This window comes from Phoca vitulina, unplaced genomic scaffold (genome assembly GCF_004348235.1).
Source record: "Phoca vitulina isolate PV1807 unplaced genomic scaffold, GSC_HSeal_1.0 scaffold11, whole genome shotgun sequence".
Lineage (NCBI taxonomy): Eukaryota > Metazoa > Chordata > Mammalia > Carnivora > Phocidae > Phoca > Phoca vitulina.
The window spans coordinates 6,481,565-6,553,653 of record NW_022589714.1 but is presented as its reverse complement, the minus strand read 5'-3'; the positions used below and the strand labels follow the sequence as shown (position 1 = coordinate 6,553,653).

General features: G+C 40.8%; 1 protein-coding gene across 1 annotated transcript; it reads right to left on the bottom strand.

Moving 5' to 3' along the window:
- Positions 1–29,852: 29,852 nt before the first annotated feature.
- On the bottom strand, positions 29,853–59,930 carry TBX18 (T-box transcription factor 18). The gene is made up of 8 exons (XM_032409339.1): positions 59,221–59,930; positions 57,872–58,076; positions 55,576–55,677; positions 52,113–52,284; positions 44,353–44,520; positions 40,834–40,898; positions 34,686–34,780; positions 29,853–33,135 (listed from the first exon to the last, which is right to left on the bottom strand). The coding sequence occupies exons 1-8, from the start codon at positions 59,525–59,527 to the stop codon at positions 32,411–32,413; spliced, it is 1,839 nt and encodes a 612-aa protein (XP_032265230.1). The 5' UTR covers positions 59,528–59,930; the 3' UTR covers positions 29,853–32,410.
- Positions 59,931–72,089: the final 12,159 nt, after the last annotated feature.

Below are 72,089 nucleotides of genomic sequence, written 5' to 3'. Positions count from 1 at the left end.
CTCCTTCTTAAAACACTTCATTAACTTGACTTCCAGAACACAACACTCTCTTGGTTTTCCTTTTATCTCACTGGCCTGTCCTTCTAGGTACCTTTTGCTTTTGATTACTTTTGCTTTAGGTATGTCTTTTATAGATAGCCTATAGCTCAGTTTTTCACCCCATTTACATTTATTGTCATCATTGATATATTCAAATATGTTTTTAATCATCTTACTTTTTGGTTTCAATTTGTACCACTTTTTCTATTTCTTTATTCTTCTCTTGACTATTTTCACTTGAGTTCTGCCCCCCCACCCATTTCACTTTTATCTCTCTCTATGGCTTTGGGATTTATATATTCCATTCAATGATGAGCTCAAGTTCGCTTGCAGTAACTCATGAGAATCAATTGTGCACATCTCTTCCCAACTTCAAGTTAAGTGAAGTTCATGCTGGTAGCTTAAAATTGGCCATGGTGGGAGTATTTACATCACAGAAATTGGCAAATATCACAAATCAGGGCTTTGTTTTCAGAGAAAAAATTGTTACACATTTACCTGCTCACCACTATTTTTTTCTTTTAGTGGTTATGCTCAAAATTTTGGTAAGCATAATTAACTTAACAAAATATAAAATTAAGTCTTGAATTCCTTCTGAACAACAGAAAACTTTAGAATAACTAGTCTGCCCCCACTGAATTTATAAACTACCATTTTCCAATATTTTAGTCCTATCTTTTTTTTGCAACACCATAAATTATGCAGTTATTTTATTTTATACATTATCTAAATTTACCTGTTTAGCATTTTAATTCCCATCATTCATTTTTATACCTCAGCCCATCCTTCTGAGATCATTCTCCTTTTTCTTGAAATATATCCCCTATGACTTCCTTTAGAGCAAAATCCTTGGTAGTAAATTCTCTTGCATTTTTGTTTATCTGTAAAAAATTTCATTTTAGGGGCACCTGGTGGCTCAGACGGTTGGGCGTCTGCCTTCGGCTCAGGTCATGATCCCAGGGTCCTGGGATCGAGCCCCGCATCGGGCTCCCTGCTCGGTGGGGAACCTGCTTCTCCCTCTCCCTCTGCCTGCTTCTTCCTCTGCTTGTACACTCTCTCTCTCTGTCAAAAATAAATAAAATCTTTAAAAAAAAAAAAATTTCATTTTTGAAAGATAATTTTTTGGGGTGAGGTGGCAGAATTATAGTTGTTATCTATCAACATTTTAAAAACAACATTCCACAGTCTTCTGGCTTCCTTTGTTGCTGTTGAGAAGACTGATGTCATTCTAATTGTTGTTCCTATATAGATGACCCACCTTTTCTCTCTGGCTATTTTCTGTACCTTCTCTTTGTCTTGGTGTTCTGAAGTTTTACTAGGATGTATTCAGGATAGGTTTCTTTTTCTATATTTTCTATTAGTTCTGGAAAATTTATAGTTATTACTTGTTATATATTCCCTCTCCTCCATTCTCTCTAGTTTATTTTAAACTCCTACTGAACATGTGTAAGACCTTCTATTTCCATCTTCTGCATTTCTCAATTTTGCTAACACATTTTATATTACTGTATTTCTGCTGTATTCTAAGTAGATTTTTCACATAATTCCAGTTCACTAATTCTTTCTTCAATTGTGTTTAATCTATTTTACTGATCCATTGGGATTTTAGAAATTAATGTATTTTTAAACATTTATCCTTCTTTGGTTGTCTTTTGCTGCATGCTTAGCTTCGTAATTGCATTCTTCTTTAAATATCTAAAACTTAGCGGCCCATGGAGGTCCAAATCTGTTGTTTGTTCTTTCTATCAACTCTCCTTCACAGTGGCCTTCCTTCTTGTGTGTTTGGTAATCTTAGCATGTGGATTCACAGCTTGATATTATTCTTTGAAACTTCTGTAGTCCTAGTTTGGGGAAACATTCCTCCAGAGAAAGTTTGATTCTACCTCAGCTGGTCATCGGTGGGTACATATGACCTAGAACCACCTCTGCCTTTTAAAAAGAGCTTTAGCTCAGAGCCAGAGATACAGATTCAACTTCTCCTCCCTACTATTCCAAGGCTTAGTAGCCTTACAACAATGTTGCATTAGTAACACAGCCTTAAAGGTATAGGAATGCATCCCTCCAGGCCATCTGCAGAATCTGGCACTTTCCCTACTGCCCAGTTACTGCTGCTCCAACTCCCCTGTTGCTCTGGCCTTAATCCCTACCTCTGCACTTTTTTTTTATAACTTTATTTTATTTATTTTTTTTAAGATTTATTTATTTATTTATTTGACACAGAGAGAGACAGCAAGAGAGGGAACACAAGCAGGGGGAGTGGGAGAGGGAGAAGCAGGCTTCCTGCTGAACAAGGAGCCTGGTGCGGGGCTCAATCCCAGAACCCTGGGATCATGACCCCAGCCGAAGGCAGACGCTTAACGACTGAGCCACCCAGGCGCCCCCCTACCTCTGCACTCTTGATCTCAGTCACCCATGCTTGGTCCAGCCTCACCAAGGCTTCTGGCTGCCCTGAACCAAGATCGGGGTGTTCATGCTATGAGTTTTAAGAAAAGCAAACAAAATATAAGGAAAAAATGCATTAAACTGGACAAACAGCAACTCCCTGTGCCTAAAATGGTTTCCTGTCCCCACTCCATCCCTGATTCTTATCCCTGGAAAGCACCTACCTTTTTTCAAAACTCGGCTTAAACATCACTTCTAGGAAGGTTCTGATGACCATACTCTATTTGTGTCTACCTACCCCAAAGGGATTTAGGACTCTCTCCTTGCTCTTAGGTGGTTTCTTTTCCTTTTTCTTTCTTTTTTTCCTTTCTTTCTTTCTTTCTTTTTTTTTTTTTTTTTACTTTTCATTTGTTTTAGAAGAGGAAATGCTCAAAAAATTATGGGCAACTATGCCTAACTAATAACAAATTTGAAAAACTGCTCCTTTGTGCAATAAAATTACCAACACATTAAAGAGAAGCAATTGGGAATATTAATTTCTGACTAATTCATTATTTTATTATATACGCACTTAGTTTGTTTTAAACCAAACTGTTTTTGAACAAATTATCACTTACTCCTTTGAACCCTACTAAATCCCACATGCATTTTTTTCCTAGTATTTCCAAACTTTTATTTCTGTAGTTGTTTCCTAGAGTACTAAATTATACATTTCTTGGAGGCAGTAACCATTTCCTTCTAGTCCCAGCCCATAATTGAAAGCCTAGTATTCATTATTCATTTAATATGATTAGAGTAATGAATAAATAACATACAGAAGGATCCCTTTATGTCTAAACAAAGTATGCTAACCCTAAGGTCTTTGTAAGCAAATAGCTTTGTACATTACTGTTTATGGTTTATGAGGTTGGATGCATGTTTTAATGTTAGATAATTGTTTATGTATAAAAGGTCTTTGGACTGTTGTGAAAATGATGATCACAAAACTTAAAACCATGGTCATTTGCATAGTTCCGAGTTTTTACAAGAGAGAGCACCCAAGGGAAAGAACGTTGGTTTCTACTTCACCCAGATTTGCCTTCCCAGGGACTACAATCTACCTAATTATTTATTACAAAATATATAAACCCCACCAACTATTGGAACTTGGTGGGATGAATCTAAGAATGACCTGTCAAGCTCCAAAACATATCAAAATGAATTTTAAGGCTTAGGATTTATCATATTGCACCTGCTTTACCAAATCCTCCTTAACTGATTTGTTGCCAGTTCTCTTAAATTAATGCTTTTTTGAGGTGGAAGGAATGGAGGAGATTGTTATTTTTTCCAGAGTGTATCTCAATAAATATTTACTGAATTGAATATCAATCTTCATTCATATTGATTTTGTTGATGTATTGCATGGAACAATTTAATGTATGCATTCTATCAAAAGCCATTAAAAGCTGAACCTAGTAATTAGGACCCTCCAAATATTGTCTATCACCTCCAATAGTGATGGATTTAGATTTCTAATTCTGCAAAGATTCTATACTTGATGTCAACATTTTCACAAGTATGGCTAATGACCATGTCTAGGTATATCTCATTAAAAGATATGTGACCATTTCCATACTGAAATGTCCAACCCATTGAGTGGAGGAAGCTTAATTTCATATTGATCCCATTTTTAAAAATAAGTAAGGTGGCTGAATAAATTGTGAAGGAGAAACTGAATTAATCTTAAAAAAAAAAAAAAAGAAAGAAACTGAAGTAATCTTACCCATTTGTTTTGTACCAACGTTGGCAAAGATGACAGAATCAGATACAAATCCATTTGGGAAGCAGCAGCCAAACATTTTTTGGATTTAGTGATTTTCTATTTTTAAAACTCAATTCCATTTCATGTTTTATGGTGGTGAGTGGAGTGATAAGTAAAGTAGTGAGACAGATCTGGTGAGATCTAATGGGCATGTCACCTTTCCCAGAGACTCTCAACTAGAGTCAGGGGGGAAGGAGTGAGAGATGATGAGGGAGCAGCCTATCAGACTGATCTGAGGTTTTTTCATAATCTCTCAGTTGGACCCCAAGAAAATATGACCATGGGACATGTAAGAAAGATGGTTACTGTTGTATGTTTCTCCACCTCCCATGCTTAAGAACTACCTATATTTAGAGTCTAAGCCATCCTACATAATGTTTAAGTACACTCCATATTTGAATGCCCAAATGAAAATTGATATACAAATGAATACCCTTTATAATGAAGATACAATGGCCTCAGATATAAGAGTTTCCATACTATATACTTTATAGTTGGTATAATGGCAGCTTCCCCCCCTAATTCTAGTTAGTCAGATAGCCTAGAAAACTCAATAATCACTTTTCATGTCTAATGGCAGGTAAACTTCTCCTTTATAGAAATCCAGTGGTCAGTGTATATTGGTCAGTGTATATACGTAAGTTAGTAATGCTGCGCTTACATAGTGCTGCTTATGTACCGGGCACTGTTCTAACTACTTCACATTTATGAGATGATTTAACCTCACAACATCTCTATGAAGTAGGTACTATTATTGTCCTCTCTTACAGATAGAGAAACTGAGGCTCAGAGGAGTTAGAGAACTTATGCAAAGCCTCAAAACTAGAAAGTGTTAGGACCCGGATGTGCACTTGAAAATTTAGCACAAAGCTCCTTTCGTAAGAATGTGATACAGAAACCAAATGTTTTCTTCTGTATCTATAGAACCAAAAGAACTATCTGAGAATGTCAGATGAAAAACACGATAATTCAGGTCATTTTAAAGACAGGTAAGGAAGTCAAAGCTTAGAATATAAGTTATGCAGACTATCAACTTTCCTCGATTTCCCTTCTCTTTAGGGATTTCTATTCTCTATTTATAAGAATAGGAAAGCTGAAAGAATCCATACAAAGTTAAAAACAAAATACGCATTCCCTGTTAAAAGCTGGGGTAAAATCAAATATCTTATATCATTGTTATTCTTCCAACGGAACTATTACAGAATGGATCCTGAGTGACTGCATATTGAATAGCATAAAGAAGTTTCCCCCAATGGATAATTGTTGGGCATTCAATCTTCACACCCTCAGTCTAGATTCTTTCTCTTCATAAAAAGTCACAAGATACACTATGGTGGGCAGCTTGACTTTGTCCAGAAGCTGTCTATATGCTAGACAGTGATTTTCTTGCTGACCTCCTCTTGTTGGCATTTTTATTGCATAAATAGTAGTTTTGTTGTTCGTAGTTCAAGAGCCACTGACACAATTGCAGTTATACTTTAAGATTTTCAGATATGACTGACTACCTCCATTCAAGTGGACAACAGCTTTCCCACACCAGATAAAGCTCTGTCCCACGATAGTTTTATGTAAGAGGGAAGAGGCAGAATGGGTGTAGTTAGGAATAATGCCAGTGCATTCAAATACCATCAAGATATAGTATGTATATGTTTTTTAAACTAAATGCAATCATTATTATTGCTAATGTTATATACTGACTTGCCTTTTCTTTCCTCACCCCATATGAACATGAAATCTTTAGGTTGACTGGAAAAGGAAGGCTCAAATCACTAATCTTTGTAAGTGTGGACCTAGCCTACTAAAGAACCAAGTTAGAAGATAATAGTGCAAAAATCAAAATATAAGCAACAAGTGTGAACAGTGCCTGGTAAACAGCTTATAATGTTGAATTTCTACATCACACAAAATTTATAGTCAAGATGACAAAGCTATTAAAGAAGAAATATTTATGGATCTCAGCCACAGATGGATCATGAGGGAGGAAGGGCAAATACTCTTTAGACAAGACAAAAAGTAATGGAAAAGTATTTCTAGCTCAACAATGTTTTGAGGGAGTTGAGCTCAGGAAACAGATTTCTGATGGACTAGTATTTGGGTCAGCCAAACAATCAACAAGAGGTAATCAGGGGAGGCCATTTCATCCTTCATTCTGTTGGAGGCAAAATTGTGTTGATGTATAAATGCGCCTCCTGGTTTCCAGTTGTTGTTCTCACTCAGCAATGAGGCATGAAGCCTGGGAAACCACAAATATTTGGATCTAAGAAGGTATTTTATTTCCCCTCTCCAGGGCTGTAGAGTGGAAAATACACAAGGGCACTTTATCTTAGTCTTATAAGTTCTCATAGACCTATAACCCTCTTCCTCTGAGCTTCAACTTCATCAACTTGATCTGTACATAATTCTATTATCAAAAAGAGCTCCCTGGTATATACATCCCAGGCCAGGAGGAAGATAGGTGGATTTCTTCCCTCCTCATAGGCCACACCCCTCATCCTTCTAGCTTTTCAGGTGCCAGAAATAGACCATCTTGAAGTAAAGCAGCAACAATCTCTTTGTCTATTTAGTCTTCATATGCTTTGTTTGAGTAAGTTTCTCACTGAAAAGAAGAAAAATGGTCCTCATCCCATCCAACACACATACACACACACGCACACACACATACCCACACTTTTTTTCCCTGAAATCTCCATATCATCTTAATTCCTTCAGGACTGAGTCAATCCCAATCTCTTTGAGGGGGGTAGTGGGGGGTGAGACAGAGCAATGAATTCAGGGTTTCCCAGCATGGTTTTTACTTTCCTGAATCCTTAGAGACCTCCCCCCACAACTTTTTTCCCAGCTGTAGTTGGAAGCTGTAACAGATCCAGAGACCATTTTAGAACCTCATTTGTATTGTCCTGACACTTAGGAATCCAGTTTCTGTTACAGGGATGTCATCAAAGTTGGTGGGCTCAAAACATGACCTACTTTTTAAAACCCATCTGTTAGGAGCCTATAGATTTTCTTGGTTTGTTTGTTTCTGGCTGTCTACAGAAAGAGCAACAGCAACGTTCTCACTTTCCAAGCCCACCCCCCAAATAATGATCAACTGAATGCTCGCCAGGAAGGAGCTGAATACCTTCCAAATATGCAGCAGGCAACAAACAAACAAACAAACAAACAAAAAACTGTGATTTCCCCTTAATCCGGAGGGTGAAGAGTGAGGGCAGGAAGTGGAATTCAGTTTAGTGTATGCACATCTAGGCTATTTCCCATCAAAAACTCATTCCAGACCAGACAGCAGCATTAGAAAGTAGATCACAAGATCTACCAGTTAGCTTGCCAAGCTTTTGCCACTGTGGGGTCATGAGGTTATGCATCCCTCTAACAATGAGGTTCGCAATACTTTTTAGCCAAAGGAGGGATTTGGGGACTGCAGGCTAAAAATAATGAACTCCTTAACATAAGCCACTACTGCCCTGGGATGGTAGCTCTTCAATTGCCTTCTCCATTGATTTTTCCCTAGCTCAATGGCTAGATGGGTGCATGTGCCAACACACACAAAATGAAACCTCTATGTTCCCCAAAGATGATCATTTCTGGAGTGGAACAAAGCTATAAATAGGGAGAGTGAAAAGGAATGAAGGAGGGAGGGAGATAGAGAGGAAGGGATAGGGAAAGGGAGAGGGAAGGGGGAAGGCAGGAATTAAAAACAGGACATTCATGTATAATGGCTATTTAGCTAAACCCTTCATCTCTACCTAAAAGTCCGATACCAGATTCCATTAACATTCAATTTCATGTCAAGTGGACCCCAGCCCAGTTTTAGATACTGACTCAGTAGTTCACTGTAATATGGTTCAGGATACTATTTTAGAGTCTTTTGATTAAAGCCCAGTCCCCTCATGTTCCTGCTTCTAATCTGCAATTCTTTAGAGAATCTTCCTTCTCTACAACTGACCCCACACTCCACCTTACTCTTGCCACCCTTATGATTAAAACCTGCCAGTAGCTGGCTCTGCCTGGCCCACTGGAAAAAGTTCAGAGTTCATGGCCTGACATACAAGGCCCTCTGCATCTGGCTCAAATCTTCCATTTCAAACTTACCTTTACTATGCCTCACTGTTTATGCTCACAAAATGGCTCTTCCACCTGTAGGATTATATCTGTATTATAAGTGAGAAGAAGAAAAGTAGAAGGGAATAAAAAATGAAAGGTGGCACTGTAACCAGGAAAACAAAAACTTTTCAAGAGATCCCTGGGGCGCCTGGGTGGCTCATGAGCGCCTGGGTGGCTCATGGGCGCCTGGGTGGCTCAGTTGGTTAAGCGACTGCCTTCGGCTCAGGTCATGATCCTGGAGTCCCGGGATCGAGTCCCGCATCGGGCTCCCTGCTCGGCAGGGAGTCTGCTTCTCCCTCTGACCCTCCCCCCTCTCATGTGCTTGCTCTCTCTCATTCTCTCTCTCTCAAATAAATAAATAAAAAATCTTAAAAAAAAAAAAAAAAAGAGATCCCTGAAGTACATTAATTTATGTCTTATTGGCCTGAAGTGTTCACATTGTCACCACAACAGCTGTAAAGGCATTTGGGAAGGCAAATAATTCCCAAAAGACAACCAAAGTTCTGATAGTAAGGAAGAAAGGAAGGATGGTTATTGTGTAGGCAACTTGCGGTGTCTCCCAAAGAGCCCCAAGCCAATACCTCAAAGAACTACAATGTATTTTGGTAACAAAAGTTAGACAAATACCACAATGATGCAGGGCCAATCTCTATGAAGTTCCACAGGATTTTGTTATAGGAAGTCAACTCTAGACAGATGGGATATAAAATATACCAAATCATTATATCTAGATATAAATATGTTTTGTAATCTTTGTGCTCTCCTTTCTGAGTTCTGAGACCAAATCACGAGCTGTTAAGAAACAGAAGGTGATATACCAAACGGGTTAAGGTACCAGAACCTTGACTACTCACCTATTCTTTCCAATTAGCTTAGTTCAGGGAAAAAATGGATATCAAAATTATAAAGCACTTTTGCAAACAGCTTGAGCCCAGGCACATTAAGGTGACTGATATTTTTGCATTGAGTCAAGCAAAAATCACACAAATATTTACATAGCATCAGTCTGAAGGGAAAGAATCAGAACTAATATAAATCTGTTTCTACATGAGAATCTGCACGAAAATGGAAAATAAACGCAAGGGTGGTATTTTTTTTAAAAATCATCTCAATTGCTTTCAGACAAGTCAACTCTAGAGATGAGGATGGGCAGGAACAATTGTCTTTGTGATCCAGCCTGCGACTTGAGTGAGTCACATTCTCAAAGAACTCTGGTAAATGAGGCTGGACTGTTGCTGGGAGAAGGAAATGGAGTTTTTTTCATAACTACAGAGAACTATGTGGCAGTGTTCTTTAAAGGAACTAAGGAAAAGTCTCTCCTGGGCTTGGAACGAGCAGAGAAGCTTCCTTTCCTTCTTCCACTTTGTCACTAGTATCTACCGATTTGGGCCGGTGTCACTTTTTGGTAATTTTACTCTTGGCTTCTGCACCATCTTCTGTTTAAAGCTCCCAGAGTTCTGTGGGTTTTGTTTTAAGTTTAGCATGCTTCTGAGCCAACCCCAAAGCTAAGTGTTCCATGCCCATATCTGAAGAAACGGCAGAGTCCGGGCACGGTCCAGGGACTCAGCCTTCCAAGCTCCATCTTGAGACCGACTTGCCGCGTGGGCTTCAAGGCAATTCATCTCTCTCCTTCCATTCATTCATCTCTCAAGTAGGAATAATAGCAGCCGTCCACACTTACAGCACCGTTTCCTTTGTCATTAAATACTTATTAAGCATCCACATGCATGACACAAAGTGTGTCTCCAGCTTTGGAGAGCTTTCATAATGCAAAAGACAGGCGGATTCTCGGAACATAAGTACAGGGCAGGAGCATGAATATTTGTGTGAGTGAGTGTGTGTGTGTGTGTGTGCACACGCACGCTGAAGAACAAAAGCTGGAACCACATCTTGTTTGCCATCTTTCTTTGATTTTAAGTTATCTCTGGCCATTAATATACGGAACTATATTTGAATTTCAAAACCTCTGGGTTTCACACTACAGCATAACCAGATTCTGCCTCCTTTTCTATTTGCACAAAGGGCATTTACTACCATATGCCCAGAAGGTATTCACATAACAGGTGCACAAGATAACGACCCCAGAAGAACACGGAGCAAACCTTCATAGCACCGGCGAGATTCCCACGTGTTGGTGTTACCAAAGTTAGGGCATTAGTCTTTACGGTAGAGGTCAACGTGAGACTGAATTATAATGGTTATTTCTGCTAAGAAAACACTTTCTCTGGGAGAAGAAAGCATTTAGAGAAGTGGTAGCCAAGAGGGTGCAGAAGGAAAGTTACTGTGTTAATATGCATCCAGCTACGAAGCTCCAGCCCTTCCCATTAACCTTGTGTCAATCTGTATTATTAAGAGACAGTCAATTATGGGAGGTACATTATAATTTTTTTTTAAGCGAGCAATAGTTGGAAGTTTTCATATGGGCCCTAGCTGTGTTTCCCTTGTTTGCTTAATCTGGGCTTTCGGTCTTCCTGAAAGATGAAAGGCTGCCATTTTAGCCTCAATGCCTCATAATATGTGTGTTAAACTCAGCACTGCCTCATTATTTATTAATGTCAAGTTATTATACTTCAGTGGAGGATGGGGGCCGGAGCCGCAATGGTGACAGATGTTCCAACAGATCAGCTTATATAACGAGAAGTTGGGCCAAATCTGTCGAAAGAGGTGTTTTTTTAAAAAACACACCAACTTCAAAGAAATGAGTTGTGGCATCTGTAACATCTATGGCGCAGTGCCAGGGGAGGCGAGTGGGTCTGCAGCCGGGGGGCACGAGTCCTGCGATTATTGGAGCTTGCAGTGCAGTGACTGGAACAACATCTGGGCTGCAGCAAGCTGGCCAGGACATTTAAAAAGAGCTCCTGCAGTGCCTCAAACTTTGATTTTACAGAGCTGTGGGGAAAGAAACAGGCTGCATTCAAGAGCTCATGTGTTTTGGCTCACACGTTTTGTCCTCGGTCACTGTGGAGGGCCCCACTGAGCTGGGGAATCTGAGGGACACTGTGGGACCGTCATTCTCTGTCCACTCGAGCTCTGAGGGCTTGTGCTGGGGCCGGGCCAGTGATCCCCAAAAAGAAGATAAAATAAGAATAAGAAATACCTCTTGCTAACCCATGAACATGACACTTATTCTTTCTCAGCAAGAAACTCTCAAGGGATGCATTTGTGCAAGAACTTGACACTTATCAGTTGGTTTTGGGTAGTATGCCAGTTGGAAACTAAATAGTGTATTGTGTGTGCATGTGTGTGTGTGTAGCAAGGGAGTGGGAAGGTTGTGTCCTACAGCTGAGAATGAAGACTATCCATTCCCAGTATCATAGTTTCCCAGTGCCGATCCCCAGTATCACAATGTTAAAAAAAAAAAAAACAACTTTTTCCATTTCCCTTTTAGAATATTCATTTATTCAACAAATATTATTGTGAAACTACCATGCGTGACATAGAACAGACAGAGTGCTGGAGAGAGAGAAGGTCTGGGAATGAACTGCAGTAAGGGAGCCTCACTTACTGCTCAGATGCTTTATGAGGTGCTCTGGAAACCCTAAAATTCTCTAGCCTAGTGCGAGAGGCAGAATAGCAGGGTGACAAGGAACATGGTTTCTGGAGCCAGAACCATTGGGTACAAATCCTGACTTTGCCACTCACAAGTTGGGTGACTTTGGGTACATTATTTAATCCCTCTTTGATATTCAGTGTCCACATCTGTAAGATGGAGGTGATAATAATAGTATTAATAACCTAGTACAGAGGTTCGTTGTTAGGAGCAAATGTGTTAAGTTATGTATGATGCATTGAGAATTCTACTTGGTACAGAAAAAGTATTATATAAGTAATTGCTCCTTTAAAACACACATGTGTGCACACACACACATGAAACGTGTTATTTCAGAACTGAAGCCCATCAAATGTAAAAACAAAAACTTCCCACTCTCATTTCTGCATCCTTCTCTTTTCAGCCCTCACTTGGCCAAACTCCATCCTGGACTCCCTGACTCCCTTGTTTTTCCAAATTTTTGTGTGTAACTTTTAATCAACATAAGCTTCCTTTGCCAACCTTTTATGTATTATAAAGTTTGGAAGCTTTCTACTCCCAAAACACAAGTAGCAGCAGAACCCAAAGGGCACATTGTACCTGTAAAATAAAAAAAGGAAAAGGAAGCCTGGGAACCTGGAGAGAAGTCACTAGGTAGAGGAAGGGCTGGGGCTGAGGGTCCTGAAGTTAAGACTGTGATGTACTGGTGCCAACTAACATTTAAGAACCCTTAATAAAGTGGGTTTTGGCCAAATCAGACCTGCTACACGAGTTCTGCCTTGAGTACTCACTAGCTGCGTAACTTCAGGAAATTAATCTGGTTGAGTCTGAATTTCCTCAGATGTAACATGGGAGTCATAATGTTGCCTCCTTCCTCGTACAGTTACATAAACAACACCGTGTAAATTAAGTAAAGGACTTAAGAGAGTATCCAACATCGGAAGTGTGCAACAAAGAGCAGTTGTGATGATTAACACTGGCCGCCCAGTAGTTAGGGAGGAGTGTGGGGAAGGAACGGCCTGCACCAGGAAGAAGGAAGAGAAGAAACCTCCCAGCTCTCTGCCTTCCTTCCTTCCAAGCCACAGATGCTTAATAGTGCCCGAAAAGCCTACTCCTCATTGTTTGACAGAAGAGGGGTGGGCTAACAAGAAACCCCAGGCTGTTTGCTCAGGAAAACAGAGACATACCTATAATGGAATCAACATGAAGACCAAATTTCAAAGAACTTAGGAAGAAAATACTGTTTTCTTAAAGGTCCATGAGCACAGTTCTTTGTGCCTGAAAAAGACAAGGCAAACAGGCCAACAGAGCAGGAGAAATTAAAGAATAACTTTAACAGGCCCATAATCCTCAGGGGCTAGTGCATTTTTTCCGATGTCTCAAAGTGACACTCATCCTGGTGGAACCGTTCAGTTCACGTATTTCAGGAACTTACAGAATCGTCTTGATGCAGAAGCCCATAAATGAGTCACTTCCACAACAGCACATTTTTTTTCTTCTTCTTCTAAATTCAGCAACAGCAGAAAGAGATCAGAGTCTCTGGAAGTCACAGTGATAATCCTCCGTATCCAACCTATTTTCACTTTGGGAGGAAAGATGGTGTCAGGGCCCAACAGAGTTTTCTTGAAGTTTATGGTGGGTCAGCTAAGCAGACATGAAGTCCAGCTTCCTCTTTGATATAGCTCCCTTTTCCCCTTATCTAATGCCAACTCAACTTTGCTTTTTATTGGATTTCCATTACTTCAATGTTCTTCATGGAGACTCAGTTTCTGTAGCCATTACAGCTGATGGTAGTTTAGTACTTTGAACACCATTAATTAACTCACTCCATCATGCAGACCAGGCACATTTCCATCAGAAGTTGCTATCTTGTCCTTCAGCCTGGAAACCTTGGCATGGTGCCCTCGCGGAAAGCCTGGATTGCATCTAAAACCATGTGGCAGAGAGAGAAGCCAAAGACATCCGTCCTGGGAAGAGTCAGGCTGGGAACAAAGCTCTACTGTCCAAGCAATAGGGGACCAGCCCCACTCAGAACTGTTCCTCGGGCCAGCCCACAAGTCTCCCAAGGATCAGTTTTACTTGCCTCTATACCACGTGCCCCATCCTGACCCCCTCCACTTCTATTACAGTGATAGATAAATCCAAAATCCAATTTCAACTGTGTCTGTGCAAAATACATTCAACTCTAGCATACAAGGTATACCTAAGGCTTATCATAAACCAATAATCATTTTCATAAAGTATAAAAGAAATCCCTCTTTTCTCCAACAATTATTCAATGGTTGTCTTTATGGAAATCCATCCTGAGTCACAACCATTAGCTGCCCATAAGGATAAATGACTTGTTTTTATCCTTTAACTGATGAAGTATTATATGGCTACTACAATGGATATGAGGAAAGAAGTAAAGGACGTCAACACTTACTAAGTACCTGTTATGTGTTAGTCCCATTCTGTGACTTCAAGGATTTTAATTCATATGGTCAATATAAAGCTAACAAGTTCATAATAACGGCTCTACTTTCTAACTGCTTACAGTGATCCTGTGTTCCTTCTATGAACTTCTCTTTTCGGTCCTTACTTTCTAAAAAAAAATGCCCTCTTAGCTCCAAGACCCATATAGGTCCTCCTAGGGATCTCAATGCTCATACTTCTCATTTTTCCAGTAATTCAGGAATAAGACTGCATATGCTCAAGTGTTTAACAGAATTAAATTAAATCCCCAAATCACAGGGCTCTGGCTCTCACTGATTGAGAACTACGCTAATATGGAGATAGCCAGTAGATACCCTGGGCCACTGAGCACTTGAAATGTGGCTAATGTTATTGCAGAAGTAGATTTTTAATTTTACTCAAACTTAATTAAGTTTAAATTTAAAAACAGAAGCAATGTAAAATATTTTTCCATTAAATAAAACTTTATTGTTTTGGGAGGATTATACTGAAAATTTAGCATCCAAATTGAAATGTGCTGTTAAGTGTAAAATCGACACTGGAGTTCAAAGACTTAGTCCAAAAAAAACCCAGTAAAATCTCCCATTAATAATTTTTATATTAATTACATGTTTAAATAATAATACTTAGGATATACTGAGTTAAATGGAATATTTTATTAAAATTAAGTTCACCTGTTTCTTTTTTTTAATTTGGCCACCAGAAAAATTCAGATTTACATATATGGCTCATTTTATATTTCTATTGGGCAGCTATGCTCTGGAAAATAATTATAAACAGAATAGAAGGAGTAGTTTCTACACTAGTTTCTACTGAAATGCAGGGAGAGAAGGATAGAGAAGGGAAAAATGAGAAACTACTAATTTAGCCCATCTAACTATATGAAAGGAAAATAATTTTATCTGAGATCAAATCACTGGCTCACAATTCCCTATAGGTTTTGTTTTCTACTCTATGTTCCTAATCAAAACAGTGCACTGGCTACTTCAGAGTGATGAGATTAATCTGTGAGACCCTCGCTACTCAGTGCCTGGACATGACACACATACCCCTTCCCCTTACGAAAGTGCTTAAAATGGTGTAATAAACATACAGCTTACAGCAATGGCATTAGTGTTCCCCTACATGGTATCCGTGTGGAGCTTAATTAGATGGAAGGATTACAGAAAAGTTTGTGTCATAATGATTCTTTAAAGCGAAACCATAGATCAAAGTTCACTACTGCCAAATATACAACTTGAGAACAAACTCAAGTGCTGCTATTAATCATGGTTTCTGGGGATCTGATGACACAGATTAAACTGCTGTAAAGAATACTGCTGTGCATCACATTCTTGCAACTGTCATCAACGCTTCTGCCAAGTGTTCACAGAGCAGGAAGGAAAGCTGTTCAGCATTTACTGGAGGTGCCTCTTTTCACTGAGCTTAGTTAAAAATCTGGGCAACAGGTTTAAGGACATGACAACACCTCTAAGGTATCTGCAAAGCCTCTGCTTTCTTAGGAGGCAAGAAAAGTCTTGGAGAGATTGAGAGGCAAAGTGGAGGTAGAGCATGGGGGCCGGGGGCAGGGGGGAACAAGCAAATTGAGAGCGGATACCACAATTAATTTCATTTCCATTGAACTTTCAGCCAGATAGATAGAAGACTTTCCATAAAGATTCTATAAAATATTTTAAGTAGCTTATAATGTACCGTATTTCAAAGATATGAGGATATGTAACTTTTTTGTTTCGTTTTCAACATCTTCCAAACAGAAATGTTTCTTAGAGTCGATGGCATGTTATAGGCAGCTGCTGTAATAAGGTTGCCAGCGTGCTGTGTGCCCATTCAGCCATGCCGGTCCTATTTTAATCACTTTCTTTTGAGTTCTGTGCACTGTTGGTACAACAAGGGTCGAGTTTAACTGCAAAATAAAATGTCTTTAAGGAGATTACATAAGGATACAATATTGAAACAAAAGGCTATTGTGCATATAAAAAGGCACAGGGACAGAAAGGTGGGGCATAAATTGACGGTAGTAAACTCATTAGTGGACAAATGACATCAATTCCGCCTGCCCTTACAAAGCAACAACCAAGTGCTTTACGGGACTAAACAAGTACAAGAAGCCACCTTATAGTCTGTTGAAGACATGTTCAAAGGGGCGCCTGGGTGGCTCAGTAAGTTAAGCGTCCGACTCTTGATTTCGGCTCAGGTCATGATCTCAGGATCATTAGACTGAGCCCTGCAACCGGGCTCTGCACTGAGCATGGAGCCTGCTTGAGATTCTCTCTCTCTCCCTCTCCCTCTGCCCCTCCCCCACCCCCTCTCTCCCTCTAAAAAGGAAAATAGCCTATTGCATGCCAAACAATGCAATGGATGACAGAAGAAACTGCAAAGCAACAAGAGACTGGTGTGATTGACTCATGTGTTGCACAAGACCATGGATAAGACCTTGTATCACGTTTTAATTAGCATCATGTTTCGTTCTTAGTGGTTCCAAATATGACAACACGTTTGATTCCAAAAAATTACATTGATAGTAAAGAGCTTGTGTCCTCAGTTTATTTTGGGTCCCAGTGATATGCTCCTCGTCCTTGGTAAATAGTAAGTTGTCCCCTGCTCTCCCTTCTAACACAGAGGATGCTTGGATGAAATTTATGTATTTCCTTATTTAAATAACTGTTTTAAAATATGAATCACTTGGGGGGGCGCCTGGGTGGCTCAGTCGGTTAAGTGGCTGCCTTCGGCTCAGGTCATGATCCCAGGGCCCTGGGATCGAGCCCCGCATCGGGCTCCCTGCTCAGCAGAGAGCCTGCTTCTCCCTTTCCCTCTGCCTGCCGCTCTGCCTATTTGTGCTCTCTATCTCTCTGTCAAATAAATAAATAAAAAATACTAAAAAATAAATAAATAAAATAAAATATGAATCACTTGGTTTTTTATAGGTGAACAACATTCAGTTACAGAAATGATAAAATCTCCCTGTACCCTCTTGCCAGTAAATAAAATAATCTTCCCTTCTTCCTTACTTAAGGTCTAACAGACCACAGAGATTTACCAAATAATCTTGATAGGCTGTCATGATTGTCAGGAGAATCAGAGGCTTGCTAGGTAGCGGACAAGAAGCAAACACACACCAGTTGCATCTGTGTGTCAGGCTCATTTGTTGAGCAGGCTTGTGTTTTTAATGCCACTCTCTGGCAGTTGCAGAAGAGACGTTCCCCATCCTTTCCTGGCAAAGCAATCTCACAAGTGTACTTAGTTTGCAGAAATGAGAGACTTGGGAAGCCAGTACAACCCACGCTGTATGAGGGGCAGCAAGATAGTGTGCCCAGTACGCAAGTGTGTGGTTGGAGGTCTCAGCCTGAAACTTAAAATCAAGACCAAGAGTATTCCTTCCTTCAATCACATTCTTCCTAGTATATGCTCTCCTCGCACCAGCAATGCCCTTTTCCCAGAGAACATTTACACTGTGGTGATTTTTATATTCATTTGAGTTGTAGAATGCCTGTTTCCTCTGCTAGATCAGACACGATGTGGGCAGCACGGTTCTGTGTCTTATTCACCAGTGTTCCTAGTGCCCAGAAGGATGCCTGCCTCACAAATGATGCCCGTAAATATTTGTTAATTTGGAAAGTAAAATATGTAAAGGAGATTTGGGATCACAATTCATGTTAAAAGAGTATTAGGCAATGACATCAAACAATCTTAAGATTTAAATTTGGTGGGATTTTCCTTCAGCTAAGACAGCTCCAAGATCAGAGAACTTTGGCACAAAGTAAACTTCTCCTTCAAGAAACAAGTTGATATCATTCTTCTTCTTTGATTTTCACTATCTCAATATATTTGCTCCTTCTTTTAAGAGGCGTAGAAAAAAACAATCTTCTCAAATGAAGACCTGACTCTTGGCAATCATTTCCCATAGCATTCTGAAGTTTTGGATACATATTTCCAGGGGGGACCATAGTAGGGACAGCTGACGGTTTCATTTCTCCTCTTTCCAATCTCTAGTAGTAAACTCTGCTAATTAAAGAGGCCATTGGACTGATGTGGTGCTCATGCTGTGGCAGCCTACATAAGCAAACCAAGATCTGAGCCTGTAAAGCTCTACGGTTAGGAAATCAAAATGCTAAGGACAACTAACCACAAACAGCCAACTAGGCTTTAAGCTACATTCAATCAGTAATTTCCTTACCGGGCTTCTGCCTCTCCTCTATAAAAGTCTGTCCCCAAGTTTCTGTCCACGGAGTGCTCCTAACCATTTCCAATTTGGTGATGTCCATTTAGAATTGATTTTTGCTCAGATAAACTCTTAAAATATTTAGTATGCTTCAGTTTACCTTTTTAACTACACTTAACATAACTAAGACTTTCCCACTGGCTTCACCCCAGCTCTGAATCCCTCGGCTACCCATTCATGGTGGGGGCTGTTCATGGGAAGCAGGTAGAAAGAGGAAGTTGTGCTGAAGGGTTATGTTTTGGTGATTGCTCCTGCCAACCAATTGCTTTCTCTGACAGGAGCTTTTTGTTTTAGTTAAAATCAGCAAGAAGCACCTTCTTACCTCTTTTCCCTTCCTTCCCCTTCTCTTCTCTGTTCCTTACCTCCCAGTCAGGATTTTCCCCCAGTCGTTATTACTGCCCTAATTTCCTTTCTTCCACATGCTGTCAGACATCATTTAAGCATCAGAAGACTAAGGCTGAGCCCCAGCTTGTCACTTGATGGGGATGACTATGGGCAACTCCTCAACTTTTGCAAGCCCCGGTTTCTTCACTTATAAAGTGAGGAGCAAAGCATCTCACGGGATTGTTGTAAAGACTCACTGAAATCATGCATGTGAATATGCAGTATGTACTAGAAAATGCTGCACAAACTCTAGTTGTTTTTTTATTCCTCACATGAGGAAAATCCTGCATTAATTTGTCCCCACCTTTCCCTAAGAGTGTCTTCTTAACTCATTTAATGGGAGTAAAGCAAGAGAAAGAATCACACTCACCAATAAATGATTACCTGGGCTTTAGTCTGGCTTGACAAGAGAAGACAACGAGGTGACACCAGATAACACCCGCAATGGCAGGTACTGCACAGAAGGGGGGCGGGTAGAGCAAGAAAGGGGCCAGGGTGGCAGTCACCCCAGCCAGGAAGGTTACCACTGAGCCCGCAAACAACCTTCCCTGTTTCAGACCTAATAACTGCTCTTCCCAAAGCAAACCTTGTCAAAGGGAATTACAGTGTGTACACTCCCCAGAAAATACCCTGTTGGCCTCTCTGCCTGAGAGAAGGGAAACAATCTGAGGCCTGGGTCATCGCTGGGTACTTGTATAATATGACCAACTGTTTGGAGGACAGAAGGAGAACTGCACAGGGGTTCATGAATGAGTTGCCTGGCAGAGTCACATAGCATTAGTCAGCTTTTAGTGACCACAAAGTCACCACCTACTCATAATAACCCTCCAGAAGCATCATCCACACAGGAGGTGAACTATGTACTGAAGAAGCTGTTCTGTCCATTGCCCATTATCCATACTTCTTTTAGGACGTGCATCACTTTCTGCTTTGCTGAGTTTCCTGGAGCTTCACTGTCCAACATGGTAGCCACTAGCCACATATGGCTATTTAACCTTGAAATAATTAATATTAAATAAAATTTAAAAATCAGTCCCTTTTCGAACCCTCCTACACTGTTGGTGGGAATGCAAGCTGGTGCAGCCACTCTGGAAAACAGTATGGAGGTTCCTCAAAAAGTTGAAAATAGAGCTACCATACAATCCAGCAATTGCACTACTGGGTATTTACCCCAAAGATACAAATGTAGGGATCCGAAGGGGTACGTGCACCCCGATGTTTACAGCAGCAATGTCCACAATAGCCAAACTCTGGAAAGAGCCAAGATGTCCATCGACAGATGAATGGATAAAGAAGATGTGGTATATATATACAATGGAATATTATGCAACCATCAAGAGGAATGAAATCTTGCCATTTGCAATGACATGGATAGAACTGGAGAGTGTTATGCTGAGCGAAATAAGTCAATCAGAGAAAGACACGTATCATATGACCTCACTGATATGAGGAATTCTTTTTTTTTTTTAAAGATTTTATTTATTTATTCGATAGAGAGCACATGAGAGGGGGGAGGGTCGGGAGGGTCAGAGGGAGAAGCAGACTCCCTGCCGAGCAGGGAGCCCAATGCGGGACTCGATCCAGGGACTCCAGGATCATGACCTGAGCCGAAGGCAGTCGCTTAACCACCCAGGCGCCCGATATGAGGAATTCTTAATCTCAGGAAACAACCGGAGGTTAGCGGGGGTGGGGGGGGGGGGGAGGGATGCGGCAGCTGGGTGATAGACATTGGGGAGGGTATGTGCTATGGTGAGTGCTGTGAATTGTGCAAGACTGTTGTATCACAGATCTATACCTCTGAAACAAATAATATATTATATGTTAAAAAAAAGAAGAAGAAGAAGATAGCAGGAGGGGAAGAATGAAGGGGGGGAATCGGAGGGGGAGATGAACCATGAGAGACGATGGACTCTGAAAAACAAACTGAGGGTTCTAGAGGGGAGGGGGGTAGGAGGATGGGTTAGCCTGGTGATGGGTATTAAAGAGGGCACGTTCTGCATGGAGCACTGGGTGTTATACGCAAACAATGAATCATGGAACACTACATCAAAAACTAATGATGTAATGTATGGTGATTAACATAACATAATAAAAAAAAAATCAGTCCCTTTTCATATTTGCCTCATTTGAAGTGCTAGCCACATGTGACTCCTGTATGGGACAATGCAGATAGAGAATATTTACACTGTTGCAGAAAGTTCCATTGGACTATTAGAGTATTCCATTCTAGAATACTCAACCCCCATTTTTTTCCAAATTTTTATTTAAATTCTATTTAGTTAACATATAGTGAAATATTGGTTTCAGAAGTAGAATTTAGTGATTCATCACTTACATCACCCATTTTCCCCAGCCCTCCAGACTTTTGTCAAATAGAGCCTTGCCTTCACAGCTTTCCTTGATCCCTCTCCTCCCTGCCATATAATCTTAGTCACATCCTCCAATGTTCCCTTGGTACTTGTTATTACGTCTTGGTACTCTTGGTACTACCTCTATTTTAACATTTACTACATTGTATCTTGACTATGTGTTTGCACATGTGACCCCCTGATAAGGCTCTGAGCCACCCCCAAAAGAACAACTTTTTCTTGCTCATCACCACATCTCAGTACCCCATGACTGATTCTGCTGCAAGATACAACGGGATAAACCTAACCAAAGAGGTAAAGGATCTATACTCTAGGAACTACAGACACTCATGAAAGAAATTGAAGAAGACACAAAAAGATAGAAAAACATTCCATGCTCATGGACCAGAAGAATAAACATTGTTAAAATGTCTATGCTGCCCAGAGCAATCTATACCTTCAACGCCATCCCGATCCAAATTCCAATGACTTCTCAAACTCAACACCCAAAAAACAAATAATCAAATCAAAAAATGGGCAGAAGACATGAACAGACACTTCTTCAAAGAAGACATACAAATGGCTAACAGACACATGAAAAAATGTTCATCATCATTAGCCATCAGGGAAATCCAAATTAAAACCACAGTGAGATACCACCTTACACCAGTTAGAATGGCAAAAATTGACAAGGCAACAAACAACAAATGTTGGAGAGGTTGTGGAGAAAGGGGAACCCTCTTACACTGTTGGTGGGAATGCAAGTTGGTACAGCCACTTTGGAAAACAGTGTGGAGGTGCCTCAAAAATTTTAAAATAGAGCTACCCTATGACCTAGCAATTGCACTACTGGGTATTTACCCCAAAGACACAGATGTAGTGAAAAGAAGGGCCATATGCACCCCAATGTTCATAGCAGCAATTTTCCCAAAGCCAAACTGTGGAAAGAGCCAAGATGCCCTTCAATAGATGAATGGATAAAGAAGATGTGGTCCATATATACAATGGAATATTACTCAGCCATCAGAAAGAATGAATACCCAACTTTTACATCAACATGGATGGGACTGGAGGAGAATATGCTAAGTGAAATAAGTCAAGCAGAGAAAGTCAATTATCATATGGTTTCACTTATTTGTGGAACATAAGGAATAACATGGAGGACATTAGGAGAAGGAAGGGAAAAATGAAGGGGGGAAATTGGAGGGGGAGATGAACCATGAGAGACTATGGACTCTGAGAAACAAACTAAGGGTTTTAGAGGGGAGGGGGGATGGGGGGATGGGTTAGCCCGATGATGGGTATTAAGGAGGGCACACGTACCACATGGAGCACTGGGTGTTATACAAAAACAATGAATCATGGAACACTACATCAAAACCTAATAATATACTGTATGGTGATTAACATAACATAGTAAAACAAAATTAAATCTTAAAAAAAACAAATTCTAAATCCAGAGATGAATGAATGAGTAAACTTCATGTAAAAAATCAAACAAATGGGTTAGGAACTCAGGCTGTCATTCACAACCTTCTCCCTGGGATTCTGAAAGATGCATCATACACACACAGGGAAAATAGGAAAAAACAGACACGAAATACAGTTTTATCAGTCTGGGCAGATATCTGATAGCCCCAAAGCAGAGCTAGGTACAGATACTCTGTGAACTCAATAGGGCCTCCTTCTTTATGGATACTCTTTCCCCCCATCTATTCCTATTTCATCCCCAACCTCTTAGGTGGATCTTACCACTAGAATATGAAAACAAACAAACACGCCAGAGTACTGTCCTATATTCCAGAGAAAAAGGAATGGACAGATAGCAAGAAGGAGCATGTGTGCCTCAATATGCAGTGCCCCAGTCATCTAAGCTGCCTGCCCCTAAGATGGCACCAGCTGTTGGGTCAACAGCCATTGTTGTGGTTTTCTCAGAGCAAAGAAGATTTTCTCCAAAGTGTCTTGGGTCTCCACCAAGAGAGAAAACATTTTTTTTTTCCTGATACAGCACCCCTAATCCATGGGAGATGGAGAGATCTCTAGGTCCTCTTCTGCAATTTTATTTTTTATATTATAAAATAAGCACTTTTTCTAGATGAAATGATATTTATCACAATATCAACTCACTTGCACAGATATACAACTAATAACCCGTAAGTAAGCATGTTAGTAACCTAGTACAGCAATCCCTCTAGAGCCACTGGGCCTATGACTCCCAGGATATAATAGGCCCATCTCCTATGAAGCCTGGACTTCTCTATCACCCTGACTATCTTGCTACAATCAACAACACATCTGTGGCTAGCTCAATGAGAGGATGTAGAAAGCCTCACTCCGCCCCCCCGCCCCCGTGATTTCTAGACTAGACTCTAGGAGGTGCCTGCAACAGAAACAGTCAATTCCTGAAACCACGGCTTCAGCCCACTGAAGCTCCCCACACTGAATGATCGCCAAGTTGCATGTAACACATTCTTTTCTTAGTAGTATCTCCTCTTTGAATTCACATAACATCCTAATAGTTCTTCAGAGATATTCATAATAAAATGCCTACACTCTGGAGAGGGGCATTTTAATTAGGTGTTAGCTACAATCCTCTCTTCATACAATTCAGCTCAAGCACAGAAAGAAACAAGAAAGAAAGAAAGAGAGGGAGAGAGAGAAAGAAAAAGAAAAGGAGAGAGAAAGAAAGAAGACAGAAAGAAAGAAGAGAGAGAAAGAGAAAGAAGAGTGAGAAGAAGGAAGGAAGGAAAGAAGGAAGGGAGGGAGGGAGGGAGAGAAAAGAAGGAAAGAAAGTGAGAGAAAAGAGGGAGAGAAGTCTTCTTTCTTATCTTTTGTGAGGAAGCCACAGTCCTCTGCATCTCCATTGATAATGGAAAATTGGCAGCTCACCAAACAAAACCCCTAGATCTACCAAATTTGAGGTTCCATTCTAGGCCTATAAAATCCCAAAATTTATTATTTTATTCATTTATTGACACATGTATTCATGTATCCATTCCTTCATTAATCACTTTTTATCTTTACTATATGCTGTGGCAAAAAAAAAAAAAAAAATGAGATACAGCTCCCTCCCTTTGTGGCTCTCACATTGTAGCTGGGCTAGATGACCTACGTGAAAGCAGATGTTGAGGTATAGTCCTTTAAAAGAAGTATGCACAGAGTGCTGTGAAAATATTTTAGAGGGAGAGTTTATTTCCACTGGGGAAGGGAAGATGGAAGGAATGGAAATTAGAAAAGCTTAACTGAAGAAAGCCTTGGATAAGTCTTTGAAAAATGAGAATGGAGGTTTGAAGGACATTCGGGACTGAGGGAAAAACATGAAGAAAAGACAAGGAAGTCTGAAAATGTTTGGAGACTGCCACTGAATTTGCTGACTATCTTGTCTGAAACTTGTGGGTGGGTCAACATGGGTTACCTCTGAAGGCCACTTGCTTCCCCACACACAACTCTCCTACTTGATCTCTCAGGATCTTCCGGCTCTAAATTTGTATATTTCTTTAAGGTAAATCTGAGCAGACAGAAGACATTTAAACATACACAATTTCTAGTTCCTCTCTTCCCCACACAACAAGGTTATCAACTTCAGAAAGACAAAAGGAGCAGAAGCTATAAGAGACCCACCTTGATGTTCATTCATTCTGAGCCAACCTTCCCTAAGGCAAGGCACTTTTCCTTTAAGATTCTCTCTATTGTTGCAGAGCGAGAGCTTCTATTTTGTTTGAAAAACATACAGTTTAACTAATTTTCCCTTGAAATTCATTTAGGCAAATTAAGAAAAAGGAATCCGCAAATCTCCTGCAATCCATTTCACCAAATGCCTTTAAGAAAAATGTGCAGGAGTTTTCCAAAACCCTAAACAAGCAAGGTTTTCCCTTCCTGCTATTAATAGAGAAATATCTTATTACAGTTCTGTAAACAGAGCCAAATTGAAAAAATTGCATTTAAATGATGTTAGAATTTCCAAAGAAAACCACAAAACAAACTCAGAGTTAAGGCGATAATGCATCCCTGTTGTACCTTGGCACAGGAGCAAGCGTTTTGCAGTGACCGTCTGGGATATGTAACACTGTAATAAGGGCAAGGGCACCAACTCAGAGAAGCCAAGAGGCAATACTTTTGTTCCTGCCAACTCCGATATATCCTAGTAAGAAGGTTTTTCCAGGAAACCAGCATTTCAATTTTTACAAGGCATTTGAAGACACCAAAAGTTTTTTCACTGCTTGCTATAGCCGATGTCTAATGCCAAGCAAATAGTAGATGCTCAATAAATACTTATTGATTAAAACATTCTGAAAGTGCAAAACTTTTGCTATGATAATAAAAATTTCATGATGCTTTCGGATCCTTTTACCTTACTCTTAAGATACTGAAGAATGTATAATTATTTACCCAAGAACAACATTTCAGGTGTGTTGGGAGGAGGTGTAATTTATCGAGAAACTATTAAATTTATACACCCAAAAATCACTTCTAAAATGCACTTCTACATCCAGATGGCTAACAGACACATGGAAAGGTACTCAACTTCACTCATCATCAGGGAAATACAAATCAAAACCATGATGAGATACCACCTCACAATGGTCAGAATGGCTAAAATTAACAACACAGGAGACAACAGGTGTTGGATATGGAGAAAGAGGAACCCACTTGCACTGTTGGTGGGAACGTAAACTGGTGCAGCCACTCTGGAAAACAGTATGGCGGTTTCTCAAAAAGCTGAAAATAGAACTACCCTATGATCCAGCAATTGCACTACTATAGGTATTTACCCAAAGGATACAAAAATACATTCAAAGGAGTATGTGCACCTGAATGTTTAAAGCAGCATTATCAACAATAGCCAAACTATGGAAAGAGCCCAAATCCCCAACTGATGAATGGATAAAGATGTGGTATATATATACATACATACGTACATATATACATACATGCGCTCATGCACACACGCACAATGTGGCATACATACACACAATGGAATACTACTCAGCCATCAAAAAGAATGAAATCTTGCTATTTGCAATGACGTGGATAGAGCTAGAGTGTATTATGCTAAGCGAAATAAGTCAATCAGAGAAAGACAAATACCATATGATTTCACTCATGTGTAGAATTAAAAAAAAAAACGGATGAGGGGTACCTGGGTGGCTCAGTCAGTTAAATGTCTGACTCTTGATTTTGGTTCAGGTCATGATCTCAGGGTCATGAGATCGAGCCCCACATAAGGCTCTGTGCTCAGTGGGTGCTGGAGATTCTCTCTCTCCCTCTGCCCCTCCCCCTGCTCACACTCTCTCTCCCTCTCTCTCTAAAGTAAATAAATAAATCTTAAAAAAAAAAAAAAAGATGAACATTTGGGAGGGGGGAAAGAGAGAGAGAGGGAAACAAATTATGAGAGACTCTTAACTATAGAGAACAAACTGAGGGTTGATGGAGGGAGGTGGGTGGGGGATGGGCTAGATGGGTGATGAGTATTAAGGAGGGCACTTATTATGATGAGCATTGGGTGTTATATGATGAATAACTGAACTCTGCTCCTGAACTAATATTGAACTATATGTAAATGAACTAGAATTTAAATTAAAAATAATATTAATAATAATAAGATAAAAATAAAATAAAATGCACTTCTGTTACTACTACTTCTACTAAGAATGTGAAAAGGCAAATTTTAAAAGTTTCAGAATGTCTTGGCCCTCACTCTAAAAGCACAAGCAACAAAAGAAATAAATAGGTAAACTGAATCTCTTCAATATTAAAAACTTTTGTAATGCAAAGGACATCATCAGTAAAGCTAAAAGACAGCCCATGGAATGGGAGAAAATATTTGTAAATCATATATCTGATGACACTAGAATCTAGAATATATAAAGAACTCTTACACCTCAATAGTTAAAAGACAACCCAATTAAAAGTGGGCAAAGGATCTGAATAGATATTTCTCTAAAGAAGATACACAAATGGCCAATAAAGCACAGGAAAAGATGTCCAACATCATCAGTCATTAGGGAAATGCAAATCAAAACCACAATGAGACACCACTTCATACCCACTAGGATGGCTATAATCAAAAAGACTAACAACTGTTAGGAAGGATATGGAGAAATCAGAACCCTCACACACTGCTGGTCAGGATGCAGAATGGTGCAACCACTTTGAAAAACAGTTTGGAAGTTTTACAAAACATTACAACAGGACCTCACAATTTCATTCCTAGACATATACCCAAGAGAAAGGAAAACATATGCCCACATAAACACTTGTACACCAATGTTTTTAACAGCATTATTCATAACACCAAAAAAATGGAAACAACCCAATGTCCATCAGATGAATGGATAAATAAAAAGTGGAAATTACCTACAGTGGAATCATTTTTAAAAAGATTTAAGCAATTAAAAAAATTTAAATAGTCATCCATGCTACAAAACAAAGGAACTTTGAAAACGTAAGTGAAAGAAGCCCATCACAAAGGACCACATATTGTATGATTCCATTTACATGAGATGTCCCAAATAGGCAAATCTATAGACAGAAAGTAGATTAGTGGTTGCCTAGGACTTTGGGGTAAAGAAGGGGTGGAGGGAAAAGTGGGGTGACTGTTAATGGGCACAGAGGTTTTTGCAGGGTGATGAAAATATTCTAAAATTGATTGTGATGATGGTTGCACAACTCTGAATATACAAAAAAAAAAAAAACATTGAATTTCTCACTTTAAATAGGTGAATTGTATGGTTTGTGAATTATGCCTCAACAAAGCTGTTATTCAGAAAAATGTTTTGGCCTTACTAAATTATTCTAGTGACCTAATTAATATAATTTAAAATATGGACACAGGATATGTATGAAGATCCAGACTTGTATAAATTCAATGAATTCCAGAATAACCAACTGTTTTATATGATTGTTACCTGAGTCTCAGCATGAATAAAACCCTTCAAAAAAACAAAGTCAAGTGTTTTCTGGATGACAATTTAAATGTATTTTGAATGTACCTGGAATGATTTCTAGATATTTTACTAGATGCCATGCTTATTCCAAAGTGAAATAATTTTATGCCATTCAATAAGAGCATCATGAAAAAGAAATTTTATTAACATCTTTTTCTGTTCACTATAAAGTAGCAAATACATTAAGTTCAGATTCCCCCAACTACTAAAGTATGTCCTACATATTATAACTAATATAGCATAGTTCCATTTAAAAGATAAATTCTAAGTAATCCAATAAATTTAAAATAATCAATAATCCTGGTCAAGGTCATGGTATGTTCTTTGTAAAAAGAGATATACACATATATATGTTTATCTATCTATCTATCTGAAAAAACCTATTTTTATAAAGATACATTTTTATAAAGCTATTTTCCTACTAAGCTGACTGATATTGATACAATGTCATATGAATTTTATAATGTAAAATTTCTCATTCCAGACACTCCTTTCACACATAAAAAAACTGAGACTGAAACTGGTTAAGTTTTTGTCCAAAATCATGATTGGGAAGCCCAAGGTTTGAAACCAACCTCCCTAATTCCCAAGAAAATGATGTTCTCGCCATACCAAAATTCAAAAAAAAAAAAAAAAAGAAGAAAAGAAAATGAATTACTTGAAAGTCTATCAGCATGTAGATGGATACTAAGTTTACATATTTCTTGGATGTTCCTATACTTAAATACATATTATTTGTTCATTTCCATCACTGATAATGAGTTCCCATAAGGCTGCCTTCATGCATGTCTACTTAACTGTTCACATATTCAACCTTTCTCTCAACTTGTCTGAGCACATATTTTAAAGAAGGATTATCAAGGATATTAAAACACAGTGGTCATAACTTAATAACATTATTTAACTTGCAATGGAAGGCTTTAGAAAACCTCCATGTAGATGAGTCAATAAATTCCCCATAAGGAAACCCAGCATGATTGCACTTTGAAAGGATTCTTTACAAACCCGTCTAATTAGAGAGAGCATCAGCATAGCAACCACCAACTCTACAATGACTCCTGAAAGAAGCTCATGAAATTATTATTTTTAATGGCTTTACACCAGGTTTGCTTGGAGATCCTTCTCCTTGCACCTCCTCCTCCCCATCCAAATCTTCCCAGAATTGCCCTACTCCAAAGATTACTCTTTTCTTCTGATCAAACCTCTGGCTACCTCCGAAGCTTCTGTTCATCTAATTCATACTAAGATGTGAGTTACTGATAGGTTTAAATCTGAGGAGTGATGTCTCAAAAGGAATTCACATTTTAAAGGTGAGGTTTCTTCTGCTCAAAATTTCACTAATTAAAGGAGTGAGTGTGACCCTTTGCTATATCAGCAACACTGTGCTTCAGTCTCTTCTGGGGGCCACAAAAGTCTCCTGACCCCCTACATTCCAGAAATCAGGGGTCAGCAAGTGGGTGCCCTGCTTGTGAAAAGCTGTTGACCTCTGGGAAGGAGCTTGTATAGAAGCAAGTGTTAATTTTCAAAATGTGACTGGCTGTGATAGCAGCAACCTCACCTCATGACAATGCCCCTTGGAATGTTTTCCAGTCAAGGGGTCTAGAAGTGATCTGTCATCACTGGTCAGTGGTATAAGCAGCTCATTCTTGTATCCTTGCCCTTCTCGCCTGGACCAGAAACAAAACATACCACCATGGCCTCCTCTTCTTACATTTGAATTTTCATGTGTTCAACATTTGTCAGGGCTTCACCTTCAATGACATGGTCAGGGCCCCCAAGAAATTATATTTAACACATGAAAAATGAATGCCAGACCCATTTCTCCATGCCTTGTAATCGAAAGCCACAAAATCTGTGTTTGGAACAACATTTATAGACACTTTAAATGATTACCCTCCAAAGTCATAAAAGGGTTTAGTAACACACTTTAATATATAATTTCTTAAGCACTTTTTAATAAAATACAGATATATAATTATAATTATCAATGCATGTATGTCATTTAATATAACGATAAAAGGCTAGTCTTTGAAGTGACATGGTGATTAATATTTACAGTAAAACCTAAAGGAAACAGCAATTTGTACACTATTGCTAAATCAAAAAAATTAATAAAAAATTCTACTCATATTGTTGTATCATTTCAAATCACCAACAGCAAAAAGGAAAATGCTCTCCCTATTAATACATATGAGTATAGATCATTACTTTCCATGTTTTCTCAAGATAGACAACTTTCTCGTTCTTGAATTGTACTACGCGCTAAGGCTGGAATGTACTCATGAGGACTTTTCCCAAATCTCTGTCCAGCTATTAATACCATACACAGGTATCTTCTACAGATCTACCTACTGGAAGTATTTTGTGTCCCTTCATGCTAATCCTCAGTGTAAAAACCAATACTGATTTGAGGAACTGTTACAAAATCCATGAGGAAATTTATCAATATCCATAAACAGAATCACATCCTGTACAAATACTTTTCAAACAGTTATCTGCTTAAATATCTAACAGCCATGCTGTTTTAAAGTAAAGAAGCAAGTCAGGAGCTACACCCTTTCCCCATCTCAACTAGGGATGAGTTAAAGCAACTCTGTTTAGCACTGAAAGGAAATCTCACTTAGCTTGGGAAGGAAATCTGCTTTAGCTTGACAAATATATGAAAGGTAATGAGTCAATGAACAGACACATTATTTTAATTTCTCAACAGACATACAGTAATGCTCCTTATCATGCATTCTTAGCCTTTCCTATTCATCTCCTAATGTGCTATCGAAGTTACTTGTTTTGAAATCTTAAACCATGTATACATTATTTTAGGGATTTTTCAAAAACTAATCCTGTTTTCATTTTTCCAGTTTTGAGGGTGAAAATGCTGTTGAGGTTAAAAGTTTTATAGATCCTTTATCATAATTAGTATCTTCCTCCTTCATCCTCTAAGAGGGTCTTTATGGTAATGGGCTTTGGCCTTTGCACTACAACCCCCAAAAGACAGATTGCTGGAGATAACCCCCTGAAATTTCTTACAGTGTTATTTAATACCATAAAGGCCTAGAATCTATTTGTTTCGGGAAAGACGCAGACAGAAAAACAAGGTTAAGGAGGGGGGAGGTTTCAATTTGTAGGAGTTACAAGACATAAATAAGTAGCACAAATGCCTTTTTCCTTCCTTATAGACCACGGGTCAGGAATCTCAAAAACAAAATGGAAAAAATATCCTCAATGAAAAACCACACTATAAAAATTATACCTAAGGGATGGCTGACAATATTATTCCTCTTGATTTAAAAAGATAGACATTTCTCATTAGAATCAAAGAATTTGAGGTGGGTTTATTTTCTTTTTGGCATTCCACTCATATCATATAGTCCTTCCCCGATGAAAACTGGAATTTAAAAATGTTTCTAGAACATTCTTTAACGGTCTACTTTGACTAAATAAAACGAGCAAAAGATCCAAAATACTGGAAATTTATTCTCTGCAGATGAATAAATACCTCTTACATACCCAATGGAAAGTGAAAAGAAAGTATAAGCCTCTCTTCCACCTTACCTAAGTAAATAATTATTATAGGTCATGGATTTTTACAGAACCAAGATCATCTAATACCTGTGACAAACAAGAGCAAGCAGGAACACAAAAGCTAATCCTTCATGATTACAAATACCTCAGAACTAATACTTAGACCTCAGCTGGCTTTTGCATTTTAGGTTCTCACACTGTGCCCAAGAATAACAGAAATCACAAGACTCTGTGTGCTGGTTACTGTTAGTTATCAACACTCAAGTATGAAACTGTGTAGAGCATTTTTCTGATAAATTAAGTTATAAGTCTTGGTCTGGTTAGTATCACTGCCAAGTTTTAAGTTTGCTGTTTGGTTTTTAAAAGAGTCTGAGAATTTTGGTTAAACATCCTACTTATGCCAACACTCTGTGCAACTAGATGAAATGGGGGGGGGAAGAGAGAGGATGTGGTTTTATAGGCTGCAAAACTCCACATGCTATGTACAGTTTACATATATACCATAGATAATTACAATCTCACCATGAGGAAGTCAAAACACTCAGGGAGCCTTCATTTCCTATTACATGTAAATCTTACAAGCTACTGATAGTTTCTTTTCATATTGCTTTCAGAAAAAAAGAAAAAGAAAATGAAGAAAGAAAATACATTAGACCAATCTGAGTATGGTTTCACTTCAAGGATTCATCAGACCATATGTGCAGACACTTGAGATGATGACAGAGGTAAGCTTCCTAGGGTCCTAGAGTCAAAGAAACTCTGCTGACCCCCACTGCTAAGCAGGTGCACTCCTTCCACAGGGGGCAACATCTGCCGATCGGTCATGGTCCCACTCGGTGAGGACCCCAAGAAACTTCCTTGGGAAGAAACAATTTTCTCAGGACTGGCAGCCAGTTTGGGGGATGTGGAGAAATTATATCCATATAAGGCACAGGGGCTGTGTAACCTGAACGTGTTATAGGAACCCTGATGGGTCTGGTTAGCAGCAAAGGCGTTGCTGGAGGGTGAAGGCATGATGTACTGAAGCTGGGGGGACATCCCCGAAATCTGCATGGACAGGCTGGTCTGTGGGCAGCTGAAAGTGTCCCCATCCGTGCCGCCCATGGACATGTTCACCGAGGTACTGCTGCTCACGCCCACATAGGAAGGAGTCCTGGGCGCGGCGAAGGTCTCGCCGGGCTGGTTGGTGAGCCTGTTGTAGGTCTCAGCCAAGGATGTGCTGTAGCGGTTGAGGGTGAGGCCAGAGCGGGCACAGGCGGAGTAGTCAGCCGGGGCCAGGCTACACAGCTGGCTGGTGTTGGGCCCCAGGTGGAAGGCAGGAGAGGAGCAAGGGGATCCAGACAAAAGATGAGGGTGGGTGGCAGGAACGCCATTCCCAGAGCCTTGGAGCAATGTGGAAGAACTTGTATTTCCTACAAAAGAAGTTGAAATGTAAAGAGCAACGACTCCACGGCCATGTTTTCCTTTCAATTTTGTGAGCATGAGCTAGACACAGCTTGTCACAAGGAAGCCTACATGGAACGATGAAAACAAGATGGTCTTGGCTCTCAAGGAATTATAATTTAACTGAATTCAGACTGAAATATTTTAGACACAGATCCTCTCAATATTTCCAAGGCATATGATCTCCCCAGGCAATAATTTTCTTTTTTTATTGCGGAAGAGATCAGGACACTGCCACATAGAATTTTCACATTTTCTCCCTCCATTAACTTTCCTCAAGTTTTCTGATTTTCTATAATAAATATTTACAAATACTTTCCTGGCAACTTGACAACTTTCATCTTACTCTGTATCTTGTTCCTAAAGTATAGCCATCACCTCTCTTCTTTCCATATTTTACCCTTTCAGCAGACCTTGCTCTGGATCAATATGTTTTCTTGCATGAAAATGGAAAAGAATTCCAAGGAAAGAGCCAAATTGGTCAAAGACACACCCTGCCTCAAACATATCTGCAGCTTCCCACTGAAAGCTTGTGTGTACCCACAGCTGTATCACATGGGGCTATTACAACAAGGCAATAGTCTAGAACTTCAAAAATCTCATTTCCAACCAGAACACAGGTTGGTGAATCACATGCTAACACAAGAGCAGAGGCCCACCAAATAAACAGTCCTGTGAAACGGAGAGGGTGGTTGACCTTGTGTCCAATCAATAACGGCGGTGGTGGCCGTCTCCCCCTCTCTGGATTCACTGGCAGATTGATGTTTGCAAACTTGACAGAACTTAGGGGGAGAGGAGAATTCCAACAGGCTGGACAGGTTGTAAAGCCTTCATTGCTCCAGCAACAGTGTTTTATATAGCTTCTCAAAATAATCTAAAAGCCCCATCCAGTCAATGATAATTATCTAAAACCCAGCATGTTAATTGTCACTGGGGTGCTGGGCAGGATCAGGCATAAAAAGGCTGAGTGCAGGAGCGGACCAAGAGTCCTACCTACCAGCAGAGGAGGAAGCATCATCCCTTTGCAAACAGCTCCCTCTGAGGAAACACTAGCCTGAGCTTGGGGGAAAAACTCAGAGGTGAGCCCCAGGGTGCCTGACCTCCTCAGCATAAATCCAGCAGGTGAACCCTGCCTAGAGGCCATTGTGCTGAAGGAAGTGCAGAAAGAAGTGGCAAGGAAAGGTGAACTGGGACCGGCACTGGCAATTCCCTGTGAGGTGGGCCTGGCACAAGGGCCCACAGTCCAGCTATAATTTTAACAAGAGATTTAAGGGTGAAGTAAAGGTTGTGAAATAGATAAACAGCCTACAACATGGCAAGACTTAACCTATGACCACAAGAGCCATTTTTCTGGTTCCCATCCCCATTCCTCACAGAAAAGAGGTGGATTCTGTAACAAGAGGATGTTGGTGATGAGGTCGCCATTGTGGATGCCAATGACGACAGGTGTATTTTTCAGTGCCCGAGCTTCCAGTCAAGAACCGGCTGTAGCTATGACCCAGGAGACTTTGTGTTTTACCTTGCTTGGGAATTCCAGGGATATCTTCAAAGGTGAGAGTCCGTAGTGAAGGTCTCCAGAATGCATATGACTCCACAAGGGCTTCCAAACCCATTCTAAATGGAAGGATTGGGATGGAGGTGGACAAAAGAAGCCTCGTTAGGAGCAGTTGGAGCTTTCGCCAGTAATAAGCAGCTCAGAACACATCGCTGGTGTTGACAGCGTCCCCCCACATTGGTAGGGCAGGAGCTTGGCACAGGCAGAAAGAAACACTTCAGAGATGGGCTACCATTCTGTCACCAGGAGCACAGGACGATGGAAACCACCCAAGATATGCTGTTAACATTCTCAGAAAACTAAGCCGACCTCGGAGAATAAGAAGCTGTCTCTCTGTGCTAAGGAGCTCAGGTGAAGTGGTCCATCCTAGCTGATGTGAGTCCAAGGCTCTTCTGGGATCTGGAATCCACCCTCTCCCACTGTAACATTACTTCTCCCTCTGATGAGGAAGGCTGTGACACAAAAGCCTGACCCTGTAAAGCCACTTTTTCTGAAGAGGCATTTCTGCCCATCATTTGGTGCCTTGGTAGCCAGCTTTAGAAGAGCACTCATCCAAAGAAAACCAACTTCTCTCTGGGGCGGGGGGCGCACGCGCACAATCTCCATCACACCCAGTGCAGCCAGCGTAGGCTCTCCCTTCAGCAACAGGGAGTCCAGGGGGTTGGCAGGCAGCACTGACCTCTCAGCCCAACATGCAGGAGGAACACAGAAAGGTGATCTCACAGGCCGGTACCACATATGGCTCTAGGATTAGCATCAAACATTCTTTTCAAGGCCCCTACATACACTTAGTGAACGGATACTTAGAGACAAGATAAGTTGGTTGTAAACTATTTGCATGACATATATGTCAAATATATATATATTTGAAAACAATATATATATTATATATCTAAATACATACATAAATGTATCTCCTACTATAAGTGATTCAGAGTCCTCCTCTCCTTGAATCAGATAACTAAGTCCTCTAGGTTCTGGAAATGAGGCGCTTCACTCAACTAGCCCATTCTTCAGACCTCGCCAGTCTTCCCTCAACTACCAAAGCCCTAAGCAATTTGTTAATCTTAGTAACACTGTGATTTTCATGAAAATAGAGCTCCATTGTAGGAAATGCCTGCTTTCTTAGTATCAAACAACATTCAGACTTCTCTTGTGATTGTTAGATACGGTTTTATTTAACACAGATAATCTGTATTTAATGCAAATGTTAAAGAGTGGGTCTTTAATCACTTGCACTCAACTTGCTGCCTCCTCTGGATACCTTGCATCCCCAAATCAAGAACTATGAATTAAGACTAGAGGAACCCCCTGGCCCCAGAGTCATACCACCTACACAACATGGTGAAAACTCTCTAAACACTCCTAGTAAGTGATATGTGCACATAAAACCATCTTACACAACTTGCCCTACTGTTCTAAGGTTTTACACACTGAATTTACTTCCTTAGTGTTCAGACTGTAGACTCCATTGATTTGTTGATGTCTACCATGACTCCATGGAGCATCAGTACCCCATCTTAGTGATAGAAGGACAGCAGTGTGTGTGTGTGGATGGGTGGTATTGAGTGCACGCACAGGCTTGTGTGCATGAACCATCCTCACATGAGTCCAGACATGAACCTGACTCATCTCTCAAGTCACGAGTTCAGGGGGTGCTGCTGTGGGAGCACCTCCAAAAGCCATCACCAGCCCCACACAGGTGCTAGGACAGGGCTGCCAAAGGGGAGGGCAGGGCAGAGTGGACCTGCACATGCCTTCCACCTGGGCTGCACTGAGCATGAAGGGCAGAACCTAGCTTTGGATGTAATCAGTGTTCTACAGAGAGAGGACTATTTCACGGTAAGAACACTGGATTGGGGGTCAGGAGAACTGGGCTATGGCTCCAACTCATTAAAATTCACTATGTGACCCTAAGTAAATGTTTTAACCTCTCTGGACTTCAGTTTCCCACAAAGTGAGGATCAGACTATGAAAGCTCTGCATCCTTTCCTAGCTCTAAAGTTGTGCGCTCCCAAGTGATTTTTCCAAAACCAGACATCATATCTGTGGCTGACTATGAGCCAGATGCAAGCAAGATCTACTCAATAATATTTTATGTACATTAAAGTATTGATTTGGGGGCAGTTTGGCAGCTTGGTCAGTCCCAAAACCCCATGTTGCCTGCAGGTTGCATTTAATACTCAACTAATGAATGCTGGGTACTCTTATCTGCTTACTCTATATTTCATTTGTACAAGGTTTTATGACTTTCTAGAAACAAGCTTTTTTAAATGCTAAAGAATGTCAGAATGCAGTTTTGTATAAAACTGCTTTTTTGTTACCACATAGATGAGTTTCAATAGTCATAGATTTGAATATTAAGGATACCAAAGTGGCCATGGAGTGGTCTCGAGGGGAGTTTGCTAAGAGGTAATTAATAAGCATCCACTGGACTTAGACATTTATTAACTATGGAGAGGATCATTACTGCATCATTTGTTTTAGCAGTGTAAACTTTATTATGCTTCAGATACAAATCCATAGACCCAGTTCTTGGGGAGACATTACTGATCATCGCAAACATATAACCCTAAGCTTTAAAGAGATGCTCTGAAAATGACATATCTACAAGTGATATGACTTGAAGCTATTGATACTTTTCTTGAGGCTGCTGTTTCACCCTGCAAGTTCCAGAAAAGATTTCAGATATTTTGCAGGAAACAGTTATAAAATATTTATTAGCTGAATCTGGACTTTTTAAAAAAGACCTTCATTTTCTCCAGTAATGGAGACTTTTCCCATCTAGTTAAAGAAAAGATAAAAGGCACCTCCTGCAGGAGTGTAGCCAAGGCGATAATTTATACAAGATGCCTTTGAACAATTTCCACATTTTATCACCACCCTAATTTACGCTATCAAATGGCCAAGTTTATTTAGTAAAATGGTTATGTTTTTCCTGAAGTATTTAAAGCAAAGAAATTTCTGTACCTTCCTGAGTAAAAAATTTTATAGGGTCAAACCTAAGGCCTAACTGAAGAATGAAACTATTCTCAGCACATAAATTCTCTTGCACGTAGCAAATGTCTTGCAGGAGAGCTTTTAAGGGCTGAAGCTACTGATTCCTATAAAATAGGCTGTAGAACCATAAATAACCAGGAAGGGACAATTTTTAATTAAAGCAAATTATTTTATATAAAGTTTAAAAAAAATCACAAGTCCGTGTTTATTTCTTGTCCTGCTTAATTTGTTTATTTCATATATGGGGAAAAATAAAAACAGAATTTATATATTACAGACCAGGGGCATTAAAGAAATAAAATGAATTTTTTCTCATGGGCTTTCTTCTCTATTTATATGAAAAAATATCACTCCTTCCCCAAGCCCTCAACACCAATGCACACTCCAAGTCTTATATAAAACTTAAACTTTTTTTTTAAGGAAAATATATGTTAGAAATCTTTAAAGCTGACCAAACTCCCTCTTCTCCATATATGAGTTTTTTTGCATTTATCAATGGAAAATGTTAAAATTAGATTTCTAAATAGAGAATGTTGATTTATAAATATTTAGCATTCCAGGGCGCCTGGGTGGCTCAGTTGGTTAAGCGACTGCCTTCGGCTCAGGTCATGATCCTGGAGTCCCGGGATCGAGTCCCACATCGGGCTCCCTGCTCAGCAGGGAGTCTGCTTCTCCCTCTGACCCTCCTCCCTCTCATGCTCTCTGTCTCTCATTCTCTCTCTCGCAAATAAATAAAATCTTAAAAAAAAAAAAAATATTTAGCATTCCAAAATAAGCACTGAAGAGCTATCTATCATAAGCAGGAAAACTAATTTTAATGAGACGAAATGTGAAATTATTCATGTCACTAATAAGAAAGCTATGTATAGACTCAACATAATTTTCTTGTACTACGATATTGCTTAAACATTTGGAGCAAAACAAAAAATTTAAAATTTAACAAAATTTAAAAAGTGTTAAAACGTAATTCCTTATGTCCTGTATGTCCATTAAAAACTTTAAAAGTTATAGAGTCAGGAAAGAAATAGTAGCAAGCACCACGGATGCCACATCTATATACTTGTAAAACAAAGGAAGGAAAAATTTCATATCAAACCTAGCATTCTGACCTCATGATACCAAACAAGGGACTTAGCAGTTTATTTTCACCAATCCCACTGATTTTTTTCACTGACCAAATTCAAATGCCTTTTCATTATGCCGACATTTCTAGAATTCTTCCTGAAAACTTGTCCTAGGCATCTTATCATCTCACTTCTATTTGTAGGTTTATTCACTATTGGTATCTATCCAAAATACACCTTTAAAAATATTTTTAAATGTATTGTTTCAAAAATGAACCAACAGTATCCAAGCAGTGTGATTCCCCCAGTGTCGATAGCAGTGAGGTGTCTGCTAGGTCAGTCCTACAGGGCAGCCTGGACACGGTTTCTGGCTGTTATATTCCTCAAGCCTCGTGCTGCCTTCCTGGAGTTGCAGTGAATTTTAATAAATGTATTCACTACTTAAAAAAAATAATGAAATGAAAGTAATGCAAGACCCTTAAATGGATAAATACTATGCTGCTGTCACCAAAACCACAAGAAGATTCCATCAAAGTATTTGTCAAGGCAGAAAAGAAGTCACCCCAAAGGCTCCCATTAGTCCTCACCAGTGACCTTCTCAGTTACTAAATTATTCAGCTTTTAGAAACTCCTCTGGACAGCAAAGTTAACCAAGAGCCAATGTAACATAACAAAAGCCAAGCAAAGTTGTTCTCACATTAAAACAAACATCTAAAAAGGCAGAATGATTTCAATATATCAGGCAATAGGTATTATAGGAATACCTGCAAATCTTCCTACAGAATAAAGAATTTTAGAGGGAATTATTAGTCCTATTATTAGTCCGTCTTGTTGATGTACCTGCACTAAATTAAAGGCTACTCTACTCTCAATGCATTTCAGCTGCATTTTAGTCCTCATGTTGCATGGTGTTTAAACAATGCCGCTGCATATGAGTATATTCTGCAAGCACTTGACTGTATTCTGAGAAAAGATCTCTGCACCAGCCTTGCCCAAATAATCAGCTGGGAGAAACTAAAAATCTGGACTACCACCTGATTGTTCTCGCTCTACAATTTTAAATCAAACTGTCCCTAAAACAAAACAATTGGGGATTTTGACTTCCTGTAGACGCAGCCTAGACCAAGTTTTCAAGAATACCAAGTTTTCAAGAAGTATTAGAATAATTTCTGGAGTAAAGTAATAAAAATTTCTCAAATATTTCTTCTTAAAAGCTTTAAAAACATTTAAGTCAAAGCCTTCCCCTGAAAAGGCGTCTGGAGAATGTTGTTAGTCTATTATTACTCTTTATTACTATCAGTACTTATTTTAGAAAATGTTGCACCAGACTATATTGGAATAGAATCATATCAATAAATTCAAAAGCCCATGGCACACACAAGGGTGATCTGCTTTTTGATAAAAGTAACAGAGTGGAATTCATTATTGTTGCTCTCCCTCCTAGTACAAACACCATAAAACACGACACAGAAAAAATAAACAAGTGTGTAGCTGTCAGCTCAGCCAAGACAAATTTGGAAACTAAAGAACATCAGCTCTCTTGGCAATGGGGAGTAGTTTCATATTCTAGCTGGAAATCTGAGGGAACGGAACCCCATCATATTCTGAAGACAGAATCAATAGATTGTTGTGATATCACTAAGCAAATTATAAAACAACAGCAGATGCAGAGAGGCTACTGACTTGGAATATTGAAGCCCCGGGGCCTAAAGGGTAGGCTATTGACTTGAGATACTGAAACCCCTGAGTCTGAAAGACAGGTTTCCTCAAGGTCCTTTCAGAGGTGGCATGCACTGTGCACCTTGAGAACTTGCATTTTTCAGCCAGCATCCCACTTCAAAATTTCCCTTAGGAATGGGCAGGCCATAGCACTACACCCAAAAATAAGTTACATCCAAGGCCCAGCGGTACCGACAAATTTTAATCCTCATCAGAAAATTATTTCAAAAGCATGTCAGTAACTTTAACTGTTTACCTTGTCATGGAAAATTCACAACAAAAAGCCAAATATATTTATCAGAGCCAGAATGTTCTTCACTAAGTCTTACCTGTTACGCCCAGAGTCTCGGAAGCCTTTGGCAAATGGATTCCTATCTATCTTCAGGCGAGTAATCTGCAGAGTACAAAATTCATATCAAATATTCTAAATGTCAAGTAAGGTCATTAAAAAGAGAAATGGTGGAAGAACTACAAGTAATTACAAAATTGACTGTGTTCCTCTCCCCTATTTCTCAGGTATTTTATTACCTTAGCTGCAAAGCTAGAAGAAAATTTCAGAAATCACCTAGATATTCATCTGCTATGAAAAAGACATTCCCCACCCCTTTTCAAACTCTGTAAATAGAATCTTTTGCTTTTAATATCACTAGAGAAGGAAATTCTGAATCATCTGTTGATAACCAGTCCTTTGTTTGACAATCCCTCAGAACTAAAGCTCTTCCCTTTAACTCTGTGACATGGCTTAATCCTGTTCCTCTTGGTAATGGGTAACAACTAATATCCACCTTCTACTTAGTCAAGTTACTTACAACACTTGAATGCCATTAAGCTCCTACGCATCCCTCTCTTCTTCAGAATTAGGTACTATCCGCTTCTTTAACTTTTCTGCCTCTGTATTTTTCTTTGTCTCTCTTTGAATCATCTTTATGGCTCTCATCTGGTAATTTTATTCTTTCCTCTGTTTTCTGTTGAGTCCTGACCTTGTCAGAGCCCTACAGTGAATGTCTAATCAGAGCTAACCATTACTGAAAGGCTCTAATGAGATTAAATCTTATTCATGTAGTAGAAATAAATGTTTTAATTTTAACAGAAATTTGGGAGTAGGATTTTTACAAATGGTCTAATCATCTCCATTAAAAAAAATTTTGGGGGGCACCTGGGTGGCTCAGTTGGTTAAGCGACTGCCTTTGGCTCAGGTCGTGATCCCAGGGTCCTGGGATCGAGCCCCACATCGGGCTCCCTGCTCAGCGGGAAGCCTGCTTGTCCCTCTCCCACTCCCCCTGCTTGTGTTCCCTCTCTCGCTGTCTCTCTCTCTGTCTAATAAATAAATAAAATCTTTAAAAAAAAAAAATTTTTTTAGCTACACCATCTTATAATTGACACTAATAACATCTCACCTCTTTCTTAATAGATCTCCTCCTTGCCCAAAGGGAGTTACAGCCTATTTTCTAAGAAGCACATCATGCTTTGTTTTCTATGCTCTTTGGTTTAGTGGAATCTACAAAGTTAATGAACATACTTCTGACAGTGCCATTTTAGCTAAGGACAAATGAACACTGTTGGATAACATGAAGGCAAAGAAAAGGCATCTCTGAAAACTCATGTGCAATCCCCCTATATATTGTCCTGAAGGAATTCTTTATAGTTCATTATAGCTGAATTCTTTGTTCATTTAAATAATATTTAAATAACATTAAATAATTTAAATGTTCATTTAAAATACTATTTCAAAAAAGAGTAGAGATTTATATAATGGTGCCTTGTCTGAATAGAGATATGTTACTATTGCCATTATTTTTATTACTGAGTGCATACTATGTATGCTGTACTAAGAATTTTATACGCATATTTCATTTAATTCTCACGGCAACTTATATGTAGTTATTATCCCAACCTTATGTTTTCTTTTAAACTGAGGCTTAAGTTTCCTATGATCATAAGGTTACTTGCCTGTAGAACTAGGCTGGGACCCTGGGCTTCAGAACCCCATGCTGTTAACCACCCATTTTCCCTGAGTTCTTAAAATAGGAGCCAGGAAGTTAAAAAATGAACATCATTGTATTTGGTCATTATCAGTTTCCCTTCTTCTAATTTTTTTACCCTATTATCGATTTGTCAACGTTTGTCAATTGCTATTAGTCACCAACATGTACCAAAAGCCCACTGCATCTTGTTTATTGTATCACAGAGGCTGGGAGAAAAATACACATTTGACATTATTAATGTGTTGGTGTTTGAGACAAAAAGAGAGACAGATAAACTGGGGTTGCTTAAAAGGTACTAAACGTCTCTGCTCTTTTCTCCTCATGCGTTATACTTTTCCTAAAAAAAAAAAAGAAATCATTTTCTGCATCTAACGTATTTTAAGAATATTTTCCTAATTATCTCCAGTCCTTCTAAAGGTTAACTTCTATACAAAAGCGTGACAATGTGAGTGAGATGACAGGATGGCTTCAGCTGTGGGACTGGCGGCTCCGCATGGATGACAGTAGATGCACCTCCCAGCCCAGGAGGAAGATGCAGGGGACAGGATCCAAATCTCCTCATAAGTGTTAACAACAAAAACCACAACCAGGAGATTTTAAAGCCTTAAAATTTAAGATGTAAATAAATGTAAAGAGAAGTGGAGACCTAAAATAATTCTCCTGACCACTAAAATTAAAAAAAAAAAAAGTCTACCACAGACCACATCAGCCTCAACTACATCACTATTTTTTTATGAAAACTGGCCATAAATGCATGGACTAAATAATCACCTTGAATCCATTTTCCACCTACTTGACACAGCCTTAAAGAAATACATATGCTTACCTATATTGAAAAGAAATATTTCACTTTTGAAATTATTACTAATTTTATGAAAAGATTGCCCCACAACTGCTGATCTCTCAGGCTATAAGCATATGTATCACCCTCTGTCACAATTAAAGCATATCTTAAAAGAAATAGCCCTTTTTGTATATATGCCAAATGACTACATAAGATAAATGCTTCTGAAATATTTCCTATAATTCATGGATTATAGTTTTAAAATAATGTGAATTATCAAATCCCGTGCTCTATGATACAATCCAGGTTTCATATTCTACATGTCTATTTCCTAGGCAATACACATGCCTTTTTTTTTTTTTTTTTGGTAGAGAAAGAGAGATAGAGTAAGTGGAGGGGAGGGGGAGAGGGAGAGAGAGAGAGAATCTTAAGCAAGCTCCACGTGCAGTGCAGAGCCTGACTCAGGGCTCAATCTGAGGACCCTGAGATCATGACCTGAGCCAAAATCAAGAGTCAGATACTCAGGGGCACCTGGGTGGCTCAGTTGGTTAAGCATCTGCCTTCGGCTCAGGTCATGATCCCAGGGTCCCGGGATCCAGCCCCACATCGGGCTCCCTGCTCTGTGGGGAGCCTGCTTCTCCCTCTCCCTCTATCTACTGCTCTGCCTACTTGCGCTCTCTCTGTCAAATAAATAAATAAAACTTAAAAAAAAAAAAAAAGAGTCAGACACTCAACCAACTAAACAACCCAGGAGCCCCCACATGATTTTTTATTTTAATTATGACATCATGATTCGACATCTCAAAATGGAAAGCAAACCTACACTGTTAGTCATGAGACACATTCTTTTCTAAAGAAATTCTCACTAGAAGTAGCCTTACTTGGGGAATCATGGATAAAAAAACTGTTTATACACACACACACACACACACACACACACACACACATATCCTGGATGTCTTATATGGCAAATGCTTTATGACACTTCATAACATTTAGATACAGTGAAAAGGATAGCTAGCTTTATATTGACACCTGAAACAAAAAGTCTAGAAAGATAGCAATTCTGAGAACAATACCTGTTGGTTCTGATAGGCAGTGACAGTCGTGAAGACAGTTTCTGGAAAGGAGAATGCCTTTACTCCCTCCCCAGATGGAACAGGCTTGATGGGAGAAAGATCATCCCCGCAGTCTTTACGGATGACATGGACCCGCGGTTGGTATTTGTGCATAGAATGAAGAATAATCTGTGTCAAGGAAAGAAAGCCAAATATATCAACAACTTCTGCCCAATCTCAACACCATGACTAAATATTTAATGTGTAAAATAAATCCCAGTTGGAAATGAAAATGTCCAAGGATGCAGAAGTGCCAATTTAATAAAGTATGTCAAAACTGGCAAGGGAGGGCTAAGAAGTTATTTGTAAAATATGCATAAAAATACAAAAGGAAAAAAATCATTATTTTGGTGGAACACGGTGTACAACCATGAATTTAACATCTAATTTTCTGTTTCTGAAAATACAAGAATAAATCCATCAGTATTTTATTTATAATGAGCCAGATGGAACATAAGAGTCCAAACCAGCAAAACTAAAAATGAGATTGAAATGATAATTTAAATTCCACACACCCATCCCCTAAAAATAAGTATTTGCACACCAAGGTTTTCTTCAGAGAACACTTTTCCTCCATTGGTGACAGCAACGTGTCTATTCAAGGGCAAAAGGAATTCTAAGGATACCCAAGAGTCTGCCTTGTGTGTGGCTTACAACATCCCTGGCTTGCCTGGAGAACCCAGTGTCCATGTCTCCATCAGAGCGAAACTTCCAAAACCCAGGCACCTGGGGATAGAAAAGCTGGTGCACTCAGGCTCTTCTAAGGAAATCTGATAATATGGTTCAACTACTTTCTACCTCATGATTCCACTTCTGAGAATTTATCCAAGAAAATATTTCAAATCCAAAAAAATCGCTTTATGTATAGAGATTGGCAGCGCCCCATTATATAACAGTGGATAAACTATAAACCACTTACATGAGTAGATTGGTTAAGTAAATGAAAATCCATACAATGGGATAGATGTTATTCAGCCATTACTAAGTGCTGTTTAGGACATTTTTAACCACAAAATAAAATGCTTCTTTTTAAACCTTAAATGATCCAAGCTGTTTATAAACTAATCACAATGACATGAAGACAGTAAAAAGGACCCACAGAAAGATAGGAACAGTTATCATCTCTGGATAATGGGACTGTGGATGAATCTTTTTCTTTTTCTTTATGTTTTATGCTTTCAAGGTATAGGAGATGGAGTAACAAAAAAATAGCCTTACCCAATGAATTTTTCTATTTGCTGCTGGGAGTCCACGTTCAGGTATTGGTTAATGAGTTTAGTTAAGAGAGCTGTATCTTCCCTGAGTTACACGATTTGAATTCAGGTTTAGGGAGTTGAGAGTTTAGAGGAGAAATCCTTCAACAAAGTCTTGGAAAAACACAGTGGTTGACCTGCCTCGTGTTTTTCAGGATACGGGCAGTTTAACAAAGCCAAATTCAGAATATTTGGTCAGCCCCAAAACAAATAGCCCTATACCTGGAGAGCATGTTTGCAGCCACCAGAGGATGTCTTTCCCCTCTGGCAGTAATAACCAGCATGGTGGTCAGTTTTGTTTTGTTTTTTTACCCTAAAATTTTCTTTCTATCAGTGGAAGAGATCCTGGATGGCAGATCTAATGACACTGCCCACCAGACCTGGTTGATGGGGCGGGGGCGGGGAGGGTATAGCACAAATATAAGGAAAGGATAAGAGAATACAATAGCCCTCACAGTCACCTGCAGATACACACATGAATCTGCAACCTCTGGAAAAGTCTCTTTCCAGGTCTAAAAAAAGGACAGAACTTCAGTAATCCATTAGTGGCTCACAAAAATCAATTTAAACAGCTGCAACCGGAAATTTTTTAAATAAATAAAATTATAAAGTAGAAACATAGAGTGTGCTCCTTATAGTAAGGATAAGTACTATTTTGCAAAACATTGTCTGTTTTCTTTGCGTGTGTTTATACCAGGTCACAACGTAACATGTACATCTAGTTATGTGAGTCAGGTAAAAAGTCCGAAAAACATAGGTGTAAGATTTATTCTAATGATTCTAGTGATCAGCAAATTCCAGGGTAGAAGAGAAAGTGGAGAAAGCTACTTTACATCAAACAGACAAAAATAAGTACATAGCTAATTTCAGAAAACTGGAATAAACTGACTTGGATTGAAGGAAACAAAAACTGATTTGGGTTTCCGCTTACTACCCAATGAATATAGGTTCTTGTTTTAGGAAGTCTTTGTTCTCTCAAGCAGATTCCTCCATATAGCTATATATTTAAATTTTACTTATTTCTTCCTATCTTTACAGAATTTCCAAAATGACATAAGGTGGGGTATATTGGGGTAGGGTATAGAAAGAGCTGATGTATGCCTATGTCTGCACATTAAAGGGGAACTGCCAATAGTAATCTGGGGATCTTTCCAGCAAAATAACATGCTTTTAATATTATCTCTAGGAATTTGTATATCCCCAGATGTTTTCAGGGAATGCTAAATAAGCCTCAGTTCTTCTGTATAAAATGGCATTATTTGCTTTTTAATGATCTGTCAAACTTCATAATGATGAGTGATCAATAACATTTTGCTTATTTAATAAAACAAGTAGAACCAGGAGAACTACTGGCCTTATAAGCAAGGAGACACAATGATAAAGCTTAAACTCAAATAATTATATCTGATCTGCATGTTCCATGCTCTCTGTTCTGTTTAAAAGGAGGATTTTTTTTTTCTTTTCGGCATTACCTTGTAACACAGATTGTCACATGGACTAACGTTCATAAACATAGAATGCTGTCCCATGTGCAGGTTAATCCTCATTTTTTCCACTCTAAAGACACTAGTTTTGAGTCAAAAGAAGCATGATATTATTTATGTTTAATGTGAAGGGCCTACAGTGCCTGAAGTTGACAGACAAGCCAGCTGTGCCTTACAGAACACCTCAATAAGGAAACATTACCCGCTGACTCTGGAAATTTTCTAGATGATCTAAATGCCCGTGCTGGAACAAGTCAAGCAAAGGGCCAAGGAGGAGCAGATCCTTGGCTCCCTGCATTACTGATGCCACCTGGTACTGACTCACTATAAATGGTAGGGGTCAAGACAGTAACACCAGATCACAAGCTCCATAGCAAGATGGCCTTGGGTTTGTTTCACACACACTGTCTATGAAACACTCCTTATACACATGTACTTTCAAGTTCATCAGCTCATCTGATTCGCTCAAAATTCTCTGGTTCTAACATAACACATGAGAAAACCAAGCCTCAGAAAGCCAAACTGACATGCTTATGAACATGAACATGTTGGATCTCCAAGCTGTTGCAAGTTCCTTCCATCAAGGAGACCTTGGGAATCTCCCCTGTAACACCTTGCCTCCCCACCTGATATCTCAAGCAGAAATGGGAAGAGGGTGAGGACAAACGTAGAGCTAGGGTGACTCTATGTCACTGACTCCTCAGCAGCTGAGAAAGAGATTCTCCACAGGTCCCCTGACTGTGGCAGACTGGCCATCCTTCCTTCCAAAACACCCCAACCCTGTGGGTATGAGTCCTGCCAAGGTTTAAAGGCACCATTACCTGTTAAATGTCTTCTAGTTTTTTAAAGATTTATTTATTTATTTGAGAGAAAGAGAGAACGGGATGGAGAGGGAGACAGAATCCCAAGCAGACTCCCTGCTGAGCGTAGACCCCCCCCAAGGTGAGGCTTGATCTCACAACCCTGAGATCATGACCTGAGCCAAAATGAAGAGTTGGTCACTTAACTGACTGAGCCACCCAGGCGCTCCTCTAATTTTTTAGGGAAATGCTCGTCTAAATGTTTCCCTCCAGATAACAAATTCCAGATGAATAAGGAAACATGCAGAGGACGAGAAGGAAATATCTTACCCAAGCATGCTAACCATTTGCACGTTGGTAGCCCAAGGACCAGTCTTAGATTGTATACAATCCAACATAAAGCTGACTAAGATTCCCGAAGGAGTAAGTAGAGATTATAAAGTCTTTACAACATTCAAAGATTAGTTGTGGAGTGGTAGAACATTCCACTCTAGATTCTCACCAATATTTCTCTCTAAACAATCCCTGTATTTGGAAAGATGAAGTCACATTGAGGAAAACCCAATGGCATATAATTTCATGTCTCATAAGGGTCTAGGTCCAGCCACAGCCCTGTGAGGATATGATTCCTATATTAAACACACCGTGTTTAATAAAAGTCCCAAGTCATACATGCAGTTCTCAGGGTACTACATTGAATGCTTATATTTTTCACAGAGTAAAACTGGAACTGAGAGGCCAAAAAAAAGTAAGAAAGCAAGTTAGAAAGTAAATTAGAAAATCACCTCTCATTTAAGTCTACAGCTTGATTAATTAGAAATTAGTGTCACTTCCTTTAGATTTTGGGGGCAGGAGAACCTCAACCACATGATGGTAGAGGGGTGAGTCCCTGAGAGGTCTCTGTATCAGGAAATGATGAAACTGAATTAGAAAGTCCCACCATAATGGTACTACTGTCTTCCTAGATGCTGAGTCACAGCAACAATGGACTAAGAAAAGAATTCCTAATCTCGAACTAACCTCATTTGAGGTCATCAAACTGAGTAACTAAATACAGTAGACACGTTCCTCATGAAACCTTCCCAATCTCTCCTGGCTGGAATAATGTGGGGTCTGTACTTCTCTGAGCCAACTCTCCCCATCTAGGCTAGATCACTGAAGGCAGAGACGATGGCTTTTTATGTTACACTACATTTTACAAAGTCTTAAAAAATATATTTTTTAAATAAATAATGGAAAAGAGCATTTTTTCTCCTACATTCTCTCTAGTATCAACTGATTCATACATTTTTACCAAGTGCAAAAGCAATTTTCTTGCTTCCTAAATGGATAGGTATATATCTTTCTCTTTGTTTCCACACTCATTAATTACCTCCTGTGCCACAACCTTAAAAGAAAAATTTAACTGATAGATGACACATTTCTCTAGGTTTTGCCTGTTTTCTGTTATGTTTTTCCTAAAAGTGAAATATTATAATTATTTAGGCATAAACAACTGAATTTCAATTTGCAATGTATTCTTTTGTGTTTAACTAAATTCTGTGCACTCATTAATTTTATGTGTTAACTTGGCTAGGCCATGTTATCCAGGTATTAGGGCAAACATCAGTCTGGGTGTTGCTATGAAGGTATTTTTTAGATGAGGTTAACATTTATTTTTTATATTATTTATTCATTTATTTCAGAGAGACAGACATAGAGAGAGTGAGCTTGTAAGCGGGGGGGGGGGGGGGGGGGGAGGGGGGGAGGGAGAGAACCTCAAGCAGATTCTGCACTGAGTGCAGAGCCCAGTGCAGGGCTCAATCTCACAACCCTGAGATCAGGACCTGAGCCAAAATCAAGAGTCAGACGCTCAACCAACTGAGTCACCTAGGTGTTCCTAGATGAGGTTAACATTTAAATCAGTAGACTCTGAATAAAGCAGAGTACTCTCCATAATGTGGGTGGGCTTCATCCAATCACTTGAAGGCCTTAAGAAAAACAGACTGAGATCCCCTGAGGAAGAAGGAATTCTGCTTTGAGACCACCTTCATGCTTGAGAAGCAACATCAACTCTTCCCTGGGTCCCCAGCCTGCTGGCCTGCTCTGTAGATCTGGGACCTACTAGCCCCCACAATTATGTGAGCCAATTCCTTAAATAAACCTCTCTCCATGTATATATTTATACACATTCTACTGGTTCTGTTCCTCTAGAAAATACTGTTTTACATAAAGTCTAGTGAAATTACAAAGTTAAAATTATAGAAACAAATTACTCTATCTATACAAATACTACAGATATATTGAGTATTATATATAAAGCCAATAATTTCATCTGAAAGAATTAGAATTAGAAAGTGACCATATTGATTTAAATTATTTATTTATTTCTGTATGTATTTAATTTTTTTAAAGATTTTATTTATTTATTTGACAGAGAGAGAGCATAAGCAGAGGGAGAGGGAGAAGCAGACTCCCCGCTGAGCAGGGAGCCCGATGCCGGGCTCAATCACAGAACCCTGATATCATGACCTGAGCCGAAGGCAGATGCTCAACCGACTGAGCCACCCAGGCGCCCAGATTTAAATTATTTAAAGAAGTGTACCTTATATGTGATAGTGTATATTTTTTAGACCCAGTTATCTCTTTAAAAGATATGTTCTCAAACTGTAGAACTCAGAAAAGTAGAGGATATTTAAGCTTTTGAAAACAAGTCACGCTTAATGGCATTATTTTTAAATTTTCTACTCCAAAAACAAAAGACCCCTCAATGAACATGCTGGCAAAATTTCAGCCAGTGCCCTCAATGAGACAGTAGAAACTAGTGTTCCTTCCCTGAAGTCAAGTGAAAAATAACTGTTACTACTTGACTGTGTACATAAAGAATAAAAAGAACAGAAATGAAGTAATGCACTAAAATACAGGGCATGAAGTTGGATTCAGAAATGAAATATACTATGATACTTATCTGATTTTGTTTTAAATCATAAAAGGCAACAAACAAACAAAAGCAAGGTAAGATAGATATATCTTAAAAATCTAGATACTGAATTTGTACCACAATAAAATTTATACTTGAATGTTTTTATTAAGGTCAATTGCTTACAATACTGCCTAGCAACTTGCAAATCATTTCCCATCATAACTGTATTACTAGTTTATGACAGTTTGCATTTTTGTTTTAAAAGATTTGCTCATAGGGGTGCCTGGGTGGCTCAGTCATTAAGCGTCTGCCTTTGGCTCAGGTCATGATCCCAGGGTCCTGGGTTCGAGCTCCGCATCAGGCTCTCTGCTCAGCGGGAAGCCCGCTTCTCCCTCTCCTACTCCCCCTGCTTGTGTTCCCTTTCTCGTGGTCTCTCTCTCTCTGTCAAATAAATAAATAAAAAATCTTAAAAAAAAAAGATTTGCTCATAAATATACTCTCTTTATGTCACCCTTTGAGAAACGAACTAGTTGGCATGTAAAACGTACTCTTCAAAAGGCATTTCAATCCTGCCTCAATCAAAACCTTCTCAAATAACAAAAACCTAATAGAAATGCTAGCTTATGATGGAAATCAGCATGTATCCAGAGTTACTTATTTATTAAAATAATAACGTAGAAATCTTGCCTAGGAACAATACTGCGTAACAATAAGGTGTTAAAAATCACTATATTATTGGGATGACTGACTTTGACTTACGCATCATGTTTCAGCAGTTTTAAGACTAAAAGGAGTTGTTGTTGTAACATATTTTGACACATTAGATGCCATTACAAAACAACTGGGAACTTGCAGATGGAATACACAACTCCTGTAAGCCTGGACCATTACTGAGAAGCAATAAGCTTCAACTGGGAAAAGAGCTGAATATAGGCAGGACACAATAAACCATTATCCCTGTTAACCCAACTCCCTAGTATTCACATTCAGAGCATAATAATTAGCACCTCATAGTGTTTCAAACAAATGTTTTGGCTAAAATGGCTGCCTGAGATTCTATCATTTCAATACAAATGCAATATCTAGTTTTAACCTATTAAATATTTCATAGGATACGCTTCAGGCAACAGGCATAGTCTCTGATGCAAATATAACCTTGATTTTGCACAGATTAGGCACATGCTGATCAACTTTGGAGAGAAATTCATGCCCTTCAGTCAGACACAGTGTAGATGTGGCTACGCCACCCCATGGTGGCCCATTAGGGAAGCCATCTACTCACATGGCCTTGGTCATCCAGTTCATTGTTGGTGAGCTTCAGCTTGTCAAAGCTGATCACTTGTCTCATCCAAGTCTCTCCTGAGGCAGGCGAGTCTGGATGGATGTACACCCGTGGGGGCACAGGGGAGTCAGCATTACCCGCCACCATCCATTTAGAGCTGTGGTAAACATACCTAGAAGGCAATGACAAGGCTCAGTATACAGACTCGTTTTCTTGGAATTTCCAAGTCCGTCGAATCAGACAAACTGCATATCTTTTAAGTCTAAAAAACAACAATTTACTCTTTACATCCAATACATATAAGATTTCAGGTACTTTTCAAAAACTCTCTGAGGCAGCAGTGGCCTATTGACCTCTCAGAGTAAGTGATGTGTTAAGGATTTATGCACATTATCACCCCCCTAAATTCAAGTATCTTAATTCTTATGAATCACACTTATTCACATTAGACATTCCATCTGTATTCTGATATTTTCCATTTTACATCTGGATATTCAATTGACATGAAGAAACTACTGTTGTCAAGCTTAAAGTCGTCAAGCTCACCTTTAAGTAAATCTCAAAAATACTTGAGAGTTATAACTTAAAGTGTCCCACTTCCTTTAAGACCACTTCCCATTTTAGGCAATGTAGAGACGGATTACGTAGATGGTAGAAAGGCAAGGGGAAATTGTCAAAAGTTCCATAACTTTTATTTTCTTAGAAAAAGAGTTTTGTTGTTGTTGTTGTTGTTGTTTTAAAGATTTTATTTATTTATTTGACAGAGACAGAGACAGCGAGAGCAGGAACACAAGCACGGGGAGTAGGAGAGGGAGAAGCAGGCTTCCCGCTGAGCAGGGAGCCCGATGTGGGACTCGATCCCAGGACTCTGGGATCATGACTGAGCCCAAGGCAGCCGCCTAATGACTGAGCCACCCAGGTGCCCCGAAAAAGAGTTTTAGCTATGATCATTTAGAATATTTTTCTAATTCTATAAAACTAAAAATTACAGATAATGTATTAAGTTTAACTTAAAATTTTTGTATAATCAAAAAATGTCTCCTAAATTTTTCTTTTCCAAACTTTATAAGAAAATTCTTTAGTTTGCAAATACCACTAATCAAAATATACATCAAATTTTGAAAATGAGCGTATATCTAATTAATATTATTTTTCTAATTAAGGAACCAAATGTCCTCTTCTGTTTGTTTATATATGTCAAATATACTGACTCTATAAGAATGATACATTTAAATAACAATGTTTCAGGTAATAAATAAGATCATAATATTTAATCCTATATTCAGGTTTCATTTATTAATTGTTAATTTAAAATTCACTAATTCAAAAACTAGAAACGAGTATAACATGATTCACTTAGAAAAGGGTATAAAATGAAATTATATACTTAGGTGTTTTCCTTCCATTAGTATTTTAAAATATGACATACAATTTAAAGCAATAATTTGTGGATAGTCTCAGAGAATTCTACCTGTGGAGTATGCAAATTTCTTTTAAAAATAGCATGAAACATTTTCATAACATCTCTGGTGAGGCCCTCTGTTTCAACTAATGTCACATATTTCATTCTCTTTTGAGCTCAATATGCCTTCTATTCTTTAGTTCCTTTCCTTGGGGAAAAAATACATAATCACAAAATTAAGAATAATTTTTTAAAAACCTCCCTGAATTGGTACAGCGTAATTTCAGTAAATAAGTTCCTAAGTGCATGGGCTTCTGTGAATATTAAATGTGCATCACAATAAATCACAAGCACTTTGAATTTGACCAAATAACCACTCTTTGACAGCAGAGAATAAGCCAAAAGCTTTTTCTACTACTGCTAAAAGTTAGAAAATAAAATGCAAATCTTAGAAATGCAAGAAAAAAACTGCACTATAGTTACTCCCAAAATAAACAGAGTAATATGCTCTATCAAAACCTAGGAAAAAGTACGCATATCCAATAGTTCAAAAATCCACACCCACCAAGATAATAAATGTTACATGTTACATATTCTCTGTGAAGCATTCTAAATACAATTACTAAAACCAAATTTCTTGGGAAGCATTATAAGTGAAAAACAAATTTATGATTAAGTTTGATCTTTTAAAATTTGACATCTTAATACCAATACTTGAAATTTTTCTTGCTTCATGTGAGAATAATAAGAATCAACTAAGTAAAATAAACCATCCAAAATACATGAAAGGTATCTGGAGAAACAAGAGAGAGATTTGGAAGAGAAAGGAATAATTTCTAAGCTCATTAAGAATTACACTATCTTTCTCAACACAAAACCCAAATTAGAATATGGATTTTTAACCAAGTATATTTAAAGAATAAACAGTGCCTTCTAGTTTCTACCAGGTAGTAGATCATTTTAGCAAACTCTCTAATGAGTTATTTAATTAAAATAAGCAACATAATACAAAACAAAACAATAAAACTGTCTTCTTTATCACCCATTTTTTTAGTATTCCCTACGTGCCTGTACTAATTAAATCTGAATACTTTTGACACTGGTAAGCCTGTTTCAAAACAGTACTTCCCTAAGTTTTAAAAAGCGATAAAAGCCAAATCTGACTTCATTTAAAAACTTACTAAATGCTCTAGTTGTTCATAAAAAGTAAAAAAAAAAAAAAAAAAATAGAAACAAGACCAAAATTTAAAGCAAGCATCTTCTGGTCTTCTACTCAAAATTTCCTTTTTCAAATGTTAGCATTTTTAACTCCTCAGGAAAGTAGAAAGCATTGTCCATTGAAAATTGCTGATTTGCTTACTTGCCAAAGAAAAAGAGCAAAGGTTGGTTTGAAACTGAAGAATGTGTATCTTTTCCAACCTTACTTGATATCCAGGTAATAAATACATCCTCTTTCAAAATCTAAATCTTACAATATTTTTTTAATCTACTGTGTTAACTACTAACCAAAAACAACAGTAAATTAACAAATTCATTACCAGTTTAAAGATGTCCTAATATCCTAATGAATTATGAGATTTTATTTTTCTAAATTCAATAATTTCCTAAAATTAAAGGGAATAAGCCTGCCAACAGTTACGATTTTGAACACAACAAGAAAAAGGGAATTTATGTAAAGCTCAAAATAATCACAAAGGAAATGAAACATTTCGTTGAATACTACCTATACCTACAAACTTAACATTTCCTCTCAAATTCTAATTGAAAAGTGAATCATTTAAAAGACACAGTTTAGCAACCCTAAACTAGCCCCTATTTAAAGTTCTCAATATTTAAAGGACATTTCTGTATCCGTTAAAAGCAAAACAAAAATTAAGTTTCCACATTTACTGCAAGAGAAGGCACCACCTGGCCTCCTGGAACTGTCGGGGAGTTGGGTTATAGATCTAGAAATTCTACAGGCTTCTGGAAACAAACATCACAGTCCTCACAGATGAAACAGGCAGAGCCTGTAAAATCCTAGCGTATTCCTATCCTGCTGTATCCATCTGATCACCGTACCTGTATCTTTTGTTGTCCACTGGCACAATATCCATGGCAATGTAATACTGCTGGTGAGGATCTAGTCCTGAGATCTTCACTCTCATTGCTGGAAACATGCGCCTATGCATATGGAGGGGAGGAAACAGGGTATGGGTTTTGTTTTTGTTTGTGATTAAGCATGGAGAACGAATAAGTGAAGAAACCTCTCTGTTTTTCATATGGACAAATTTATAGCGTTCACTTTGATAACGTTAATTCAAAGAATCAGAATACAGGACGTAGCAAAAAAGAGGCTTTTAAATGTAATTTGTTGTACCCTGTCGTGCACTGTTGTTTACTGAAATGTCAGTACAGCTAAAAGGAAAAGAATTGTACACTGAAGGAGTAATAGCACTAAAAAAAGCAGTTTATTTTTTAAATAAAAATCAATGAGCATATTTACTTCAATAATGCAAATGACAAAAATGTTCCGAAGGTAGAAATAGAAAATTTGAATTTGTACAAGTGATAAAATATATTATAATGTGAAATTTTAAAAGGGTTATAAAAAACCACAAGGAGCCAATGTGCCATGCTATAACCAAACAATATGTTCTTTATTGAGACAGGACTTCCTGTCTGCAGCATGGTAAAGGTGAAGTGCAAAAGTTGCTCTAAATTTGAAAGGTATAGTAAAACTTCTTTATTGAAAGCAGAAACTAAACACAATGTATATTTACCAAATCATTCCTTCCCCCACTATACCCTGGAAATACTTTCTTATTTAACCACACTTACTCAAAACTTCACTAATTAAAACAAATGAAAATCTGCATTTCTTTAGGCTTCCCAGACATGCATATCAAAGGAGATGCTGAAGTACACTAGGCTATCTTTTAAAAAGGACACAGTAGCAAGAATATAACAGCAAATTATTGTATATGAAAAACAAATAGAGCAGTTCTTTTTTTTTTTTTTTAACTTTCATCTAATGATTTATGTCTAGGACCCTTCCAGTTAATCTAATTTTTGCTAATTTAACCTTATAACACAAATTTTAGTACTGTTATTTACCAAAAACTTTTTCTTTAACAATAATGCCATTAAAGACCACTTCCAGAGAAAAGAAAGTCCATTATTCCTAACTAGGCATGAGAACAGTTTAATATGCTGGCTGTTTTAGTGTTATTTCAGTGCACCTGTAAGATAAAGAGTAAAGGTCTTTAACTACATCCTTTATAAGACAACTGTTGCTTTGTGTTGTTGAAGACTGAATTTGGATCATTAATAAAAGCTCTGTGAAAATGTAGAAGGTAGCATATGGATTCAATAAAATATGTTTTTGTAATTTCTAATAAGTTTGGATACTTTTATGCTATCCAGGTTTTTGCCATGTGTATTCCCTGAAAGAGTTTCTGTGCTTTTTTAAAGTTCCTTTTAAGGAAGATATTATTCATAGATTTCATTGCACTAAATGAACTGAAAACTTTAAAATGCAAATATTTCTGTGCTTCCTTCAAATTAACAGTATCTGGCCAACAAATCTATTTATTTTACTAACTAATGGATGTGCAAATTACACACTTTCAAAAAATACATATAACTTCTTACAATTTTTTTTTAGTATTCTTCAGCAAATTTAGATGAATGTGTTGGATTTCATTTAGAAAAAAATATATATATATATATAACCACGTAACTGGATCTACAAACAGAATGGTTTTTTAAAAACGGGTAATTATTTTTGCAGGGATTATACATGTATTACTGATGATTCCAGTAACTTTTCATTCTAGTATAATATCAAAATAGTACAAGACATCACGTTCTTACATTGCTAGGAAATCTTTTGATAAAGAACCAGCCTGGAAGTCTGGAATCTAAAAAAAAAACAAATCATAGTTTTCTAAAGAGTAAACTGCGTGTTTTTTTTTTTTTAAAGGGGGTTAAGGGAAGTCATCTGTTCAGTAGTTCCAGAAACGATAACTAGAGCCTAAAAACATGCCTGGACAGATGTATACATAACCACGAATGTCTAACTACCCAGCACACAGAGTATCACCCGCAGCCGCTGCCGCTGCCGCAGCCGCATAGGCGGCGACGGGGATTTTTCCCTAACGTCCAAGAGGGCGGCGGGGCTGTGTCCCTCACCGACTGCACTCCGGTATAGGCAGGCAAAGCCAGTCTCAAAAGTGAACCACAACCCGGGCCTTGTCTTGTCTGCACAAAAATGCTAACCAGAGACTCCACAGCTCTGCAGGCCCTTCTCCTTCCTAACCTATCAAGGGGTAGGGTGAGGCCAGGGCCCGGGCGTTGGCGACAGATCGCCCTTTACCTGCCCGCCTTGGTGATGATCATCTCCGTGCCGATCTCGTGAAAGCGCTTCCACAGCTCTGCTCCCTGCAGATCCACCCTCGGGGCCTGCGGCGAGGGCAGCGGGGTTCCCGGCCGTGCCAGGGAGGGCGCCGGGGACCCCTTCGGGGATCCTCCCGGGGACGCCAGCGGGGAAGCGCCCTGCAGGAAGCCGTCCTCACAGCCGCCTGGGCAGCAAAGGGCAAAGAGGGGTAACGGTGAGGGCTTGAGAGAGGAAGTCGGATGGGGAGACTGACCCCCGGAGGGCGGCTGGGGAGACGAAAAGGACCAGGAGAAAAGGGGGAACTTTCGTGCCTTCGGATTCTTCTAACACCCGCTCTGCCCGCCAACGGGACTCGACGTGCCAGCGAGACCTCCAAGGACCGAGTCCCGCAGGGGCATGAGGGCCGCGTCCACCCCTCCCTCCCGGCCTCCGCCAGGTCAAGGCCCCAAATAAGTTTCGCGCCGCCGCGGGGGTCTAGGATACGTGCCCAACTGAGCCTGAGATAGGTTCCCGAGTCCAGAGCCCCACTGCAGACCCCGACACACCCGCGACCCGAAACGCACGCAGCAAAACCGCCTGGCGTCGGTGTCCCTGGTCCGAAGTGCCTGGGCCTCCTTTAGCATTAGGCGTCTGAGGCCCCTCGCTTTGGGCCCAGGCGGAGGCATCCTCTAAGAAAGCTCTTCAGCCTCGGCTCCCGCCAAACTCCCCGACCGCCCTGAGCTCCTTTAGCCAAGCAGCGAAGCGACGAGAAGATCGCGAAAAGCAAGCTCACGGTGGCCGACGGCCTCGGCAGCGGGAATCCAGAGGGGAAGGGAAGGGCTCAGCTACCCCTCGCGAAACCACGTTTGCAAATACGCCGCCCTCTTCCTGGTTTGCCCAAACTGTTTAGGGCATTCGTTCCGGTTTCGGGGGGGTTATGCCGTCGCTCCCCCCACCCCCTTGCTTTTAAAAGTTAGGAAAGAAAAAAGAGCACCCATTGGCTGAAACCCCAAGGGAGGCAGATGCGGAAGGCACAGACCTGCACCGCCGAGAGCCGCAAAGAGCTGCGGCCGAAGGCACGGGTCGCCAAGTGGGCGGCGGCAGCCTGAGAAGCGGGGCTAGGAGCGGCATTTTAACCATCTGGAGGGCGACCTGAGTTGAGCGGCGAGAGCGGCCAAGGCGGCTGCGAGCTTCGCGCCCCGACACCCAAGGCCAAAGCGCTGGTGGCTGAATTGCCTCAGGCACGGAGGGGCACCGCGCGCGCGCACGCCCTTAACTCGCAGAAGTTCAGGTTCCCCGCGGACCCGGAGGGACGCGCCAGGAAGTTGGGCGGGAAAGGGCCGACTCACCCGCGGCTCCACGGGAGCCGCAGCTCCGTTCCAGGTCTGCGCAGCTCCGGCCGGGTCCAGATGCCGCCCCAGCCGGTGGCGGGAGTGCAGCGCCTTCGTCTCCCTCGGAGGAGCCCTTTTCACCGGCGCCACCGCCGCGGCTGCAGCCTCCGTCATCTACGGCCCCCGCTGCCTCTTCCGCGCCCAGCTTTCGTCGCTTCTTCTGAAGCTGTTGCTGCTTCTCGGCGCCTATCAGCGCCTCCACGGAGAAGGCGTGCGCCTTAAGGCTTAGCATGCTGCACGGCGAGCCCCTCCGCTTCTCGGCCATCCCCGCCGCCTGGCGCCCGCCCGCCCCTCACGCACATACACTCAAGCGGGCACACGCACACACTCGCTCTACTCCCCCACCAAAATTTGAACAACTCTCGGGGCCTCCCGCAGGCCGATCTGGCCCCTTCCCTGCCGCGGGCAAAAACAAATTTGGCGTTTCCTCTTTCTCGCTTGTGTTGGGATCCGAGGAACCAGCGACGCGCCCGCCAAGTTTCCTTCCCTCGGTCTCTCGCGCGCGCTCTCTCACTGATGCACTCCTTCGTTCCCACCCCCTCCACCTCCTCCTGCTGCTCCAAGATCTGCTTCGACTGATGCGCCAGAGAGGACTAACATGGGTAAAAAACACTCTGCGGACACAAATTAGGGATTGTAATTGAAATTTGTTGCCTTGATCTGTCAGCACTTCCAGGCAGGAGAGCGGTGGGAAGAACTTGCTCATTAGTGTCAATAAAGCGGCGGGGGTGGAGTCTGGGGCCCTGTCAATCACCGGGAAGTCCAGCCAATCAAGTGGCGCCGACTGCGCGCAGTCCACGCCCACTTCCTTACAAGGTCTCAGAAAAAGAGAGAGAGAGAGAGAGAAAAGCGCCGCCGTCTGGCTTGGAAGTGCCAGCCCCGGGCGCTGAACCCGGTCAGTCTCTCTGGCTGCCACATCCCAGTCTCTAGTTTTCCTCACCCAGACCTGGAAAGGGTGATGCTCCTGGCTTTAAAGCGAGATATCACCAAGTTAGAATATCAAGAATCTTCCAAGAAACTTTAAACTCCAGTCCCACTCCCTTATCACTTAATATTGTTACAACTCCGAACATCTTTGAGTGGGGACAATTCACAGCCACCAGGCCCGTCTATTCTCATTTAAACATCCCTGCATTTAGTAGCGCCCACTCTGCCACGAATGGCATTAGACTTGCTTATTTATTTATGCTTATGTTTTACTTAGTGGCTGTTTCTTGGGGAGGGTGTGGGAAATCAAGGTATATTTAAATCCTTTATATTTAGGAGAGCAAAATTTTACATTATCGCTTAGTCCCCCATATTTACTAGTCTGTAAAAGCACGCCCTTTTCAGAGCCTCCCTTTCCTTTCAAAGCATGGTGATAATTTTAAAACGTTAAATCGTGGGATTTTAATCCTGTGTGTCTTCAGTGATAAAGATTTAGCTTTAAATCTCCTAAAAACTTCGCAAGGTGAAATGTTTTAAGATACAATAAAATTTCCATTGCGGTTTTAAAAAAATGTCTCTATGATTTAACCTAACTCCGTATTTGTCCTGCGTTAAACAATTTGCCACTTCTTTCCTCAGGCTTTTAAAGAGCCAACTTGTTTCTTTACAGCAAAATTAAAACAAAAAAAAAAAAAACGCGTTTTAACTGAATAACACCAATCATGCATCCATACAGTTTATAGTTTCAACTCGACTTTTTTTGTCAGGATTAACCCCCAAAATGGTTTTGGTGTAAATAGAGCAAATCTAGTGTAGAAGAAAATTCCTGATACATATTACTCTTAAATCTTTGGTATAAAAGACACGACAAAGGGTTGTTTTTTTCTCTCGCTCAATTCAACCCCCACAACTGCTGGCTTCCTTGTTACCTCTGACTTCCCTCTAAGCTTTCAGTAGAGTGATAGGCAGTAGCTTCGCCACTGAGATCCTTTTACCGTTGCTCGGGGGGAACGCGCCGTTCCTGAGAGGTAACTAGAAGAGCCGGAACCTGAGCAGGCGGTGCCCCGGGCATCCACGAACTCGCCTCCCGCGGGGCCCCAGCTGCCTCAGTCAAAAACGCCTGGGTAACACCCTCGAGGAAGAGGGCTCTTTTTAAACTCTTGAGAAACATTCAACTGGAAGGAGATGTTTTGCATTTGTAAAAGAAGGCTTTGCAAACAGTCTGGAGCTGTGCAGACCCCGGAGGGCGCCCCAGGCGGGTAATACAGCCTAAAATGTAAGCGCAAACCCGGTTTCTGAAGCCTAGCGGAAGGGGAAGGGGGCCTAGGAGAGCAGAAGAGGCCACCTGGAGGGCTTGGGCTGGGAGTGGGAGTGGAAGGAGGTGGGGGTGGAGGGGTGTGCAAACGTGGCTGGAGGCTGCTCCGGGAGCTGCGCGCGCTGGGCGTCTGAAGCCCGCATCAGCAGCCTTCGAGGTCCCAGCGCCCCGCTACAGGCCCAGACTCAGTGACGCGAAGGAACGACCCAAAGCTCCTCCAGGCAGCCCTTGAGACCTTGGAGAAGGCTATGAGGGCTATGGGTGGAGTCACCAGGACCCTCAGGCCTATACCGGCCCAGTGGCCCGACGAGGAGCGGCTCATCCTGAGAAACCTGAGGCCGCCAGGGACGAACGCATTTTCCAGACGTGAAGCTTGCCTTGTAGATGGGTTCTTGTCCATTTACATGCTCTGCAGCTCAAACTGATATAAAAGGGACTAGACAGCCTGCAACGGCGCACTCAGGATCATGCAACTCAAAGGCCCCCTCTAGCCCTCTTCTTTCACCTTTACCCAGAGCAGAAAGGGGCGCAGACCCCGGAACCCACAGACACCGGAGTACTTGTGTCCACATAAACTACAAGCTGGAAAGCTGAGCCTCGCAGACACCCAGGATGTCAGATTGAACGTGGCCCTTACAAATAATCCAGGTGTGCGCTAGGTGCCCAGGGCAGGAGGAAGGGTTGGTCCCTTTAGTACAGGTCCAGACTAGGCTTTGGGAACCATAGCTATAAAGCCGCACCGCCGCTCGCCGCCTGGGATTCGCGCTGCATCTGGCTCAGGCTTCCGGACCTAACAGGACCAGCTGTACTCGACCCCGCTAAGCAGCTAGTCGCAGACCTCACAGCCCCAGGACCTTTGCTCTAGGAGAGGGGGGCCCCTCACCACCCTCCCCCACCCCCCCCCACCCCCAGGCGCTGGAGGGAAGGAAGGCCAGAGTCCGCAGGCAGGAGGATTCTCGGCCTTCGGAGTGAAGGCGTAGCCAACGCCCTTACAAGGCGTTTTCTCAAAAGCGTGGCTTGCGCGTGCCAGGGCCAAGCCAGGGCCTTGCACTTTGCTTGTCGAGAGAGCAAAAGAAACGGGACAGGACGCGAATTGGCAGAAGAAAAGCTCGGTGGAATACGTGTGCGCGTGTGCACATGTCTGTGCTTGTGTGCACGTGAGTACGCCCGTGCGCACTTGTCTGTATGGGCTTGTGTGCGCGGATGCGCGTGTGTGCACCTGCGCACGTGCAAACGTGGAGGAGAGCCTATGTACAGGGAGCGTGCGCCTCCTGTCACTTTAAGAGAAAATGTCTTTTCCCAGGTTGTGCTACATTAAGGAAATGATTAAAACTGAATTAAACTCTCAGCCCTCTGGCAAGACTAGCCAGGCTCTATTTCAAATAAAAGCCACCCAGGGAAGAACATTATCAGAGTGGGTCTGTCGCAGAGACTTGGAGAGGGGGGAAAGGGCATAAGAGCCTTGCATATCCAGGTCTGGGAGAATGGTAGCTAGTGGGATCTGTATCCAAACATAGCAAAATTAACCGGGGCGGGGGGGGGGGGGGGGGGGGGGGTAGGGGGGGAGGGAGGATTAAAAAGCATATCTGGTTCCTCCTGTTTCTTTCTTGTCTCTCTTTTCTTTCTCTTCTTTCTTTTGCAGTTTAAAATTGGATCATTGGAAAGATTCCTTTTTGAAGCTCATTCTTTCTGTTGGCTCCTGCTGTGCTTTCATCGTAGACTCTTATCTATCTATCTATGTTTAGATATAGCTTGCTGTTTCTTCTTACCTAAGTTACTATTGTTTATATTTTTGTATTTTGTTTTTTATTTTTGTATTTTATTTATAAACAATTGTTTATTTTTAATTCCAAATTTTAAAGTCCTATGTGCAGGATTTCATTCTCTAAATAGACTCTTTTTTTCTTTTTTGTTTCTGTTTTTCTTTAACACTTGACAATTGCTGTAAATTTCCAAACTCATGTTTGATTTCCCAGACTAACAATCTGACACAGGGCGGTTTACCCTGGCATACAGGAGGGTCTGTTTTTTGCCCCCTGAACTCGAGATGCACCAGGTAGTCTCCGAATTTCCAAATACGCAGGATCTGGACTTCGTTCCATGCATAGAAAGACATTTTATTATTCGCTAAAATACTAGCCTAGCAAGAAACAGAGTAATAGATGGGAGAGTCGGGGTGAAGGAAGGCCCAATCCAAGCCCCAAGAGGGATACTTATTTGGCTGTGTTACTTTGTAACTTGATCTGGGAAGGAGCCATATCGTAATTGGGGGCCAGGGATGCCAGAAGCTGCCCAGAGTCACTGGACCGCGCCGCACGTGGGCTAGGGCTCGCACTCTCCTCCATTCCTTTCCTTACCCTTTCCCATTCCCTTCCTTCTCCTTGTACATACTCTTCTTCTTGCCTCTCCCTCTGATTTGGGTCAATAAAAATAATAAATTATAATCTGCAAGGTTACAAAGTCTACAGGAATAAATGCAGCCAGCCACGGTCTGTCTGGCTGCGCTCTCGCAGGCTTCTCTGCGGAGTCTCGGGCTCCAGCAGCAAACCCAGGCCCCGCGGAGAACCGCAATTCCTCCCTGCTCCCTTCTGTCGCAAATAGCACACACAGACAGCATCTTCGCACGGGTTGGCGCCTGTTTACCATTCTTCTCTTCAACAACCAGTCTGTTCCACAGTTCTGATTTTTCGAGACTGAGTCCTTCTACAAAAGCACTCCAGCTGCCTACGGAAGAGCCCTTCAGGGCTCCAGGGGACCCAGAGAGATTCTCCAGTAGTGTTGGTTTTTAAATCAAGGCTCATTTCTCTCTGGGGCTTAGAGGAGGTGCAAGGTTTTGGTAAAGCCAAAGGAAAGTGTGCTCTGAGGTTAAGCTGGTCTTCATTCCTCCATTCCTCCCACCTCCAAGTTCTCCAGCTTGGAGAAGGGAAAAGAAGTGAAAGAAGGGGTTGTGAGGTGTCCAGAACAAAACTCACTCTGCTGGGCTAATGAGCTTCCCCATTCATATCCAATTTCCAGCAGTATCTGCTCTGCCTCCAGACTATACTGCAATTATTTTTCACCCTGTGCTGAAAAAAATCGCTGCTTCATTTCCTCATTCAGGGACCCACACTCCTCCCACAGCCCTACAGTTAGGGGTTAGTAACAGAAATGTCCAAGAAGGACACACGTTCTCTATCACTAAAACCTGATTCAAACATAAGATGGCTTGAAGGAAGTAATGGAATTAACATCCAGATGTAAATAAATACCCAAGGATGGGTAGTTGGACCTTGCTGATACCAACATTGCAACAGGTTGATTTGGATATAAATCAAACTGAGACAATGAATGGGGAAATTAAATTATATCCTCTAAATAGGTAATGGGCATTTTAGTAGCTTATGCTATGGAAAATTATGTTTAAATTGATTTTAAAAATATCTACCTTCATGTTCTTTGAATTAAATATTTAATACTATTTCCCTATAAACAAAGATTATCTTGAACCTGCTGCTTTACTAAAATGAATTGAAAATGGAAATAAGCGTCCCTAACTAGGCTCCACTTAAAATTACTTGCTATGGTTTTTAGCTTTTTATAAAAATTATTACATCCTCTAATGGGCTGTAAATTGAGCCCTGTTCTCATTTTTCACAACTGTAGATACCAAAGTTCTTGAACAGTGGAAATTTTGTGCACATTTATATAATCTGCTGCAAGTGTAAACAATGAAGAATGTGACTGGGATTTATTCTTTTTGTACTGACGGATGAGACATTTCAGTTTCAGTCGAATGAAAAGATTTTTAACAGTAATTTAAAGTTAGCACAAGAATTGCATAAAAAGAAGTGGGCGATTGAAAAATAGTATTAGCAGTGGGAATGAACCCTGCATTTAAACACGTGGGCAAAATTTGACAACAAACTATGACATTTCTGTATGATTTTGGTTTTGTTTTCTTTTCACTTTTAATTGTGTGAACTCTTCCATCCTTTAAGAAGTATATCAGGAACAATTGAGATCAATGAAAAATGAAGATCTTAGAGTTCTTTTCCCTTTAAAAATATAGAGGGAAATACAAAAACATTAAACTTTGTCTTAAATAAAATAATCTTACTGGAATGTATTTCCAACCCGGGTTTTCAGGAAGAGCCAAATGAGAATCTTCAAGCAAAAGCCTAAAGAACAGTAATAACAAGAGGAACTCTACCCAAACATTTCAATGTTTTGGAAATGTTGCTTGTAAAGAATCCTTGGCATATACAATATTGCATTTCCAAATCCAGCCTCATGAAGAAAGAGGGAGGGAAAAAACCCATCTCAGGCCATTCGTAATAGGTGATGTAAATTTAGAATAACTAGCATTTCTAGAAAGACTTCTGCTTTTTTATGTTAACCTTTAGTCTTTGGTGCAGGTTCCTTCTCATATTACAGAAAATGTACTTTAAGAAGCCCTCACTACCTGCTACAGATGTCCAGGAAAAACTGAATTATAGAAGTCGGAAACATATGGCAGTTGCCTATTGCACAAGGAAGGTACATATGAAAGTTATAAATTTCTTTCTTTAAGTCAGCATTGTAAACGCATTTTATAGGGTTCACAGTATGTATTACATCTGTAGATTTAATTTTTGAAATATACGTTTTTGGAGATATTTGTGGTTTGGGATTCTAAGAGAAAGAACTCATCTTGATGTGTTAGAAATAAAGGGAAAAAAACAAAAAAATAAACATGTGGAGAAGCAAACACATTTCTTTTAATTTCCCAGCTGGTTATACTGAAAAGGACATCAGACCCTCTATTGGCAAAGGATGACTCACAACAGGGGTACTGCCCATCAGCATAGCATTCTGAATTTATTGAGATCCCTCTTCGAAGAAGCAGAGATGTCAACTTGGGGAAATCCAGGTTGGGGCCGATATAAAAACCACCAGATTAAGAATTGGATCACAAATGTCAAAAATGCAGCAGTTCACTTTACTCTTAAGAATGAAAAAAAAAAAATGCCCAACTACTTGCTGATCTTTTTCCCATCAAAAGATTAAATTTTATTTCATTTAACACCTTTGAAACTACATACTTTGATTGCAAGCATAATATTATATATTCAGTATTATCAATAGATACCAAGTATTATCAACTACCAAAGTATCATCCCTTAAGCTTCAAAGGTATTTTAAAATAATCTTCCAATTTTCTACCTGAAGCCCCCTGTGGTATCTTTAAATTTAATTTTAGTTTGTGGATTTTAAAAGTCACAGCTCTCTTGTTCAAGTTTATTTGGAGAAATATAAGAAGCAAGTTATGTGCAAGGACTTGGTCAAAAAAGGAGTTTAAACAAATATATACTTGTTTAAATACCCTAAAAGTGGGGCAAGTGCCTACAGGTAAGGTCCCTGTGGGTTCAGGTCAAGAAAACCGTCCTCAGATTTCCGCTGTGAAAGCGGGAGGCTGATCTCCCCTTCGTTGTGCTAGAATGAAATTTACTTGGGGAGAGAAATAATGCAGAATAATAGCAGATGCACCCTTCCCCGGCATAAGTTTTATATGGTTGTGTTTTGAGTTTCCTTTTGTGATCAACTGTTGAGTGGTCGCCTGCATGGATTTTCTCTTCTTTTCCAGTTCCTGCCTTACCGAAGGCTAGTCATGGCTAGGCTTTAAACTACTTGGTCTAAGTGGGGCGGTAAGAAATTGAGCTTTCATTATTGGGGGCTTCCACATAGGCTGGGGAAAGGAATCTCTGAGACGCAGAAAAGAATATCAGATTCTTTTCTATCTATTTACAAAACTTTGTGAACAAAGAGAGTGCCAGGGTAATTTCTAATTTCCTTTTTTTCCAAGTGTTAGGTCACTTCCGAGCTCTCACCCAGTCCTTCCCAAACTGTTCTGAGCCCTCTCGTTAACATTTATAATTAGACCTCTTCAAGGAGACCCCGAAAACAGCATTTATAATTCATTATTGTTTAGTAACAAAAACAGCAATAACGGTAAAAAGAAATAAATCATTTCAGTTTCCGGGGCACCCTAGAATTTCTGGGACGGATCCGGCTGGTAAAACATTTAGGAATTCACATTCCCGATGAGCTTCCACGCTTAAAATTAAAATCCAGTCTGGGTTTCTAAAGCTCATTTTGCTTTGGTCAATTTCTAAGTTTTCTTTCATTTTGTTTGCGTTCCCTTCTGGGTTTGGTGCTTCCCCCCCCCCCCTTTGCCGAAGACAATCTGATTTACAGTTTGAGAGTTGCATTTCTGTTTAGAAGGTGAAACGTCCAAGTCAGTTAGCCAAATTATTCCCCGACGGCTCCAATATTGCGCCAGAGTCCCAGAGTCAGTTATTTTTATGTCTGACTGTATTTCAAATGTGCAGGGTGATAAATAAGACCCGCCTCGAGCTGCAAACTATCTCAGTATGATGAAGAACAATTGACAAAAATTAACCCAGCCAAAGCGTTGGGGTTTTCGCGAGCCGCTGGAGCATAAATCAGCATCGCGGGCGGCTTCGGGAAGCAGCGCGCTCGGAGCGGTGCGCCGCAGCACGCCGCAACGACTTTCAGCAGCCGCTGGGCTCGCCTGGCCGGAGTGAGTGCGCTTGGCCGCGGGGATCCGAGTGGGGACAGGACTCGGTCCCGGGTTCAGAGTCATCCCAGAAGGGACACACTGGCGGAGAAAGGCATGACTACGCCTCAGCGACCCCCCTAATTCACCAGTGGGGTGTGTGTGTGTGTGTGTGTGTGTGTGTGTAAAATCAAAGAGGACTAAGGGAGGCAAACTTGGCATGGGGTGTGTGTGTCGGGGGGAGGGGTGATGATCAGGGAGTAACAACCTCGACCGTGTCTGGATCCCGGAGGAGTTTCTCTGCTCAAGTCACTTGAAAGGCATATTCATCTTAGCTTAACAATTAAACTCTTTTTACGGGAAATCAAGGGTGGCTCCCTGGGAAGCTCTCCGCCGCGGCGCCGTAGTTGCTCTACTTGCTCGGAGTGTCCGGAGCCCGCCTGCGCATTCACTTCCCAGTGCACACGCCCGATTCCGGAACCCCACTCCCGCCCAGCCCGCGCCCTCCTCCTCGGAGCGAGGTGGCAGGCCACGGCGCCCCGGGACCTGTAGGTCAGGCAAGGTAAGGGGCGCCCAGACCAGGCGCCGCCAGCCCTTGCCACCTGTTGGAACGGTGAAGCCAGACCTCGCGCTGCCGGTGGCGGCGACGCCGGGCTACGGGCCGATTCGCGCTCAGCGGCCAAAGTGAATTCGGGCCGCGGAGCCGCGGGTTTCTGTTGATAAGTGCAAAGAACAACCCTCTCGGTGCTAAGTGCACAGTAGTGAGAACAATAAATAGATCATTTCTTGGGGCGTCTGCCCTGAAAAGGCCCCCGCTGTTCAGTGGCCGCTGGGAATTATTGATTACTGTGGGAGACCGCGGCCCCCCCCCGCACCTCCCCTTGCTAGCGAGAAGGGTGCGCAGTCTCGGCCCCAGCCTGGCGCGGCGTCTGGCTCCTGCGAGGGAACGAATAATAAAGATCATCAAATCCCTCAAAAACCTCCCCGGACCCTTAAAGCCGCACCACCCTACCGGGGCAGCCTTGGAGGCGAGGAAGACCCCAGGGTTAACGAATGTGGCCTGTGTGCCTGTGTGCGTGTGCGCGCGCCCCTGAGCGCGCGCGCAAGCGCGCTTATGTGGATCCTTCTCAGGCTATCAATCTGGGTTACCGCAGTAGAGCCGAGGAGGGAATGGGGAGTGGGGGAGAGAAGGCTATTCTTGTCTTCTATTTGAATTAAGAATTCTGTTTAAAAACTCGGCTACAGAGCAAAGAGAGTGAAAAACCTAAAACCCCCCACCTTCCGCGGGGAGCTTTAATTCTGGGGCAGCGCAGGCCACGCTTTTCTGCGGGCAGCGCCCGGGAGTTGGGCGCCCACCGCACTCGCTGGTGAGGTCCTGCAGCCGCGTCCGGGAGAGCCTGGGCCTCTTTGTGGCTCGGAGGCTCTGCGACGCACGCCCCTTCTCGCGCTCCGCCCCGCGGTCCCGGGCCCTCGCCGACCTCCGCAGCCGCGCCGCCCACCGCTTCCTCACCGCCGGGTGTAAACCCGAATCCACCCCGACCTCAGGCCTCGGCCTGCGCCCTGGCCGGTGGTCCGCCCCTCCAGAGCGCTCAGGGACGGGCAGAGGGGTGGCGGCAGACCGAGCTGCGCTCCCGACGCGATGCGGCACGTATTTGTTTCGTGACCTTGACCATGTCCCAGCCTTAACCTCCTCAATGTTACAACTGGGATAATAATCCTTGCGGGGCTCGCCGGCTGGGTGGTGGGGTAATATATTCCGGTGGGGAGGGAGGGGGATTGGCAGAGAGACTGTCAACTATCCCGCTGTGTGCCTGTTTTCAGCCCGCCCAGAATTTTGAAGTAATTCAGGCCCTGGCCTGCGACCTCCTCCAGGGAGGGGCTCGTGGGCGTTTAGGCTCCGCGGAGCCCGCCATACTTCGGGCGGGTGGGCGCAGCCGGAGCGCCGGGTGGGGGCACAGGGCGCCCTCGGCAGCGTCGGCCGCACTGCCCCCGGCCCGAGGCGGAGCAGCCTCGCCGAGCATGTCCGGCAGGCTCGGGCTCGGCCCCGGCCCCGCGCCCTGTACTCGGCTCCGAGCTGCCCCCCCCCCCCCACCTCGTCGCCGCGGGCAGTAGCCGTGGACTCCGCAGCTCCAGGCGGGAGCTTGAGCTGGGCGCCGGCCGACGCAATTTAGGCTGAAACGGAAGTCGTGTAGGTTGTCCTGATCTGCGGGCGAGATGAAGGCGACCCCGAGTCGCGCAGGAGAACCAGCCTCAGAGAAGGCATTGGCTTCTGACTCCGTCGAACCTACGCGGGGAGGCTCTAAAGGAAGAAGTCTCCCAACCCTTCACAAAAATATAAAACCATCTGGAAAAGGAAGCATCTACTGGATGGAAGGAGACAATTGCAAATGAAAGGTAATTAGAAGGAGGAACCTGAAAGGAACAGTAACACACGTTTTCTTTGCACTCGAGTGCAGGTAAACCCGAGTTTTAATTATATAAGGCAACCCTCAAACAGAAGACTTAAATCTCCCCAAGCCCTGGGGCAGCCAGCAGAGATTTCTCAGTCAGCTTCCCACGACCTGTTACCATTACCATCGCCCCAGATATGGGTTAGGAATGCACTTCTCCCGCATTGCCATTGCCATTTAAAAGCCCAGAGCACACCACCTAATAACTTTCTTGACTTCTCTCATTAATGAGGTTCTCTTTTGTTTTGTTACTGCTGTTTAGAAAGGCATATTTCACAAGTTTTTAAGTAGGTCAGCTGTTTCAAACTGCCCCATCTTGAGTCATAGCAGACCAAAACATAATGCAACATAACCTGTGTATGGGGTAATGATCTAAGATGGTTATGGGCTCTCAGTTGCATAGTTATTTCTAAGAAGACTCCGTTTAAAAAAAAAAAAAAAAGAAACACATTTTGGGGCAGTTACAGTTACATTAGTACATATTGTGGATATAAGCTTGCAGTTAGAGAAAAATTATTAGAAACAGCTGTGACGTTAATGTTTCGAAACCCAGAGTACTCAGTATGCTCAGTATCTACTTTTCATCATAATTTTTTCTTGTGCATCCACATAATGCACTACTCTGTGTATAATACAAGACACTTGTTTAATAAAGCAAGTGATTGTCTGTGTCAGGGAGATTTGGTCCTCTTTCCCTCTCCCAGTCCATATGCAGAGCAGATCAAAGACCTGAATTACCTCTGTCTTTCCAAAGACAGCCAGATGGTGTCTTGATTTTTTTCTTTTTTTCAGATTTGCTAGCAATAGAATTCAAAGGACTAAAGAATCTGTGTGATGCTACAGATGAAAGCTCTATCCAGGTAAGTTATGTTTTAATTAATATCATTCATACCTTATCTTATTCCACTAAAGTTTTGAGGAGTCTCATGAGAATCCATATAAGAAATAAATATGGAAATGATGAATAAGTGATTAGAACAAGATAAAATAGAAATAGCAATCTTGGGTCAAGATGAGAAGAAAATAAAAACCCTGATATGTATGTGGAGTACTAGACAGTTATTAAAGAGGAACTTTAAATTTGTCTCTGAGCCTCCTAGGAGCAAAAGTGAAACATGATTCTCATTGAACACAAGAAGAAAGCATAGAAGTTCCTTACAGTATGCAAGATATTCCCTAAGGTGGTGGTGGTGGTGATAACAATGATACTTGAATGCTCCATTTGTGACCAACTGCTCCCCTCCTCCACAAGCCCCCACACACTCAGATACTCTTCTGGGATATTTTTATTTTGTTACAGTTAAAATAAAGCTCTTTCTCTACATAGAGGCAGTTTGGTGTCTGGAAGGAACTTTGGAATCAGAAAGACCTGAATTCAATGCTGGCTTCTGCACTTAGGGTTCTGCTGTAACCCTTGGCAAGGCACTTAATCTCTCTCTCTGAGAGCCAGTTTTCTTTATAAAACGGGGACAATCTATCCCATAGGCTTATAGAGAGGGTATTCCAGGGCCTGGCACTAAGCGACTTTTTTTTTTTGTAAGTGTTAGGTTATTACTGCTGTTTTTTTATTGTCATAAACATAACACAAATGTTAGTTTCC

Coding starts and splice junctions, on each gene's coding strand:
- TBX18 (XM_032409339.1), bottom strand. CDS start 59,527: ATGGCCGAGAAGCGGAGGGGCTCGCCGTGCAGCATGCTAAGCCTTAAG. Junction 55,678..57,871: donor ATCATCACCAAGGCGGGCAG/GTAAAGGGCGAT, acceptor CCATATGCATAG/GCGCATGTTTCCAGCAATGA. Junction 44,521..52,112: donor AACTGGATGACCAAGGCCAT/GTGAGTAGATGG, acceptor TCCTTGACACAG/ATTATTCTTCATTCTATGCA.